Source organism: Mixophyes fleayi, chromosome 8 (assembly GCF_038048845.1).
Source record: "Mixophyes fleayi isolate aMixFle1 chromosome 8, aMixFle1.hap1, whole genome shotgun sequence".
In the NCBI taxonomy this organism is placed as follows: Eukaryota; Metazoa; Chordata; class Amphibia; order Anura; family Limnodynastidae; genus Mixophyes; species Mixophyes fleayi.
The window spans coordinates 30,609,767-30,672,276 of record NC_134409.1 but is presented as its reverse complement, the minus strand read 5'-3'; the positions used below and the strand labels follow the sequence as shown (position 1 = coordinate 30,672,276).

Here is a 62,510-nt window from a genome sequence, read left to right as displayed (position 1 = left end):
TGTCCTCTGAATCCCCTGGTCCATTTGCTTTTTCAATTATGGTTGGGGAAACAGATAATGATGCAAGTAGCGTGGCTCAGAGTGATGCAACATCCACCCTCTGAGGAAACAGATGTTGGTGAACTGGATGACAATTTGTCCGATCTGGAAGTGAAGAAAGTGCTTTTGCCTCAGAACACAGGTAAAACAGGGCTGCAACTAGAGCTGTGCGAGAGGGACGATCGCCCAGTGGCCAACTTTGAAGGCGGGCACAGTTTATGAATTTTAAGTTCATTTGGTGAAAATTGAGGTCTACGGGACGGCAGATTTGCTTCTCACCCCAGGCACTAAAAACTTAAGTTACAGGTCTGGGTTAAAAGAGCCCAATTTAGTAAAAGCTAGAGAAAATGTAAATGTAAAGGTAATTAATTGGGAGCCAGTAGAATCTATCAGTGGGCTTTCGTACCCTTACATGGCAATATGTCAAGATTTGCTGTACCAGGTGACAGTAAAGGGGGAAGACACTGTGGAACAACTGATAGTTCCTAAGCCATATAGGAGAGCGGTGTTAGACCTAGCTCATGGTCACATAACCACAGGGCATTTAGGGGCAGAGAAAACCACTGAGAGAATTTTACAATGAGTTTTATTGGTAAGGGTCCACAAAATGTTGTACTTCCTGTCCTGAATGCCAGTATCATGCCACCATTCCACGTTTTAGGAGTCTTTTAGTCCCATTACCTGCTATAGACATTGACAGACCAGCTATGGATTTTGTTGGGTCACTAATAAAGTTTGCCCAGGGTCACCAAAATATTTTGTTTATAATGGATTATGCTGCCAGGTACCCAGAAGCAATTCCATTATGCAATATTCCAACCAAGACAATATTTACAGAACTAGTCTATGTCTTTAGCAGAGTAGGAATACCTAAACAAATCTTAACTGACCAAGGTACCCCCTTTATGCCAAGAATAATGAAGGAATTGTGTAGATTACTTAAGGTTATGTGGAGGATTGACCTTGGTCCAGCAGCCCCTGAAGAGGGTGAAGACAGAAGACGGAGGGAGATACTCAATGGTCCGGCGTTCCAGCGGTGAGTATCCCTTTTCTTTCTTAGCAGGTCCCGGTGGCAGCAGGCAAGTGAGCCCTGATTGGCTCGCTTCCCGCTGCTGACCAATCAATGGCCGGGCCGGCGAACCAATCCTGGGCCGCCTCCGGCCATTTGAACTATTGGTGCCGCCGCCGCGAGCCAATCAGGGCTCGTGGTGACGGATGATGCCGTTGGCGCGCCCGCAGCTTTATAAGCCTCCGGGCGCCATCATTGCTGCAGTCCAGTGGCGGAGAGGAAGAAAGAGGACATCTAGCAATGTCCTTCACGGGAGACGCCGGTGGAAGCGGCAGGGAGCCCTTGTAAGGGCTGTGAGCTACCCTGCTGCCCGAAGAAGGAGAAGACGCCATCGAGGAGAATGACGGCGGGGAGCCCTTGTAAGGGCTAAGAGTGCCCCCGCCAAGAAGACTCCAGGAGCGCCGAAGAGGAGAACTGGCACCGGTGGCTGGAAAGCTTGGAAGAAACGAAGGCGCGAGTCAAGCTGAGTTTCCTGCGAAGAGCAGGCGAGTATATAAAATACCCAATTAGGTCGGGCAAAAGGCCCGGGGGCACTGTTCAGGGTCTAGGCCTGTGGCCCAGTTAATGGCGGCCATTGTAGGTGTTCAGGGGACACAAAACCCCATAGTTAGGCTAGGGGGGGCATAAGGCCCATAGTCAGATGGGGGAGGGGGCACAAGGCCCCATAGTCAGGAGTAGTAGGGTACCAGGTCCTGGAGGGTTAGGAGGGCATAAGGTCCTAAACTGTAGGAGGGTGCAAGGCCCTGAGCTGTAGGAGAGCACAACGCCCCAGAGAGCCAGGGGGAGCAAGAGGCCCCTTCGGAACGCAGCAGGGCATGAGGCCCTTTGAAGCATAGCAGGGCACAAGGCCACTTGGAGCGTAGAGAGGCAGAGGCCTCTGGGTGAGAGGAGAAATAGGCTCCTGTCCGGAAGGGCACCTAAGTCCTGAGCCCCAGGACAAGGCGGGCTTAACAGCCAGGGCTCAGGCCTGTGGGGTATAGCGTCTCAGGATATGGGAGTGGTCCGTGTGAGGAGAAGCAAGGTACGGTGCAGTCCATAGCGGTCCCTTGGGATTGAGTAAGTATCTGAGGTGTTGGGAAGGGATTGTCTTTGTGCTGTCTTTCTTGCTTTACAGGTGCTGGTCGTAAGATAAGGGGAGCAAAAGGGATAGAGGTAGTCATCATCGTAGACTCGCGCACGTGAGTATAGCCGCGGCGAGGGCTGTTCTTCTGGTGCTCTCACCTTGTAGAGCTGTCCCTTCCGTTCTTTCCCGTTTCCCTTACAGCAAAACGAGTGCCCTGCACTCGTAGTCAGGGGCCTTCCTCCCCTGCGGCGTTTGGGTGCTCGGATATCCCCACCCCTCCCCCAGTGGATCCCTCACAGTTACTCACCTAAGAACCTCCCGTTACCACCGTCAGACTGTTGGTTTGGTAGAGACGTTTAACAAAACCTTAAAAGACGGGAAAATCTTGTATTTTTATCTGTTACCATATTTGTTGCTGACAATTCGGGAAGTTCCACAATCTTTTACAGATTTCTCTTTGTTTGATTTATTGTACAGTAGACACCATAGAGGTTTACTGGATATCAGAAAGAGAGACATTGGGGTGGGGGCTACCCCAGATGATATATAAGTGTTATTGAACATATTTCATCGATGCTTGAAATAATTGCTGTCACAGTGCCGATGGCGAAAGAGCACAAGGAGCAGGCTGTACAGAGAGTATATAACCGTAATGCCCAGGTACGCACTTATGCCCCTGGGGACAGTGTTTATTCTAGCATGGAGAGTACATTTTTGGCAAAGGGGCAAGGACCATTTGAAATCATGGAGAAGGTGAGTGAGGTCAATTATATAATGTTCCAGTCAGGGAAAAGAAAACCTGAACAAATCTACCATGTAAATCTGATAAAAGCATGTAAGAGTAGATTAGCCCTGTCAGCTACGCCATTCCCTCCGGAGGCTCACCACCATGAATACCCAAAGTTAAAATAACAGAAACCCTGTTATCTATGTAAGAACATGAAGTTCTGAATACACCTATCAATTTCCCAGAGGAAATAGAGAGGTGTATTCAGAACTACTTGGCCAAACTAAAATAATTAAGCACATCACTGAACCAGGTGTTAAGGTTATTATAAAGCTACACAGAATACCAGAAGCCAGACAAGAGACTGTCTCCAAGGAAATAAAAACATGTTGGTGTTAGACATAATCGATTAATCTCACAGTAAGTGGTCGAGCCCCATTGCCCTAGTTCCGAAACCAAATGGGAGCTTGCGCTTCTGTAATGTTTAATGCCTACCCTATATAGATGACCTTACTGAAAGACTGGGAAAGGCCGATATCTCACTGTGATGGACGTAACAAAAGCGTACTGGCAAAGTGTCATTCGCTGACAGGGCAAAAGAATAAACAGCCTTCTCCACTCCAGAAGGACTGTTTTAAGACAAGGTTCTACCATTTGGATTATGTGGCGTCCCAGCTACATTTCAACGGATGATTCATAGACTATTAAGACCTCACAGACAGTATGCTGCTGCCTATCTCAATGATTTAGTCATCCACAGTCCTCACTTACCCAGAGTACAAGCAGTATTAGACTCCATTCATGAGGCAGGGTTGATGACCAACCCAAAAAATTGCTGCTTAGTGAACTACCTTATGCAACAGGATGAACCTCCTATGCCACCGTGACAAGTTGCCATTGACTGGCTGGGCCTACCTTGTCACCATCCCCATTCTTTTTCCCAACTGCGACACTTTAAACACCATAGGAGACCCTCTACTACCACCACCAGGCTCCATCACCGGCACCTGGAAACGCTTCGTTCTGGGTTACTTTTGCTGCTAGTGTACCCACTTTCTGGGTTAGTGAGCTGGTACCCTCTTCCTTCACATCAGGGTTGCTGTGGATCGTTCTCCCAGGCCTATCACACTGGCCAGAGCTGCAGGGTAGCAGGCAAAGCTTTATTACTAGATGTTGGATCCCAAAACTCAGAACAGCCGGATAATAGATTATAGTGGTCTGATCTGTAGGTCACAGGAGTTACAGCAGGTAAGTAGGTATCAAAGCAAGATCTTGAAGCAGTGATGTTTATTGCTTAGAAAGAATCCTTATAAGGACTCTGTTACACACTAGTTAGGGCTACTAGTGATCATTCAGAAGTTCAGATGATATATACCAGTTGAAATACAAAATACAGCTCTTTTTTATTCTGTTTCTGCAACAAATGTTAGTAGGGGGTAAACCAGTCCCCTGCCCATACCTGTCACCACGTCTGAGATATTACGTTCAATGTTTAACATCAGGATACAATATATTCTCTAAACTTGGATTTAATGTAAATTAACAACTTAACAAAATTTACATAATTCTGTGATTTCCCAAATTACTTGCAGTTTCACCACTCAAATAGTTTCCCTATCTCTTTAACAGGACGCACAGGATAACAGGTTAACAACCCCTTGCTGTGGATTCAGGCTAAAAAGATGCTGTACTAGCATGGGGTTTCCAGTCTTCAGAAAAGTTACAGAACCAAGTTGCCTCCAAAATCTCATAATAAATCAATACATGAACAATATGAAAATAAATACATCTACACTCCCAGGACTTAACCCTTTCGGCGCTGTGTGCCAGTTACTAACTGGTACCAAAGCATTCATACATTAAACATATAAATTTACATTTTATATATTTACATTAACACTCCCCAGTGCTCAGCGCACATTTGAAATACATAAATTTTTAGTCATTAAAAACATTTAAGACAGACTTCATGTACATACTGCACCTAGCGCCGGTACTTTAATTCGTCCGGTGCCGAGTATTAACCCTTCCAGGACCGGAGCAGATTTAAAGATGTGCAGCATGTGCGGCAGTCACAACTCCTCTGCAGAATCCTTTTCAAACTCCTCACCCTCACCTACAAGGTCCTCTCCCAAACCAATGCCCCTTATGTCTTCAACCTCCTCTCTACCCATACCCCATCACATTCCCTGCGTTCAGTCAATGACCGTCGCCTTTCCCCCTCTCTGGTCACCTCATCCACTACAGAATCCTAGATTTCTTCCGGCGGACTGTCCTTCTCCACTGAAACCTCCCACGCTCCATCCGACTGTCCCCTAATTTTTGCACTTTCAAACACACACTTAAAACTCACCTATTCCTCAAAGCCTACTAGCCATCCACCTAACCTGCTCTCTATGCCTGACTTCCTCACCTCTCCTCCCCTGTCCTGCCACTCGCTTCTCTTGTGATTGATCCCCTCTGACTCCCCATTGTGCCTCCTGTTTGCCCTCACCTTAGGATGTAAGCACTCACGAGCTGAGACCTCTTCCCTTCTGTCTCTCTATTCCTCTGCTCCATCTGCATGTGTAAGCTATGTTTGGAGCTTTGAAGCCCTGGTCTATTTTGTTTATTGTTTTTGGGAGATGTTATGTCATACCGGCACTCTTCTAAACTCGAACTGTCCTTGAAGTTGCTCAATAATCGCAGAATAATTGCAGAATCCAGGGCTCTGATGATCTATCTAAAACAAATGAAGAGGGGGGGGGGGGGGGGGTTCAAGTGTCAGTTGCGGCTGGTACTGGGTCTTCTGATGGGTGAGTATGAACGATGCAGACATATCCGTGTCACCAGAGGGGGCGGGGAGGAGCTCTAGTCAGGGCAATCTTACCAACATTATGGGCCCCCAGGCAAAGCAGTGCACTGGGGCCCCTGCCTACACAACCACAGAATATATCACTTTTTTTTTTAATGTACTTGCTCTGCGACCCTTTAAGTACAGCAACTAAAAAATGAAATCCCCCCTTCACTTACCTTTCAATCACCTTGTTCTCTGATTGCACCCCCTTCTCTTCTTTTCTGCTTCTTTGAATGTCACTTGTTCTCCGTTGCTTTTTGCATCATGGCTCCTCCGTGCCGCACTCCTCAATGAAAATTTCTGACGCGATGGCGTCACGCCCGACATTCAGTGCGAGCGCAGCTCGGAGGAGACTAACAAGGAGGGAGCCAGATCGCCACCTAACCTGACCGCGTGACCGCAAAAGGTACGTTTTGGTTTTTTTGCCAGGATTATTTATTCTAATCAAGAAAGAGCCCTGTCTATGAGGCCCCCTTGCCCGTGGGGCCCCCGGGCACTTGCCCATCATGTCCAGTGGTGCAGCAATATGACCTACTACCAACTGTCACACTTTTGCCTCTTCCCGCACGGATAGTGGATTAAGCGTTTCGGACAAGTGACTGTAAGTATTGGAGGTAGGAGTACAGGGCTTAAGATTTTTTTTTAATATTATCACATCCCTCCTCCCCTCTTCTGTCCCCAGCCTGGGCATGGAAGAACATGGAGGAGGGACTGGCGACCTGATTAGCTGCTAAATACATATTCCCCAGGGCTGGTGCCAAGGTGCCCAGCACAGTGTCTGATAATATACACCGCTCATGATGTTATATGGTGTGTCTGAGAATGTGTGCAGCTTGTTAACCTTATACCGACCAGCCGTACAACTATCAAATTCCATTCACTTACATTCCCATTACATTTATCATACCACCACTTCAAAATGCCCATACCCCCACTTCTAAATTTCCACTTCGACCACTGGATCACACGATAATACAGGAGGTTTATTCCCAAATTTTCCACAATACAGCAACTGTTCCACTAAGTGATCTTACCGAAGGGAAATAATCAGTTATTGTAAAATGGAATCCTGAGGCAGAAAAAGCTTTTCAGGCGTTAAAAGTGGCGTTCTGCACTCAGCCAGAACGTGGTAACACCAGACTTTAGATAGAATTTGGTACAGAGGACTCGGATGTAGGGATAGGTGCTTTTCTGTCCCAGAATAAAGATGGGGAAGAACACACGGGGATTGATTTGAGAAAGAAGCGAACATGAAAGAAACTATGTGATTGTTGATGAAGAATCATTGGCAATTAAAAGGGCATTGGACACACTTAGGTATTGCATCTTAGGAAGACCATTTAAGCTTGCTAAATAAAGAAATAAATAAATATATATATATATATATATATATATATATACACACACAAATGGATTGGTTTGCCACATGCTCCTAAGAGAGGAGTCTTTAGTTGGCAATCTGCAGAGCAGGACTGCAAACAGAGTTACACATTTGTACAGTAGTGCACCTAGGTAAAGAGTCTGATTTAACTTCGCTATTTTGAAGTGGTTTTAGAAAAAATCTTTTTCACAGCTTGCAGCAAGATAACATGGTGTGTCTGCAAACAAACAGAACACCTGCAAAGAACTCCCTTTTGAAGGCAAGGTGGGGGTGTCAACTGGCCATCAATTTAGGACTGTGGGGGACTGTAGATTATTTAAACCTGTCTTTTTCTTTCATCCATATGTGCTTGTTCAACACCTCATTCCAAAACCATGGGCATTAATATGGAGTTGGGCCACCCTTTGCCTCAATAACAGCCTCCACTCTTCTGGTTAGGCTTTCCACTAGATTTTGGAACAAGGCTGTTGGGATTTGCATCCATTCAGCCACAAGAGCATTTTTGAGGTTGGGCACTGATGTTGGGCGATAAGACCGGTCTCATAGTCAGCGTTCCAATTCATACCAAAGGTGTTTGATGCAGTTCAGGTCAGGGCTCTGTGCAGGTCATTCAGTTTTGTTCACAGCAGACTCAGAAAACAATTTTTTAAAGAACCTCGCTTTGTCATGCTGAGACAGGAAAGGGCCTTCCCCAAAGTACTGCCACAAAGTTGGAAGCACACAATTCTCTAGAATGTCATTGTATGCTGTAGTATTACAATGTCCCTAGAAACTAAGGGGCCCACGCCAAAGCATGAAAAACAGCCCCAGACCATTATTCCTCCCCCACAAAACTTTACAGTTGACAGTATGCATTCGGGTAGGAAGCATTCTTCTTGCATCCACCAAACATATATTTATATGTCTGTCTGACTGCCATATTGTGAAGCGTGATTTGTCACCCCAAATAACGAATTTCCACTGCTCCACAGTCCAAAGCTGGTGTGTGTTACAGTGTAACACAAACGTCAACTGGATGTCACGAGCCGCGGCGGTACTCACAGCCGCCGCGGCTCGCTTCTCATGCGCCCCAGCCGTCACCTTGACGACCGGGACGTCATTTCCTCTTCCTGTCCGGCCGTTACCAGGGCAACGGCCAGACGCTAGTACACTAGCGCTGCGTCCCGGCGGTGCTGGTAGCCGGGCGCATGCGCATAGCAGGCAGCCTGTGGGCTGATTAGGCTTATTAACAGGCATTAGCCTGCAACTGTGTAGGTCAGGGGCAAGCCCTGATTGGCCCTGCTGGATACTAGTAAATTAGCCTGCAGGAGTGTGTTCAACTGCTGATTGGTCTGTGTCTGTACTTAAGGCAATGAGGTCTGCTGCCTCATTGCCGGTTATAGCTTCTGTGCTCCAGTCTGCTGACCTGCTTGTTCCAGTCCCTGTATCCTGTATCTACGTTTGACTTCCCGTGTATGACCCTTGGCTTCGTATTGGACTTCGCTTGTGTTTCCTGTGACCCTGATCCTTGGCTTGTTTACCCGTTCTGCTACTTTGCCTGTGACCTCTGACCTCAGCTTGTTCATCATTACTGTTACCTGCTGCCGGCCTTTGACCTCTGCGTGGACCTGACTCTTCTTGCCTGGGTTCTCCCCAGCCGGTACACACTTCACGACCCTCTGTCAGTCTGCAGCCCAGTCTGTCCCCACCATCAGGGGCTCCAGTGAACACCTGACTGGCAGAGTAGACTCCGGGTTGTGTTGTGCCGGCTGGAGGGGTTCCTAACACTGGAATGGTATAACAGTTACACCATTCCAGCTGACGTTTGTCATTGTGTACTGTGATCTTAGCTCCTCAGACATGGAAACCCAATCTATGAACCCTCTGATTACCTCCTCTCACGCACGTATCCAAGACTTCTCCCACGCCGCTCCCCTCCATTGGAACAAACTCCCCTGCTCCATCAGAACTTCCCCTAATCTGTCCTCTTTCAAACGAACATTAAAAACCCACCTTTTCCTTAAAGCCTTCCAGTCTCATGCCTAAACTCCCACCGGCCGGCTACCTCTCTTTCTCATCCCTTCTTCCCTTCTCCCCCTTCCTCCCGTCTCTCCGTCTCATCCATGTGTCTGTCTGTCTTCCCCTCCCTTTAGATTGTTAGCTCCTTTGAGCAGGGCTCTCCTACCTTCTGTTTCCATCACTTTTAACTGCGCTCTCCAGCTACTCAGCTCACCTCCTCTCAGTCCCTCTGCCCTCTGTCTCCTCTCGCTTCTCTCCGCTCCCCTCAGTGACTCTCAACCTGTCATCTGTGCCCATCCTCTTGGGCCATAGTTACCTGCCTGTACTCACTTTTCCCCTCCCTCCCTCTCTTTCATGCTGTGCCTGAGCCCCCAGAGTTATAGTGCTTACTGTTACTTGTACTGTGCTGTTTCACCTTGTACTGTGCCATTGTTTGTCCTTGTACGGCGCTACGGATACTTTGTGGCGTCCTATAAATAAAAATTAATAATAATAATAATAATAATATGAAGCTCCTGGCAAAATGTTCTTGTGCTCCAGAGGCAGTTTAGAACTCAGTAGTGAGTGTTGCAACAAAGGATAGAATATTTTTACGCGCTACAATATTCAGCATTCGGCAGCCCATTTGGTGAGGTTGTGTGGCCTAATGATGTACCTACCCACTTTAAAACAACTGCTGCCAAAGCAATTACAATTCGCATGCCAACCCTAGGTAACCTTATATATATTTTATTTATTTATTCAGTGATAATAGATGTATTATTTTCACAGCTGGCACAAAGTCATAAATAAGTATTATCAACATTGATTTAAATGCCTCAGAGCAGACACTTTCTAAAGTGATATTTAAACCAATGTTTTTGTTTTATGAAAAGTTACATGTAAAACATATGAAAAGGATGACGGATAAAAAAAAGAAAAGAAAAACAAGTGTAAAACAGACTTAAAAGTACAGTTTATCTTGAATTTATAATAATGAAAAGTCAATGTGGAGCTGGAGCTGTCTCACAGTCTATCTGCTTAGGGGACGGTTGGAGCTGTCTCTCCCCAATCATGTATATAAGGATGGGGGGACATGGGTGGGACTCTCTCACCTTAGTCACATGAATGTGCCGGGCTCAGTCTGTCTCTCCCCCTGGTATAGTAAATGTATTGGGAAACATGGATATTTCTCCCATATTTCTCCTGTATTTGGACGACTGACAGCGTTAAATATTCAGTGTATATATGGAGAGGACTTGTCTCTCCTTTACCTGCACTACACCTTATTGGAGGTGGCTGTTTCTCCCACCCACGTTGTTTATTCAGAAGTATTATCTATGTCTCCCATCTCTGGGACGGTGAGTGTGTCATCCCTCTTCCTGGGATGCCTCAGTGGGCAGGATTAGCGCCCCGTGTCCTGCCTTCTGCGCCATGTGGGCAGGACTAGTGCGTCTCCTCCACCCCCGGGATATGGCTCACGTTCCCTGGGAATAGTCCGGCTCAGAAGTGTAATGATGCCGGTCCTGGTCTGGCTGTGCGTCCCCGGACTGCTGGTCGTCTTGTTCTCCGCTGCAGCCCCGGGGCAGGCCCACATGTTCGGCAGTGATGACCCCCTGGTGTCTCTGGCCGGCGGGGCCAGTCATCTGCTGCTCAACTCCTCCAGCTCCTGGGTCACCCTGTTCTTCGCCAGCTGGTGCGGGCACTGCCAGCACTTCAAGCCGAGCTGGATGAAACTGGCCAACAATGTGAAGGGTGAGACATAGGACGACTGCAGATAACAGAGATATGCTCAGCAGGCAGATAGACAGTCAGAGATGGGTTGTGACAGGTCATACTCACTAATGTGACAGTCTTCAGACTTTACACCATAGGCACCATATAGTGGTTCCTATGCTGTCATTTTAGAGGGGTGATATTTTAGGTATAACTAAATGCTCCGACAGTTTCCAGTAATAATTTGTGGGGTGTCTTCCAGTATAGTCACAGACATGCAGCAGATCTGAAACTGTTATGTATTTAGTGACTGTCTCATGGGGAGGAAGAGGTTAAATATGTATTCTCTAGCTTTTTCCTCATGTTGTGACACATCTGTGTACAGGGATTAGTTACACATACTTTAGTTAATTTTCAAATGAAGGGATCCAGCTATAATACTGTAGCACAACTTTATCATCACATAAAAAGTGCTGTGACCCCTCCATTGTTCAGGGATCACTGGGTAAATGACAACAAACTCCCGCTGACTGCATTTCCTAAGGCAGTGTTAGGCAACCTGATACACTATAGGGGTCAGAATGTGTTGCTCTCTAAACTTCAAAAGAGCCACAAATTACCATTAATTACTGTAATTAATTTCAAACACATGTTAGCAAAGAAAGCGACATCTTTCTGTAATAATATATCGGCAGGCATTTTAAACAAGTGTTACAAGCTATAAAGTCTGGCAATATGGCAGGAAGGATCTAGGGGCCGCAGGTGAAAGTTTGGAAGCAGCGACGGAACTACCATTGGTGCGGCAGGAGTAGTGCCGGGGGCCCGTGAAGATAATGGGGCCCACTGCATGGCAGGTGCAGAGGATCGGGGGCCCCAGTACCCTCCTCCCTGCTCCAGAGCCCACAGCTTGATAGTTCCGCCTGTGCTTGGAAGGCTGTATGTGGCTATCACTAGCCTAAGGTTTCGGGATCCAGCCGTTTAGACCAGAAACACAGAATGAGCTGTTTTAAAATATGAAAATATTGTGTGACCACTTTTATGACCAGTTGTCTTTGCATGGCAGTGTAGTCATCTCTTTTTGTTTGCTATATAAATGTTAAGTTGAATATGCATTTACAAGGAATATGAAAATGTTGGTAAAATTCCAAAATAGAGCGCCTCCTCTCTTTTGCTTTGAAAAAAAAATCCTCTACTTGCATTATGGCTTGATATCCCCTATTTAGTACACAATCTAGTCAATGAGTGTGGTGTGCTTTCCATAAAGTAGATCATATTTGGCTCAGTCTCAATATCTGGGTTTACTTTTGTGTGATAAATTAGACTATATGTGCATATGTAATTGTTATGTTCATGTGAGCTTTTCTCTGATATCTAACCCTAGCACTAGCGTGAAGAATGAGGTTTGCATAATTTTTAACACTCCAATATGGGTAGCTTGCCCAAGAAGCTGTGGATAGAAACATAGAGTTAAGTATAGTGTTCAGAAGAGCCTGTGAATATGCAAATAATTTCTATCTGTAAATTTATTAAAGGGTGGGGTGACCACTTCTAGTCTAAAATAGCTGCTAACAGAGGACAGCAGCCTACTTTGATTATGTAATGATATTACATTAAGCATCAAATGTTTTAAAGGCTAGCTGTAGTTAGAAACAAATGTTTTCAGAAACATTGGACCCTGAGGGTCCTTTACATACCAGAATGACTTGTCAAACACTAATAGTTGATTAGGTACACTTTCTAAAGCTGGGTACACACTACACTGTTTTCATCCAATAATCGGCTCAAACAGCCGACATACGACCGCTCGTTCAAAAGTGGGGTCAGTGTGTGCAGTGACACGATGGTCGAAAGTCTGCCCAAATGGACGATTATCGCCTCATTTGGTTGGTCGTACCGTTTAATATTTTCGTTCCAATCTCGTTTCCGCTGTGTAGTGTGTATAAACTTCCGACCGATCCACAACAGTGAGTACGAAATTACAGTCATTGCTCACGACAACATGGCTGTAAAAAGTCGCTAAAGGGACGTCCGCTCTTCCCTTTATCGTCCTAAACAAGGCTAGTGTGTATGCAGTCCATGGACCGAGCGATCGGACCATCGATCGCATGTAAAATCGCTTGGCATAAAAAGTTGGTCGAAATTTCTGTAGTGTGTACCCAGCTTTATAGAGAGTATATAACGGGAGAGAGCTTTTTATGTTTCTTAACGCATGTATTTTTCAACTGACGTGAGTCTTGACATCTGCTTTCCATAAAACTACAGGAAATTTCTCTCCTTGTTCACATAGTAAAATCTTTGTGGTGGTCAGTCTCAACAAGATTCAGACCATAAACTTGTACAAATTGGTACAATGATAGCTGTAGGAGAACAGGGATAACCAATTGACTGCATGAACAAAAATCTGCCTTTTTACACTCTTAAAAACTTCATTTTTTCAATTCTTAGAAATTTGGTGAATTAAAAATGATTTGCATTAATCACTACATCTGTTATGATGCAACATATTATTTTAATATTTGTTATTAAAAGAATTGCAACTACGGTTTGTACCACTTTTTCAGAAAATTTGCAGGCAGAATTTGGTACAAACCTCTTCTCTTGCATTCATATGTATGTATCGGGCATGTATAACCAACAAGCTTATGATGTAAAGATCTACATACCTATGTTTTGCAGGCACATATAACGGTGGATAAACCATTTATACATTCAGGGAAGTGCAACAGAACATAATTATTTGCCCATTGAAGATGCATTACGCTTAGTCCGGAGAAACAGCTGTTTTTCCCAGAGAATGGCTATGGAATGTATTTTCTTAATTTATCAAGGAATTATGGAAATATTCTTTGGTACAGCAGTCCCCATAGACTTCTTTAGGGACTGTGATGTGAGTAATTTACGAAGCGGAGAAAGGCAAACTAACGCCATCTCAGTATGGCGTTGACTGTGGGACCAGTGAAGACAGAAAGTCTTCTCTTGATTCCCCACCAGGTCCGATCTCTATGTGCCTGTTAAAAATAAAAGCCTTAATAAAAGAGGGGATCGTCACCACGGCTCCAAGAGCAGCAATGACATGGTAAATAGCTGCAGTAATTCCTTATGGATCACTACAATTTGCAGCAAAACATAAGGAGTGTTACTACTTACTGCTCAATAATATATAGACCCCTAAATGTATCTTCTTCGGTTTAGTTTTCATAATAACATCTTTCTTTTATTTTGGTCATAAAGTCAGCTATTTTTAAAGAATAGTGTTATCATGGCTGTCTTGACAAACTAACACTTTGTAAAATAAGTCTAATTAATAAAAATTGCCTGTATTAACTCATACTCATAGCTAAGTCGTTAAAGGATATTTATGCAAAGATAACTATCCAGAAACTGTGCAAAAAGAATACTGTAGATGATTAGATTGTTGGCTATTCCACTTTTCTTTCTTAGAAGGTTTAATAAATTTACCTGCTATTCTGGTACATCAGAAATCAGGAGTTATTATTATTATTATTATTATTATCCTTTATTTGTTAGGCGCCACAAAATTTCCGCGGCGCCGTACACAGTACAAACAGTAGAACAGGGTGAAACAGTACAGAACAATAAACAAATAATACCAATACTTCAGAAACTCCAGGCAGGCTAATGCAGTAAAGACAGAGCAGAAGAACAGGTATGGAGACAGGAGGGAAGACTGAGGGCCCTGCTCATACAAGCTTACATCCTAAGGGAGGGTAAACAGAACAGGCACAAAGGGAGCCAGTTGAAGCAAGGGGGAGAGAAAAGGGGGGCTGGGAGGAGAGCGGGGAGAATGAGCAGAGGAGATGAGGGGGTTAAGTGGATGGTTGGTAGGCTTTGAGGAACAGGTGAGTTTTAAGTGCCCGTTTGAAGGAGCACAGATTAGGAGAGAGACGGAAGGAGCGAGGGAGGTCATTCCAGTGAAGTGGGGCTGCACGGGAGAAGTCTTAGATTCTGGAGTGGGAAGAGGTGAACAGAGTGGAGGAGAGGTGGCGGTCATTGGCAGAGCGCAGGTAGCGGGCAGGAGTATGAATGGAGAGGAGATTAGAGATATACGGGGCAGTAGACTGGGAGAGAGCCTTGTAAGTGGTGGTGAGGAGTTTGAAAAGGATTCTGTAGGGGAAGGGGAGCCAGTGTAAGATGAGGCAGAGAGGGGGAGACAGAGGAGGAGTGGCGTGAAAGGAAGATGAGCCTTGCAGCCGCATTGAGTATAGAGCGGAGGGGGGCGAGATGGGAGTGGGGGAGGCCAGTAAGGAGGAGGTTGCAATAATCAAGGCGGGAGATGAGTGCGTGGATGATAGTTTTGGTGGCATCCTGAGAGAGGAAGGGAAGGATACGGGCGATTTTGCGTAGTTGGAAGCAACAGGCTTGGGCCAGGGATTGAATGTGGGGGGCAAAAGAGAGAGAGGAGTCGAGAGTGACATCCAGGCAACGGAGTTGGGTGACAGAGTAGATGGTGGAGTTGTTAACGATAGAGAGGTCATGGTGATGGAGTTTATGAAAATAAACATTATTCTAGTGGCAAAAACAGGGACAGTCCTGTAAAAAATTATACCCATGCTCACCATGCTCTATCGGAACACAGCTGTGCAAATTCATTGTAATGTCTTGGTGATACTTTATCTTACTGTTAAGCATGAAAATGCAAGACCTTAAGGGGCCTATTAAAAAAAATCATTTTTTTTAATAAAAATCCCTGCAATAGAATAGCTGCATTTTTAAGTGTAGTTAGCATTTATTAATAGGGTATTGCTGCAGATATCTTGGATATCTGCTGCTTTGCATTTTTTATTTTTAAATTATTCATAGCAGCCCCTATAAATGTCTATGGGGACTGCTATGCAACAAGTAATGAAAAGGCATTTACACATACGCTAATGTGCGCCAGCTCAGGTGGCATACATTACCATATGTGTAACTTTTCTGGTCTGCTGTATGGGGACAGCATTGCGGTAGAGGGATCTTCGGATTATTATTACCATTTACTTATATAGCACCACTAATTCTGCAGCACTGTACAGAGAACTCACTCACATCAGTCCCTGCACCATTGGGGCTTACAGTCTAAACTCCTTAACATACACAGACTAGGGTCAATTGTTGTGCCTCACCGCATCTCAGCGACGGATCTAAAGAATTCTTCTACCCGGGGCGATTTAGGGGGGGGGGGACTTAGGCCCCGCCCCCTTTTTTACATCTGAGGCTGCCGGCGGCTACATACTATGTGCAGGTCCGTTCAGCAGTGACAGGTAGGGACAGTGTGCTGCCCGGATTCTCTGATTGTGTTTAAAACACAATCAGAGCAGCCGGGCAGCACACTGTCCCTACCTGTCACTGCTGAACGGACCTGCACATAGTGTGCAGCCGCCGGCAGCAAGCCCCGCCCCGATCGCCCCCCCCCTGAATCCGCCACTGCCGATTCTTACTGCTCTCCCCTCCGGTCACTACCGCAAAGGTGGTCACCTTGCAATAGTGACCATAGAAAAGATAGGAGAGGGGTCTTCCCAGGAACAGCAGTTTTTCGTGACTGCTGTTTCTGTGCAAGTTTTTTAATAAATGCACCTGATCTTTCAATCACTATATTTGCAATAAGGATTGAAAGGAATTGTGCTAAAAATGCAATCATTCTTAAATAGTCACCTATGTGACAGTAAACTTTCATGCCATACTTATCATGCTAGCGTTTTACTGTAATAAGACTGCTGTAAGGGTGTAATGCCTTTTGGACAGATCACTTTCTTAGAATGGGAAAATATTTCCCGTGTCGTCTGTGATGGATTAGACTGCACACGTGGAATGGAACAAGTTGGTCACCTACTGTATTTTATGTCTGGCTGTAGCAGAGATGTTTGTATATAAAGCTGTACACAAATCTAGATAACTGTCTATAGCTGGGCTTAATATAACATTTGCTGACCGATCTTGAATCAGTCTTAAATGGTCCATTAAAGGACATTTTAAAGTTCAGCACAGTGGTGATGTGAGGCTTGTGTCAAATACATCTTTATGTGCAACAACGTTCATGTACCTAACGTGTTGCTTCAGATACTGCAGTTACGATAATTAAAACATCATTCAATTTTGCTCGTACCCTTATGAGGTGCGAGCAAGTATGTGCAAAGATTAAAACCTAAACCATTGTTGGCTAACCTGTAACACTCCAGGTGTTGTGAAAGTCCCAGCATGCTTTGCTAATATAGCAGCTTATTGCTGGAAGGGTATGCTGGGACTTGTAGTTTCACAACACCTGGAGTGTCACAGGTTAGCCAACACTGACCTAGAACGTTGTGCGGACTATGGAACCTCGCTGCGATGGAGTCTGTCCCTTTGTACTGTTATAGGTCAGTGGGCCCTATTTATTAGTAAATTCATCTAAGGATAGGTAATACTGGACTGTCTGTCTCTCTGTAATTGTACATTTATTAGCAGGATAGGTGACAGACCGCTCTCCAGTGAAACATCGCCCATGGCAAATGATAAAATACATGTTTTTGTGCAACACAATCAATGTGTTTTGCTAATTATTTGATCACATTTAATTTCATGCATTTAATCATATTCATTCACATGAACACAAATCATATCAAGTCAAATGAAATTAAATAACCTGTTGGGTTACTCGAGTTTCAGAATATAGAAATCTGTTGTACACATTTTGATTTGTACATGGAAAGTCATATTTGAATGCTAGTTAGTTCTTTTACAAGTAACATCCTAAGTTCTTAACTGGGGTGAGCAATCACCAAGCTTGGAATTGAGGGATGGGCAATAGTAATTTTACCTGTCTATGAAAATGTGGTTTAGTTTTGAAAAAACATTTTTTTTTTCCATAAAAGTAGTTTTATAATTTATCTTTACAATTTCATCTGCTGTGTTTTGCTTTTTGCCTGCCACAACTAAGTATTTATATTTATGATTTGCACCCACTAGAGGTCAGGTGTTAATTACCGGCTGATAGTGATGAATTGACACAGCATAGTCAAAGTACACGTATGCATATCGCTATCACAACAGAACATCTGTATGCAACTGACTGAGATATACTATAAAAACACATTGTATGTACAGTCCACATTTTAATCAGCTTTATTTATGTAATTAATGTAACAAATATCAAAACAAAATAATATGAAAAAATAAAAATTTATACTGTTAAGAGTTTTTTCTTTCTTTTATGATGAGTATTTAGACCTTTTCGTGTCATCCTTTATTGTACTTGGGCAAGTGCATGTACTGCAGTCTGTGTGTGTCTATGTATAGCAAGTACTTTAAAGGCAGAGCGTATCTCCACCCAGATTCAAATCAAAACATATTTTGAGATACACTTGAATTTGAATATGGTCGAACCTATGCTCAAGCTTCCTGTTCTTTTTTTTTTTTTAAAACACAACTTACCTGCAAGTCACCTTCAGTGATATCACTGGATTAGTAAATTGATAGCCTGCAGCTTATGAATGGGTTAAAACTACCACATTGCTGCCTTATCTGTGCTCATTAGACAGGTCCACTTTAAAATAATATATATAAAAATATATTTATTGTGTGTCTTTCCTTATAAACAGCAAAATGGTAACTAGACCTATCTTTTCCCCAGGATATATGTTGAAATGAGTTCAGTGTTTTTCTTTGTAGCAAAGCAAATGTTTGCACATTGTGTACGTGATCTCTGTGTGCGTATAAGGTGGGTGGACCCGTTTGCTGGGGAAAAATACATGGAAGCTTCCACCTGTTCTATTTAGAGATCAAGCAAATCACATCAAATAAATAAACATTTAGAATCTGTTTTTAAGAACAATAGAACCTAAAATCCAAGTTGCTTTATACAGAAGAGCTAGTGGTAGTATTTACAAATATAGATAAGACTATCAGAAGCTTATCAGTACATAAGCCTTAAGTTTGTACACTAGTCAAATTTTAATTGGGTGTGATTTAAGAAAAATGTCTGTTGCTTCATTTTTGAGTGTGTCTTTCTTTATTTTCCCCATTACCTTTCAATGGATACATACATGTGTTGGACAGTATATCACAGTGTGACTATCATCATATATTGCAAATAGATATCATTATACCCAGCATGTCTTGGATGTTGCATGATTATATTCCTAGGCTACGATTATGAGAATCCACCCTTTAATGAATGGATCTGTAAATAAAGAGTAATAATAATAATCTGTAGGGCATACCTCTTCCCGTTGCCATCCATATGTTACACAGATAACCCACCAATTGCTAGCCATACATTGCCCAGAGAAATCCCCCATTAATGCAGAGATACCAACATTGCCAGTTGTATATTGCCCTGTTGCCAGCTGTTTATTGCTCAGAGAACTGCTGCCCATTGTCAGCTGGGTCTTTCACAGAGATACTCCTAATTGTTAGCCATCACCATGACCAGCCACGAACATAGGAAGCAGGTCCTGTTCAGATACAGTGCAGCCACATCACAGCTCTCTCTAGAGGTCTTCTGGAGCCATTCAGGGCTATGAGCGTGGGGAGGGAGAGGTTGCTGTTTGGGTCATTCAAGCCCCTGAGTGCTTAGTGCTCGTAGGTCTGTATGACCATGCAGTGAAAACGTGTTATTAAGTACCCAGTCACCTTTACTGCCCCATATGATGCAGGTGATGGCTTAATAAACAAGGAACACTGATGGTCAGAAAAGTAATGATACTCACTGTCTCATCATTGATTAAGCAATAGCTACAGTTTGCCTAATTATTGGTTATTAATCAAGGGACAGTTGCCAATTAAGTCATAAGACGGGAGGTTAAGAAATGAAAATTATAGAAGTAATTACAGTCTGTAATGCACCAGTTTCAGCCAGGAGATGAGTAGTAAATACAGCATGTAACTGTAGAAAGCTGTGGCCACCCCAGCAGTTGTTACTTAAAGTACACACCGTTCATTCTAGTCCAGAGCCTGATAGAGACCCAACAGGTCCTTAGGCAATATACTGGTTTGGGCCCCCTTCTCTCCTTGGTTTGTAAAAAAAAAAAAAACACATAAAGGTTTAGAGTAATCTTAGGCCCTCAGTGCCCACAGGGCCCTAGGCAGGAGCCTAAGTTGCTTAGTCGATGACCCGGCTCCGTACTAGGCTCAAGTCCTCCAGCATTGAGATCTCTCCCTTCTGGTTCTCTTTCCTCATAACTGTGGTTATCCCCCTCCACCCCTGCATTCTTTGTTTACCCCCCCCCTCCCCCCTCACTGTCTGATTCTCTTTGCCCTTCCTCTCTGGTTCTCTCCCACACACTTCTCTCTGGCTCTCGGCTCTCACACACCCCTCTCTGGTTCTCCTCCCAGCTCTCTTACCTTAACTCCAGGCATCAGCTCATCTTCTCATCTTCTCTGGAAAGAGGAGCCACAACGTCCCCTAAAAATGTCAGACATAATGGCCTAAAGGCGTATTGTCATCCACAAATACATTTATATTGGTGCTTTAGCAAAATCATCTAATAAAGATTTGTCTAGTTAACTGTGTGTCAAAAACAGAAAGGTACTGTTGTAAGTCAGTAGATTCCTTCTCTAATTACATGTAGAGGTGGAAATTTTGGAACAGCAGTCTTTCATTTCATTAGGGACCATTGACATCAATGAGAGACAAAGCCAAGTAAATTTAAAGGCAACAATGTAATTGCCAGGTTTCTGAAACAATACTGCGGATATGTTATAGTATATTTCCCGCACCACCCTTTAACTTCCTTCGGCTATTGTCTTCTGCTGTTCCTCTATACAGTTCACATAAAAGTTACATTTATTCTATTTCCATACGTAACCTACTGACTCTGAAACCAACATTGCTGTGTGGCTGGATCATATTGCCCTACTAAGCACTTTTTCCCCATTGCAGTCTGGCTGGACCAATATGTAACCTTAACCATGTATCAAAGCCCTAGTTTCCAGTAGATAGTAGGCATGTGAGCAGGGTCCACTTAGCATTAATACCCAGTCTTGTTTTATTTCTATATTTGTTCCTAATTGTAGAGCTCTGAGGAGTATGCTGGTGCTATATAAATAAATGTTAATATTAATAATGATAATATACTTGTCTGCTGGGATTGGGTAAATGCAGGGTTCATAGGGCAGTTTGGAGCTGGGCTCTGGTTGTGCCCATGTGATATCACCCTAAGTCTCTTATTTCATGTGTAGTTGTTAATTAGTGGTTTTTATTACATTGGTAGATTTACTCATATAAATATGCTTTCCTAAATAAGGAGTGTCTGCTTGGTAAAAACAAAATGTGTTTAATTAAAAGTTTAGGCTGGCACACAAATACGGGCAACACCAAAGGTGTGTAAAAATCGCCAGTGCAACGTGGGGAATGATCTACAGCAACTACTTAAATATGGAGTACCCTCCCAGACGGCACAGTCTCCACCTTTCAGACTTACTTTGTCTAACCTGCATTCAGTAAGGAGCACACAGTTCCACTCTGCTTCTCCCATCAAGTGCAAAATTTGTACCCCCAATGTTGAAGCTATCTTCGCAGGCTAATCTATACACATGCCATTTACACAGTTTGGCAGCTTTATAAATAACCCCTTTTGCCCCTTTTTCTGTTCAAGTCCCCAAAACAGTGTCAGTAGACATTTTTATTTCTCCACTGTTAAAATGGCTACTGAATTAGTCTTCCCTCCTTGGTCCATAAATGCCACAGGTATTTGGCATATTTGCTAACATTTTAAAATTATTTCCATGGACCCTGTGATACTGAGCAGGTCAATGTGAGAATGTCATGTGTCATCCTGTCTAAATGAACATGTACTACTTACCTGATTGTGTCTTGACCACTGAACTTGCTAATAATGCTTTTTTCTCTTTCATCCTATCTGGGGGACACTGCTACCATGTATGAGGGGAGCGTGGAGTTGGCACTTAACTAGTTAACTTGTTAAATGTATCAATGCTGACAGACCCCTCCCCTCTGCAACCCCTGTAGCTACTCAGTTTAGTTTAAGTGCCTAAGGAGTTGGACTTTTTTTTACTAGCGTAGCTTTTAACTTTATTTTATTCTTTTTTTAAAAGTTTTTTTTTCCTTTTTTTTATCTTTTCCTGAGGCGTGTGCTCTAGAGAGAGAGAGAGAGCACACTTCTATTAACGTAGCCGCCCTACAACTGTCTTTTGTGAGAGCCGGAGGGCTCTCACTGACAGCAATGACAGTGCAGTGTTTCAGTAATGACCGGCGGCTTAATGAAGCCGCTGTCACACTTCCCGACATACCGGCGCTGCCTTGAAAGGCATAGAGCGCCGGTAATCGGAGCAATGGCGGCCACCATCCTGCTGGACTACACCAAGTTCCTCCCTCAGAGAAAGGAGGGGGGAATCTTAGTTAAGCTGCAGAAATTCTTCAGAGGATAAAAACGGTGGATAGAAAATGGCTGTGGGCTGTCTAAAATAGGAGGCAACAGCCCTCGATTCCACAAACTGTCAGGAAAGCTTGTGTGGCGGAGCTAATGCACATAGAGCTCTCCCACCTCTGCTTGAATTTTTGGACTCTAGCATATGCGCACCAAGAGATTGCCTGGGAAGACAGCAGACTCTCCTCAGCATGATATTTGGTTCTTTTTGGTAGCCCTTTCGGGGAGGCTCCTCCGCCAGAGGTCAGGCAAATCGCGGCAGACCGACTGGTAACAGGAAACTCTTATTGAGGTAGATCCTCCCACTCTACGAGACGCCCGTCCACTAAACTTCTGGGAAAAACCGGCAACCTGACTGTCATCTACCCCTCCTTGCGTCGCCAGGAGTGGGGGGACGTTTGAGTCTGTTCAAGGAACAGTGGATAGTGTCCTCCAAAGACCATTGAATTTGTGGGATCATGGCGAGAGGGTACATGATAGACCTGTCAGGCCCAGCCCCTCATCGTTCATTGCCACGCGACCCAGAGTCATCTGCACAGTACCAGACAACCAGAAAGGACAAGGGTTCTACTCCAACCTTTTTCTGGTTCCAAAGCCGGATGGATTATTCCGACCCATTCTAAATTTAAACATGTTAAATCTACACCTAGGGGTAATCAATGGATTAGAGGCAGACAAATTTTTGGCGTCAATAGATATCAGAAGCCTTCCTTCACGTCCCCATTTGGGAGAGACATTAGTCGCTTCTCAGATTTACGGTGGGATTGGCTCACTACCAATTCCGGCCACTCCCCTTTAGCCTTTCCATAATACCATGTCCGAAATACCATATTTGGACGACCTCCTTATCAAGGCCACATCAGCGAATCTGTTACAACAGCGCCTGACTCTTGCCATCAAGATCCTGGAGCACCAGGGCTGGTTAATAAACCTGCACAAATCACAATTGAACCCCTGCCAGCAGATGACCTTCCTGGGGCTCATCATGGACGCCAGAAAACAAAAAAGTATTTCTCCCAGAAGACAAGGCCAGATCATTACAGGATGTAACTACCCGGTCCTGGCCAGTCCCAGACTATCCATCCACTTATGCATGCGTCTCCTAGGGAAAATTGTGTCGACCTTCGAAAACAATTCCTTACAGTCCATTCCATTCCCGCTGCTTTTAGTGGGACACCTTCAGGTTCCCATCTGCAGATGAAATGTCAGCAGATCCGCTTGTCTTCCAAAGCGTGGGTGTCTCTTCAGTGGTAGTTGGTCCAGGATCACCTGGCGGTAGGCAGGTCCTTTGCCCTGTGGTCCAGGATCATAGTGACAACAAACACCAGCTTGCAGGGGTGGTGGGCTGTGGTCTTTCACTTACGACTTCAAGGCCTTTCGTCGACTCGGGAGTCTTCCCTGTCTATCAACATTCTGGAATTGAAGACCATGCTAATGGCCCTTCGGGGCGCCCAGACCATGCTACAGAGATTTCCGGTCAGGTTGCAATCCGACAATGCCACGGCAGTGGCTTATGTCAACAGACAGAGCGAGACCAGAAGTGCAGGAGCAATGTCAGTGGCAGCGGAGATCTTGGCCTCGGTGGAACAGCATGTTTCCTCAATCTCAGCAGTGTTCATCCAAGGCATCCAGAACTGGAAGGCAGATCATCTAAGCTGACATGAGGTAATGCCGGGGGAGTGGTAACTCCATCCGGAGATCTTTCAGTCGGTGGTCCTAAGATGGGGTCTCCTGGACTTTATGGCGTCGAGGCACAACAGGAAGGTCCCCAGATTCTGCGCAAGGGCAAAGGACCCCCTGGCGGTAGCCGTCGACGTCATGAAAATGCCCTGGGACTTCCGTTTGGGGTATCTGTTTCCCCCAATACCCATGATTCACCGTGTTCTCAGATGGGTAAGGCAGGGGGGACTCCCTGTGATACTGGTGGCTCCCGCCTGGCTGCATCGAGTATGGTATGCAGACATTATCTTGATGGCAGTAGGTCAAGGGGTTCGTCTACCACTTTGAGACGACCTCTTTCTCCAAGGCTCTTTCCGACATCAGGACTTGCCTCAGCTGACTTTAACGGCATGGCTGTTGAAGCCAGCCTTTGGCGGTATAGAGGATTCTCTCCCAGAACTGTGAACACGCTCTTGCAAGCTTGTAAGCCAGTTTCGGCTTGTATCTACCACCTCATCTTGCGCACTTACATCAGATGGTGTGAAAATCGACCCTGCCATACATCGTCTTTTCGTCTACCTCGCTTCCTGGCATTCCATGGCCTGGAAGCAGGTGTCCGTCTGAGCTCTTTAACAGTACAAATTTCCTTCTGAACCATTACATTCTGCAGAATTAAGGTTCTTAATGTAGAAAGTAGCGTTTCTTCTGGCAATTGCATTGGCTCGCAGAGTGTCAGGGTTTGAAGTCCTTTCTTGTCATGAGTCTTATTTGGTTTTTCATGAGGACAGAGCAGTTCTACATACAATCCCTTTGTTTGTTCTGAAGGTGTTTTCGGCTTTTCATATGAACCAAGAAATTGTGGTTCTAGTGTTCAAGGCGGGGGCACCATCCTCCGGACAAAATTCGATTAAATTTTTGGATGTGGTCATGGCTCTCCAAATTTATGTGAGGAGGACCGCCTACATTCGATGCACAGATTTTTTATTTATCCTTTTTCGATTCTCATAAATGAGGATCGCCAGCCTCAAAACAGTCCATTGCTAGATAAATTACTGCAACCATTAAGCAAGCTTATGTCAGTGCTAACTGACCTGTGCCAAGTCGACTTACTGCCCATTCCACCCGCTCGGTGGGGGTGTCTTGGGCAGTGAGAAATGGGGCCTCAGCAGACCAGCTTTGCAGAGCAGCCACCTGGTCCTCGGTCCATACATTTAACAAAATTCGATCAATTCCATGTCTTTGCTTCTATAGACGGCAATTTTAGCCATAGTGCTCTAAGAGCAGGGCTGTTAGGGTGGTCCCTCCCTTTGGGGGACTGCTTTAGAACATCCCCATGGTAGCGGTGTCCCTCAGATAGTATGAAAGAGAAAAGAGGCTTTTTATACTTGCGATAAATCCATTTCCCTGATGTCATTTGGGGGACTCTGCGTTCCCTCCCGCTCTTCTGCTGTATGGTCTTTGGTTGTTTGGACTAACTTCCTTGGGGCTTTATAATTAAACTGAGGAGCTACAGGGAGTTTCAGAGGGGAAGGGTCTGTCAGCATTGGTACATTTAACAAGTTAACTATTTAAGTGCCAACTCCACGCTCCCCTCATACAACCGCATGGTAGCAATGTCCCCCAGATGGAATCAGAGAAACTGATTTATCGTAAGTATTAAAATCCTCTTTTTTTTTTTTTGGCATTTTAATTACGCCACTTCAATAAATATTGACAGGGTCAAATATTAAACCTGGGACTGTCACTAGAATTTAGGCACAGTTGGTATTTGCCATGAATTAGGAAATCCTAGTTGAAAGGGAGGACACAAATTTAAAAACAATGAGGTGAAATAACTAAGAGGCACTTCACAAGCATTCTTGGAGCTGTTATACATAATTATTAGATTATTATTTATATGTTGATTCATGGTGCTATAGCCAAAATATAGCAAGGTGTGCATAAGTCTTCCTTTACTCAAAGAAATTACTTTGTGTATCAACCCAAAAAAATGTTTGCTATGAAAATGGCTTAATGTTCTTTGTTTTAACATAAGTAAAAACCAGTCTTGCAACATAGCACAGTCTCAGCTGCTGTCCGTTACAAGCAAAGGACTGATCCCAGCTAAATATTGGCATAGGCTGGTTGGGCATTTTTATTAAGAGTCTAGAAATGTAGCACTCCTAATCGCGCTCCCTTCCTCCGCACAGGTCCCGATCCTAATCACACTCGCTTCCTCCGCACAGGTCCCGATCCTAATCACACTCGCTTCCTCCGCACAGGTCCCGATCCTAATCGCACTCGCTTCCTCCGCACAGGTCCCGATCCTAATCACGCTCCCTTCCTCCGCACAGGTCCAGATCCTAATCACGCTCCCTTCCTCCGCACAGGTCCCGATCCTAATCACACTCGCTTCCTCCGCACAGGTCCCGATCCTAATCGCGCTCCCTTCCTCCGCACAGGTCCCGATCCTAATCACACTCGCTTCCTCCGCACAGGTCCCGATCCTAATCACACTCGCTTCCTCCGCACAGGTCCCGATCCTAATCGCACTCGCTTCCTCCGCACAGGTCCCGATCCTAATCACGCTCCCTTCCTCCGCACAGGTCCCGATCCTAATCACGCTCCCTTCCTCCGCACAGGTCCCGATCCTAATCGCACTCGCTTCCTCCGCACAGGTCCTGATCCTAATCACGCTCCCTTCCTCCGCACAGGTCCCGATCCTAATCGCGCTCCCTTCCTCCGCACAGGTCCCGATCCTAATCACACTCGCTTCCTCCGCACAGGTCCTGATCCTAATCACGCTCCCTTCCTCTGCACAGGTCATCATCAGTTATTTATATAGCGCTACTTATTCCGCAGCGCTGTACAAAGAACCCATTCACATCAGTCCCTGCCCCATTAGAGCTTACAGTCTAAATTCCCTAACACACACACACACACACGGAGAGAGAGACTAAAGTCAATTTTGATAGCAGCCAATTAACCTACCAGTATGTTTTTGGAGTGTGGGAGGAAACTGGAGCACCCGGAGGAAACCCACGCAAACACAGGGAGAACATACAAACTCCTCACAGATAAGGCCATGGTCGGGAATTGAACTCATGAAGGGCTAACCACTAGGCCACTGTGGTCCCGATCGTAATCGCGCTCCCTTCCTCCGCACAGGTCCCGATCGTAATCGCGCTCCCTTCCTCCGCACAGGTCCCGATCGTAATCGCGCTCCCTTCCTCCTCACAGGTCCCGATCGTAATCGCGCTCCCTTCCTCCGCACAGGTCCCGATCGTAATCGCGCTCCCTTCCTCCACCCACAGGTCCCGATCGTAATCGCGCTCCCTTCCTCCACCCACAGGTCCCGATCGTAATCGCGCTCGCTTCCTCCGCACAGGTCATCATCAGTTATTTATATAGCGCTACTAATTCCGCAGCGCTGTACAGAGAACTCATTCACATCAGTCCCTGCCCCATTGGAGTTTACAGTCTAAATTCCCTAACACACACACACACACACACACGGAGAGAGAGACTAAAGTCAATTTTGATAGCAGCCAATTAACCTACCAGTATGTTTTTGGAGTGTGGGAGGAAACCGGAGCACCCGGAGGAAACCCACGCAAACACAGGGAGAACATACAAACTCCTCACAGATAAGGCCATGGTCGGGAATTGAACTCATGACCCCCGTGCTGTGAGGCAGAAGTGCTAACCACTAGGCCACTGTGGTCCCGATCGTAATCGCGCTCCCTTCCTCCGCACAGGTCCCGATCGTAATCGCGCTCCCTTCCTCCGCACAGGTCCCGATCGTAATCGCGCTCCCTTCCTCCGCACAGGTCCCGATCGTAATCGCGCTCCCTTCCTCCGCACAGGTCCCGATCGTAATCGCGCTCCCTTCCTCCGCACAGGTCCCGATCGTAATCGCGCTCCCTTCCTCCGCACAGGTCCCGATCGTAATCGCGCTCCCTTCCTCCGCACAGGTCCCGATCGTAATCGCGCTCCCTTCCTCCGCACAGGTCCCTATAGTAGTGTAAAGTTAGCTTTTATGCAGTAGAGAGAACAGACAATTGCTTACCGTGACTACAAAGCCAATCGGTTTGCATACTGGTTGCGTTGTTTTGCACTCCTAACGACCGGTCCACTTTAATATTACTACTGTGATAATATTGCTGTTTAGCTTTCGGGACAGCAGCGTTTTCTATTTTTTATTTTGGAAATACTAAAGTTAAAAATGGTGAAAATATGTTTTATGGGCCACAATTACCTTCAGGAATTTTAAGCTACGCTTTTATATCAACCTCCTACAGCCGTAACCAGCAGAACACTTGTTTTAATGTTTTAAGGCCATCACATATCTGTGTATTTAAAGGACAGCCCATTTTATAGCAGACAGACAACATAAAAAAATAACAAACAAGTAAACCAGGAGCATGGCCCTTCCCAAAATCCTAAATCAATGCTGGGTAGTTTGGCTGGTTTCAAGTATAACAGAGATCAGGAGCATGTAAAGCCCCCCTGCCATATAAATAACCATCCTCGGGCTACTCGCATAGGGCTGGTGCCTCTATGGAGGATGGTGTTTGGGGGTAAGATTGTGCCTGGTTTTCCAAGTTATTTTTTTTTATTTGGACTATGTTGGGTCAAGAAAGAAGAACATTTCAAGGGATACCAGTCTTATTCAGTAACCCGCCCCCACAGCCCAAGACATATGAAAAGAGACCCAACCAACTCTGCAATGACTATTTCCGTAGTATTCCTGTTATAATGGAATCCAGCTCAGGCTGTCTAGCGCTGGATTTGGTGAGGGAGACATACTGCCCAATTTTTTATTTCATTTATGTATTTAGTTTGTGCAGTGTTTTATTGCATTACTGAGTGTCTACCTGCATGTTGCACTATGGCACAAAAGCCAGAGTGCCCCTCTCCACCACCTCAGAGCTGGAGCAAAAAGTCTTTTGTATTGCATTGCATTGTAAATGTGACTTTCATATTCATTAATAACACTGTCCAGACACTATTCTGTCTTATGTATATCACACTTCATTACTGTATTATGTTATGTACTAATTGGGTAAAGTGACTTTAGCATTTACTACTAACATGCAAAACTGTCCATTAGATGCTCGAAACTGACAAAATGTTTATATACTGTTGTCCTTATACAGATTGGAGGCCTGCAGTGTATCTGGCTGTCTTAGACTGTGGAGATGAATCCAATTCCGCAGCCTGTACCAACTTTGGTATACAAGGATACCCTACTGTAAAGGTAGCTATTTGTCTTTTGTCCTTTTTGCCTTCTCTTATCATTCCCCCTTCTCTTTCTTAATAGTGTTGTACTTCCTTGTCAGTAATGTATGTGTCTCTTGCACACCATCAATCGTCGGTCTTGTGTCACTTTCCTTTTGGTATATTCAGAATTGTCATCTATCACTGATTTTTTTTTTTTTTTTTACTTGGTGCAAAGCCTGAGTGACGTATGTTGTCTTTTTGTTCTCCAGTTCTTCAATGCTTTTTCACAAAGTCCATCGGATGGCATCAAGCTTTCAAGTATGTGAGCTGTCTCTTCTCTCCCAGTTATTTTCTAGCTGTCACTGATCATTTTTTTGTGTATTTTATGGGTGAGGGAAGGAACATTTTCTTGGTGTCGCTAATCATTTTGTATTTATTTTATGGGTGAGGGAGGAAAATCTGGATGCAACTCTTCGCCCGCCCAGTCTTTTTTTTTTTTTTCTAATCTCGACCTTTAACTCTTGTGTTTACTTTAAATCAGGCTGAAGCTATAGCCCAACACAGCTGTTGTTATATATATTGCTGCTATAAAACACTAAATTAAATTACATGTGTTCAAGGCCAAACAATAATAAATAATTGTACAAATCCCAGTGTCCTCTGTTTGCAGCTTTGTCACTTTGCTTCCTTGTCCCAGCACCAGAAACTAGATTGTAGGTTCAGCAGGATATGGGAACTGTGCCTGACAAATTCAGTGTGTACAGCGCTGCATACTATATGTGCTATATAAAATCAAATAAAAGTAATTAAGTAGATTCTATGTAAGTTGATGCAAATTTGTCAATAGTAAATAACATGGAAGTCCATTCAATTAAATATTACAGATGATCTATCTGTCCAGAGCATGCCCACAAACTCCTACATAGGGCTAGATTTACTAAACTGCGGGTTTGAAAAAGTGGAGATGTTGCCTTTAGAAACCAATCAGATTCTAGTTATCATTTATTTAATACATTCTACAAAATGACAGCTAGTGTCTGATTGGTTGCTATATGGTTGCAACATCTCCACTTTTTCCAACCCACAGTTTAGTAAATATACCCCATAGTGTTTTTCATTCATGTTGACCTTCTTGACAATTGTGGTTTCTCTCATACCAAATCCAAAACCAGTATCAACCATATAGGGGTTTATTTCTATTTTTTTGAACAAGTAATTTGGTGCCGTTCCACCCTCCCTAAGCCCCCGCTCTGCTCTCCAGAGCATGCGCATTAAAGTCCCAAAAAGCATTGCAGGTGAAATGGTCTCCACTAATCCGCCCGCAACAGACAATATATTTTATTTCGGGGCTGGCAGGATGCCCCTGAAGCATGGCACACTCCTGCCACGCTTACCATGTTTAAAGGATGCAGTTCTGCTTTGGGCTGCATGTTTGCAAGTTTCTGTCCATATATTGCTTCATGTGATGGAACATTTCTGACCACCGTTACCCAGCTGGAGAAGATGACACTCATGAAGTTTATCTTTTCTATTCTTCATTCATAGTGTGTTTATTCTACTATCACTACTCTTTATAGTCAGCAACCCCCTCTCCATGACTCTCACACCATGTTTCTGCAGCTCGCGATCCAGTGGATTTGAGAAGGAGCATTATCGATGGACTGGAAGCACAAAAGGAATCTCCGCCCCCTGCATGTCCTCCTCTAGAGCCAATCAGGTATGACCAAGTCGCAAAAAGTGATCGTCTGTCTCCGAGGTCTAAGAGGGTATAAAACAAGGCAGTTGTTACAGATATTACAAGTCTCTGCCTATAAAATGTCACATACATTCAGAGCTTTGTAGATCTTATTATGCATCTCATTTACATTTTATATTTAGAATTTGTACAAGAGCTCTGCACGGCATTGCTCTGTTTCCATTGTCCCTTGAGTGATGCTTCAGGTGTATGTTGCAGAGCTTCTTATCACTCCAAATGCAGATTTACATTTCCTGAATGACAGCAGTTCTTAAAGGGGTTCTCTATTAAAAAAAATATGATTGCCTATTTGTGACTACCATCATGACAAATGACTTTCTACTTATCCTTGCCTAGCCTGTGACACCGCGCTAATTGAGAGGTTCGCAGAGACTGTACACCGCTAATCTACCTTCTCTTAGGACTGCACAGGTCTGCAGACCCACTTTTTCATGCAACTCTGCCTAATACACTGTAATCCACTATATTTCATAGCTCATTTTAGTCATTAATCATAGGTATTACTATTCGCATGGTTCATGAATATTTGATCTACCAACAGGGTAGAAGCAACTAATTTGGTTTTCGCATTAATATTTTTGCCGTCTTTTTGTCTCATTATACTGGAGGTCTAGTGCAATATTGCCCAAAATGAACAATGTATTACTGTCTTTTAGTGCGCCTGAGGTTGACCAGTTTTTTGAGAATAACGAAGAGTCCTATCTAGCCTTGATTTTTGAAAATCCTATGATGTACATGGGGCGTGAGGTAAGAGTTTTGCACATCAGTCCACATGCACATATGTTCCTTGCTACTTTAAAAAAGGTGTCTGTAGCATATATTGCCATTCACACTTATGTGGCAGTTTATGGTAAACATTGCTACTTGCTGTGTTTGGCATAAAAGTGCTTTGGAGATTCCAATATAAAAAAAAAACAAAACAAAGAAAACAAACTGAGCATACTACTACAGCAAGAATATGTTTATTTCACAATCTATTCATGGGGTTATAATTTAAAGAGCACATTAATTCTGTTGGTTTTTTTTTCAGGACTTAATACATTGATTTATGTATATACATTTGCTTTAGACTGTATCCTCTGGGGTAGGCTAGTACATTTAATTGGAGATTAGTGTTTCCAAAGAGAAGTGGTCCCAATTGTAGCGTTGTCTTTTCTGGTAGCTGAGGTTCCTACTTTATGCCATGAGACTGTATGATCATCTGGTGACCAAGTTTTGTGAAGTTATGACTGTTTTATTGAAGATTGCATCTCTGAAGTTGAGCTTTCAAGTCTTGTTTTCAGTAATTTCAGGGCATCCATGGGCATCATATGAGACATTAGAGACATCATCTGGTTTTTTTTAATAGGTAATTTAGATAATGGTCTCCTTTACTTTATATAACTTGTATAATCTGCAGTAGAACCTCTCAAAGCTTTATTGCCTTCATCCCTCCTCCAAGACCAGAGACTCTCTCCTAAAGATTATGGCCGTCCAACGTTCCAGCCTTTTCTTGATTCGAAGAGAAGGTGATAGTCTACAATGCTAGTTTTGGAAACTCACGGCTTTGAGCAATTGGCCTCCCCTGAAAATACCAGATGTATATCATCTTTCTGGAAGTAAAGCCACATTTTGGACACTTTAGGGCTGGAGTTACTTTTTGAGATCAGTGGCCGTTTGTGTGCAGTGACTGTCACCATGATGATTATCCTCATTTCACAGGGTAGCTTACCTATGGCAGATGCATGTTACATTTTGGGCTGCGTAATCCTTTATCCTGATATGGTTGCCAAATAATTCAGTCAATGGCTCCTTCTTAATCTAAAAGGTATATTTACTAAACTGCGGGTTTGAAAATGTTCAGATGTTTCCTATAGCAACCAATCAGATTCTAGTTATCATTTATTTAGTACATTCTGCAAAATGACAGCTAGATTCTCATTGGTTGCTATAGGCAACATATCCACTTTTTCAAACCCGCAGTTTAGTAAATATACCCCTAAATCTCAAGGACTCATGATTGACTGTTCTGAGGCATGGAGCAAGGTTCTGGCAACCAGAAGAGTTTTCTAGAGACATCATGTTAGTCACTTTGGACTGTGAACTCGAGTTTATGTTTAATCCATATGTTCCCTTGCATTGCTTTACTGGTTTCAAATTCTGGCTCAATGAAATACTATTTCCTTTCTTGTGCTGGACTGGCCACATCAGTCTTGGTACCCAAAGGCGGTGATTCTTTGTAGACCAGCATTAGCTCTGCCTTTCCTTCAAAACCTTCTGAACTAACTGGGTTTCTTCTGTGTATTATTAGAGCTTTAAATTGGTGGCATTAAAGCTAGGATTCTTTGTCATTAAAGATTGCTATACTCTGCTAATATGACCATGCTGAGAACCTGTAAACTTGTCTTTTCTAAGATCTATAACTGAATCTGTAAGATCTAAGCTGATTAGCCTTTTTATAATATGTGACCATGAGACTGCTGTAAAGGGTCCTGGTACCAAAATGTCTAGAAAGAGGGGTTGCTCCCTGGCTCTCTAAAGTTATTTTTTCCCCCCAGTGATATATGTCTTCTGTCCTTGAACTCAGGATCTTGCTTAAGTGGGTTTGCTCATGTTCAGTCCCCTTTTTGCCACAGTGTTTCAATAAGACCCTCATGGACTTCAATAAGGACGAGATGTGGAAATCGCACAGACTGCTTCTATGGGTCTCCGAAGTCTCTAGCTTTCTTGTCCCATGAGATTTTCCTGCATGCTCTGTGCTAATCCCATCTCTCTGAGGAGCAGATCAGACATCATGTTACTGACCTTTCTTAGCACTTTTAACCTCTATGGGAAAGACCAGCTTCTTCCATAGAGTCCTGTTTCATATTTTAAGAAAGCCTCAGGTGTACAACAGTCTGACTATTTGGCACTATTTTATTGTGTTTGTTGTACCAATCACTCTAGTTAGGAGGAACTCAACAGGGATGTAACAACCCAAGTGGCAATTGTAGCCCTTGCTATGGGGCCCAGCTGCTAAGGGGCCTTCACGAGTCCTTGGATTTACAGGATGAACTTGTTGGTCTCTAAGTTGCTATGTTCGAGAAGTAGATACTTCAGATGGTGGTTTTCTCTGTATATTTTGAGAACTGTGGGACATCTCCAACAGTTATGTATGTGTTTCCTCAACATTCTCTTATGTAGGAGAAAAGGATAGAGATTGTAACACCAAGGGATGTACAGCATCTTGATTATTGTTTTCTTGAACGTTGCTTGAAGGCTTCTTTGTTTGGCTTGTTAGTGTTTCTTACATTCACTCATTAAGCAGTGAGGTAAGTGTAAGTAGTGTGAATGAGGAGCCACGCCTTTACATTAGTGCCCTAACGCCACTTCTCACTTGTGAGCTCCGCTGGCTTTGTAGAAAGGAATTATTGTCTGGAAATTTTTTATGTCCTTTATATTACTATAAAATATCTTTAATGTTTCTGCTTGCTGATACAATTAACCATTCTATGTTCAATGGAAAATCTATGATTAATTTTAGACTTTGAACACTGCACTTTATTTTCCTCAGGTTGCTCTGGATATGGTGCAGTACGAGGGGGTCTCTGTACGCAGGGTACTTAAGCAACAGTCTGATCTGGTCGATAAATTCCAGGTGTCGTCATTTCCATCTGGTTACTTGTTGGTTAGAAATGGATCTATACGCAAAATTAACCTGTGAGTATCTCTCGGAACTGACCATGGGCAGCACAGTGGCCTAGTGGTTAGCACGTCTGCCTCACAGCACTGGGGTCATGAGTTCGATTCCCGACCATGGCCTTATCTGTGTGGAGTTTGTATGTTCTCCCTGTGTTTGCGTGGGTTTCCTCCGGGTGCTCCGGTTTCCTCCCACACTCCAAAAACATACTGGTAGGGTAATTGGCTGCAATCAAAAAAATTGACCCTAGTCTCTCCCTCTCTGTCTGTCTGTCTCTGTGTGTGAGTGTGTGTCTATAGTAGGGAATTTAGACTGTAAGCTCCAATGGGGCAGGGACTGATGTGAATGAGTTCTCTGTACAGCGCTGCGGAATTAGTGGCGCTATATAAAATAAATGATGATGATGATGATGATGATGACCATGTGCAGCCTCACGTTATTTTCTGTTTGTCAATCGGTTTGTCTCTCACAGAAAGGAGTCTCGTGCTGCGTTCACCAAGTTCCTGCGTTCACTTCCTGGTGTGAAGAAAGCTAACACCAATCTCATTGGCTGGTCTGCATCCACCATTATAGGGGAGCCGATTGTAAAGAGGACTGTAAACAGGTAGGCAGGGGCAAATGCAGGATTTGTAGAGGGGGGATTCCACACCACGCCGCCACTGGGCGTGGCCAGAATGCTTGGGGGCGTGGCTAGAATTTTAAACAGTGCTTGGCTGCTCTCCAACTCTTCCTATCCCCATAATATATATGGGCAATGCTGCATGCTCTACTGTTAGGTGCACGCAGCTCTCTCTTTTCAAGCAGAGCTGTGTGAAGCGGGAGCAGGGTCCAGCCACCTCAATTATACAGTGGCTCAGGCTTGGATGGGGTTTCCAGGCACTAGGAACCTCCCCCCCCTGATTTGCCTTTGGTACAGGCACCTGAATGACTGTATCTGGTGCTACCTTTCTTGACTTGAAAGTATTAACCATTTTGCAAATATTTTGGTATGTCTATTTTCTTTTGTATGCATCCTATATTCATAAAATGTTTGGAACAAAATCCATTACAAAAACTTAAATGTTTGAAAATCTCCTACTGTTTACCCAGCGTTCTCCCCCTCATTCCATTACAGTCTTCTATCTGTCTGTTTCCCCATCACCCCTCATCCCCTTTATCTGTGTTGGTCTCCCTGTCCAACTATCCTGGCAGCTTGCAGAAGAGATTCAAACTCCTAGTTCTATGGGTATACATGGTTTTCAGCATCTGATTGGACAGGAGCTGTGGCCAATCCAGTTAGCATCTCCATGCAGTATACATCTCTGTCCTAACAATTCGATGACATGAATTAGTTCAATGTGCCACATCTAACTTTACCTTCCTATGCACGCTGTCACACACCACGGACATATGGGGCCTTGGAGTGACTGGAAAAATAATAGTGATTGCCCTAATTTTAAGTTTGTTATTCTGTGTGTGAAATTAATTCCACTATATAAATAGTATCTGTTCAGTTATGTTTGTTAAATGTGTACATTGACACAGATACACAGGCAGAAACAACAGGAAAGCCACAGCTATTAGTTCAACTCTTTCAACAACAATTTGAGACTGGGCAATAATTGGGCCACTTAAGTTTCTCATTCTTCTCTTGTTGTAGTTCTGTGGTGTACATGGCAGATCTGGAGTCATCTATCCATTATTCATTGCGAGTCGAGGTGGCTCGGTTCACCGACTTGGAAGGGGAGCGTCTGAAAGCTCTTACCAGCTACGTCACTGTGCTGAAGAAGGTGAGCAGGAATGTGATGCAATATTAGTGGTACCTGGAAGATAACATGTTGTTTCCTTTTAGGTACATGTCACAGTGGAGGCAGCCATTATCAATCGATTCATTGAGGCACTTTATGAATGGAGATAATGGCACTTAGTGAATTAATAGGCTACATTCTCATGAATACTGGTTTTAGACCACAACTTGCTGCCACCACTTCCTGTATGCAGCAGAAGCGCTGTAAGGGATATAATGGGTACAGTTTTATAGTTATTTGATGCATTTGTTAATGGGTGCAAGCTAAAGTATATATGGAATGAATGGTGACGTTGCACTCTAAAGTCCTCCCTAAGTGCATTGGGTCGTAGAGCAAGATGACAGCATTTACAGAGGAGCAGGAGTTTGCAGCGACCCATAGCAGGTAAAGCCCTTACTCATCTCAACTCCTCCAAGATTATTCCGCAAAAACACTTGATATTTATACCAGATCGGGCCTCCTCAAATGCTTATAATAAAGACATATTTTGCAGCTTTCAGTTGCACTTCACGGGATAACAGTTTGGCTTTCTACGACTTTAGAATATTTTATGTTTGCACAACGGGTCTCTCTCAGATTTCCCCAACTCCCCTCAAAACTAAGCGCACATCTAGTTTGTGGAGGCGGCTCCCAAGAGAGTGTGCGCGCACCTTGAGGTGCACCAAGCGGATCATCTAGATGCACAAGTCAGGGCCACAGTTTCCATTTTTAATGCTGCATTTAATGAGTGCATGGAAAGGCAGGTTCCAGCCTCTCCTCTTTCATATGATTCCCTGTTAGTGTCATCTGGTCTCTCTCACGCTCCTCTTTACTGTCGCTATTCTCAGCTTGGTAAAAAGTCATATTATTTTGGGAATACCTAAGTGGGGACATTACTGTTCTTCTGTTGGAAGTGACAAATGAAATTGTGTTCCTCTCATCCCTTTACTCAAGCAGCATCCACAAACATTTTACTATATTGCCACTTTCATAATTATTATATGTACTGAAAAGGTAGAATCCACAATAAGAGACTACAGCTGTAATAACCTTATATTGTTATGTTTTGCTGCTTTCCAAAACCTGTTACCTTAGTGTATGTAAGCACAGTGCCCCCACTGTGTGTGAGGCCCACCATGGCCACCCTTTTGCTGAATGGAGTTTAAAGAGCACCGACTCTGATAAAAGTAGGGATCACTGAGCCCTAATTGGAGTATGCTAACTGTATGCAAGGCACTTTCTCAAACACATGCTTGACCATGAATACAGTTTGGTCTGTGAGGTCTGGCATTTGTAAAAGGTGCTATCTCTATATCATCACTTATCCCTGTGTGTAACACAAGCTATGTGGCATTACTACTGCTTTCACCACAGGTAGCATGGGCACTGTGTATACATACCCTAAGTCAGCTGCATTTCTCTAGGTATACCTCTATAATTGATTAATTACACTTAAGATCGCCAATGACAGTCAGCTTATACACATACACACAGTTACAGACACACATTACCCATGTGTTCTCTAGTTTACAACCTTCTTCATGCACATTTGCTTCTTCTCTTTCCTAGTCTGTCCCTCGAATACTGAGTCAATGCAATAGCCAAATCCTCTATGCTGCACAAGTCTTGCCCCTCTCACGTGTACCATGCTGGGCCCTGCCTCTAATGTGTGTCACTTTTAACCTTTCTTTTGTGGCTGGCAATAAGATTAGTGCAAGAAGGGGGGTTAGCAATGGCTACAGCAGATATGGGGAGCTGGCAGTTTTCTGTAAAATGTCATACATATAATAACCATACATATTGTGCCGCACACACACTATTATAGCAATCTGACTCCACACATAATACGACAGCCATATGCCCACAGGTTATTGTATCAGCCTAAGCCTCTCATGTGCCAAACATGTGCCCCCACATATACCAGTCCTGTGCCCACAGTTACCAGCCCACATATAATATACTAGCCATAGTTAGACATACCAGTCGTTGCCCTCACAGCACTGGTTCAAGTGTAAATAGTTAGTTAGGGTAATTGTCTGAGTAATTTCCGATATTTTTGAATATATCGATAGTGTATGTTTATAATTATACATTTATTTTTCTTTTTTTCTTTTTTTTTTAATTGTTATTTTTATTCAAATTTTCAAACAATACAGATACAACATAATACAATTAACTTATCAGACAGTTCCAGTTCTTTTGAGTATATATCTCTGCACTGAAATACATACAAATCATTAATCGTATATGCAACACAGTTCTAATAAATATCCAATGTAACATTTGACCCACTCGGGTATAGCTTCCCCTCCCACCCCCATCGAGCACCATGGTCCCAAACACTAATATCCAGTTATCCAATAGAGACATATACACCAAATTGGGTTTATATTGTTTTTAAAAATGGGGTCGGAGAGCGGGAAGAGGGAGGAGAGCGGGGGGGGGGGGTCTTCAAGGTGGATCAAAATCTGCCACAGGTGATCTCGCTGCAAATCTAAACTTCACCCAATGAGACCAGACTTTATAGTACTTAGGAATATTGTTTCTGGATTGGTAGAGGAACCGCTCATGTCCCACAGCCTCGTTTACCAAAGCCACCCAGGCAACAAAATTGGGCCCATCACCGGCCATCCACTTTCAGCTTTATTAACCATAACGAATACCAGGAGGTTGGTGACGTATCTGATTGCGTTCCTACCCAATACTAAATCCACTCCGATACCAAACACACAGGTCTTGGGAAATGGCAAAGGGATCCTGACGCCTGTATCCTGTATCCCCTCCACCACTTCTGTCCAAAAGTCCCCAACCACAGGACAGTCCCAGAGGAGGTGCCAGAAGTCAGCAGGGTTTTCCCACACTTTGGGCACTTAGAGTTAGTTCTTACACCCATCTGGAGCAGCCTGTGTGGGGAGTAATAGACTCTGTGTGTTATATATAACTGCATCTGTCTAAACCTGGTACAGGAGGTGGTCTCCCTGGCACTCCAGTTGTCATCATCTAAGAGGCCTAGGTCCACCTCCCACCTCGTCCGCAGCCCACCCAAGTCATCAGGAGCAAGAAGGGAAAGGACATTGGCATATAGAATGGAGATGGTCTTGGTTGTGCCCACCTGTCCCAAATGTATTTTTCTATTTACTTGATCAGAGAACCATGTGAATGATATCAGTGGCTAATTATATACGTTTTACGTAGACTAGCCACAAGAGGGAGCCAGTTTAATATTTTTGCATTATATTGTTCCACACTATCCTCCCTAATATATTTCCTTCTACTATTGAGTCACTATCTCTAATTTTAAAATAGAATTATTTCATTATTTTATTTTTTGCTTTGCGCCTATGCAGTGTGTGTTACCCTGTGTGCCCTACCGAATTGTTTTTTCTTACTTCTATTACATTAACTTGGTTCTAATCCCAATTTATTTTGTTTTTGTGTCACTCCATGGTGGTTTAAACCATGGAAATGTAAATATGCAATTTAAAGTGATGCTCATAATATCTTCCTGTTGCAGTACATGATCGCCCGCCCCCTCCTGCGCACACTTCTGGATTCTGTCTATACCTGGATAATTGAACAAGCAGACACAGTGGTGTTGTACAAGGACTTTGCAGACGTTTTAAACAACAAGAATCAAGTGAGTTAATCTGATGTGCTCTAAAGTGAGGCAGGTCTGCAGAGTATGTCCCTTACCAGGGGCTGGCTGGGCTGGGGGAGGGGGTGGCCCTGGGTTGATCCATTAGTGGGGGGGTGGCCCTGGGTTGATCCATTAGTAGGGGGGTGGCCCTGGGTTGATCCATTAGTGGGGGGGGTGGCCATGGGTTGATCCATTAGTGGGGGGGGTGGCCATGGGTTGATCCATTAGTGGGGGGGTGGCCCTGGGTTGATCCATAAGTGGGGCGGGGGGGTGGCCCTTGGTTGATCCATTAGTGGGGGGTGGCCCTGGGTTGATCCATTAGTGGGGGGTGGCCCTGGGTTGATCCATTAGTGGGGGGGTGGCCCTGGGTTGATCCATTAGTGGGGGGTGGCCCTGGGTTGATTCATTAGTGGGTTACCTTGGGCTCGGTCACTGGGCTACCTGCATTTTTTTCCTCTTTAAAATGTCCCCAATAGGCTGCTGAGCCGAGTCGTGTCCCACCAGGTCTAAAATTTGCCAGCCAGCCCCCACCTCTTACCACTCTCCATGTCAGCCATTGCTGCTGCTAGCATTATTGGTGATCTCAGTTGCTACAGGCTAGAATTCCTCCTTGACACCGATGCTCTCCTTCCTTTGCTCAAAGTATGGAGGATGTTTTCCATTTCTTCCTTTAACAATGCAAGGTACTGAAGAAAGGGGTATGAACTTAGCATAACAATTAGAGATGCTCAGGCTCGGATCCTCAAGAACTGAACACACCCGAACTTAGGGGATCCGAGTACTGAGTAGAGCTGGCTCGGTACTTTCGCGCGCCCTCGGAATCGAAAAGGAGGCAAACGTCATTGTTACGTTGTCGGATCTAGCGTTTTTTGTCGATTTCTTTTGACTGCAAATGACTTGAAATTAGTGTTATTGAGGTTAATAATAATGTAGGAACAAAAAAAAAGCAAAAATATGTGATTTTAGCATGTTTTAGGATTTTTCCTAAAAAATCCAAAACCAAAACACACGAGGGCGGTTTTGTCAAAACCAAAACATGAAGCTAATCCAGATCCAAAACCAGTTCACAGGGGTCAGTGAACATCTCTAATAACAATATAAGAGAGTTTTTTCATCCCTTGACATTATATGTAACACATGTGCCTCTGTCACTCCTTGTCTGTCCATCTGAAGGTCCAGAATGCTGTGCTGGCCCCGCATGTCAACTATGTTTGGTGTCAAGGTTCCGAGCCCCAATTTCGAGGTTTCCCATGTTCTGTCTGGACACTCTTCCACCTGCTGACTGTCAGAGCTGCTGCAGTAGAGTCAGACGAAAAACCTTGTGAGTAGTAGCATGATTACTAAATGACTAAACTGTCTTGGTTACAAAATACAAAATTAAGTCGGAAACCTAAAGCAAATTATCTAGTAAAAGTTGCAGGAAGACACGTACAGATTAGTACAATAAAATTGACTGACTGTGTTAAAGTTCCTCTTGCCTTTGGCAAAACCCATGATGATGATTTCAGTGGCCATGGATTCTGCAGACCTGACATGTTGTATGTTGTGTTCCTATGTACCTTGATTTTCTTAGGACAGTTGGGATTGGAAATACTTAAAGGGGGAGAAAGGTACTAATTGATGGGTGTCTTTCATCAAGATTGATTATTCACCTGTAATTTAAGTCCTGTTACTCCTAGATTAGCATTATTAGGGAAGAGAGTAGAATTATGTAACTATCTTACTTATTTGGCACCCAAAATGAAACAAATTATAAACTTAACAAACCCATCTGATCTGAGCTTTGTTAATTATGAATTCCTGCTAACTCTGAATTCAGATTAAAACATTATTGGAATTTATAGCTCAAGACTCTTTAGTAGAAACAAGGACTGTAGCATAATCATACATATAATGACCAATATTAGGGGTTTAAAGAAAATGTATACCTTTGTTAGACTTGTTCTCTCTTCAGAATTCTATGTAATAAACGCACAGGGTCTGTGGTACTGAGTCAAGTAACTTACATCCTGGGTTAGATACACGGTGGCTGGTGCAGGGTGGTAATGTACGCCAGTTTGTGCAGCGTATCTTGCATGAAATCGCTCTGCGTATGCCCTGTAAGTGGGTGCACTCATATGCTGCTATGCAGACTTGCATGATCCTGGCTCTTATACCCTCATGCATCTGGAGAGGTAGAACAGGGGGAGGGAAGGAGTGTGCAAAAGCAGGATGAGTACAGTAAAGGTGTGTTCATGCAAATGTGGCTTATGCAGAGCTGCAGAAACACGCATATACCCTTGTTAGGTGGCGGTCATGCAGAAACACGCATATACCCCTGTTAGGTGGCGGTCATGCAGAAACACGCATATACCCCTGTTAGGTGGCGGTCATGCAGAAACACGCATTTACACCTGTTAGGTGGCGGTCATGCAGAAACACGCATTTACACCTGTTAGGTGGCGGTCATGCAGAAACACGCATATACCCCTGTTAGGTGGCGGTCATGCAGAAACACGCATTTACACCTGTTAGGTGGCGGTCATGCAGAAACACGCATTTACACCTGTTAGGTGGCGGTCATGCAGAAATACGCATTTACCCCTGTTTGGAGGCGGTCGTGCAGAGCTGTAGAAACACGCATTTACACCTGTTAGGTGACAGTCATGCAGACCTGCAGAAACACGCAATTACACCTGTTTGGAGGCGGTCATGCAGAGCTGTAGAAACACGCATTTACACCTGTAAGTAGCGGTCCAGCAGAACACTCATATACACCTGTTTGTTGGTGTATGTTTTGCACCTGTTATGGGTCAGGTGCAAATATACTCTGATAATGATGATTTGTTGTACACCAGGCGCATACGTTGCTAATGCAGAGTCCGACGCATCTCGCTTACAGGCGCATACAGCTCTGCATATTGATGGAGTATTGCTTTTAAAAAAGAGCCTGTTACTCTGGTTTTCCTTCCAGTTCTGCATCAGCCCCATAATATCTGCAGAAATGCCGGTAGATATGGGTATACTATGAATACCTGCATTTATACCACTGATGTGGTTTTGAAATTCACTGCGCGACGAGCTATTTGCCTCCCATATGACCTCTTTCTTTCTCTTGTGTTTTAGATCCCCTGGAAGTCTTGCACGCCATGCGTGACTACGTCACTTACTTCTTTGGCTGCAGGGAATGTGCTCAGCATTTTGAGCAAATGGCTTCAGAGTCAATGCACAGTGTTCGTACTCTGGATGGAGCCATCAGATGGCTGTGGATAAGTCATAACCGCGTGAATAAACGACTTGCAGGTGAGTAATAAAGGTTACAGGGATAATGTAAACCATGTTATAGCAAGAAGGATGAAGTTGTTTGAGAGGTCATGGGTGGAGGTTAGCTGGTTAGACAGAGCGGGTATTTTCAAAGATTATCTGAGATATGGGGAGGAGCTGGATTTAGTGATATATATCTGGCTGTTAAAAAGCAAAAGGATTGGGAGGTAGAGAAGATGGTCGGGAGATGTACTAGATTTGCTTGATGTCGATAGGTTGAGTATAGAGTAGTGAAGGAATGCAGACAGGAAATAAGCTCATGTTATTTAGAGGGCAGTATATAAAGGAGTGTAGTCCATGTGGCAGGTGCAAACGCAGTATTTGTAGAGAGGGGTTTCCACACCACGCCGCCAGTGGGCGTGACCAGCATGCATGAGGGTGTTGCTATAATTTTAGACAGTGCTTGGCTGCTCTCCAACTCTTCCTATCCACATCATATACACAGGCAATTCCTATCCCCATCATATACACGGGGCAAGCCACCTCAAGCATACAGTACCCCATGCTGGGAGGGGTTTCCAAACACTAGGAAACCCCCCCTCGGATTGCCTATGTGTGGGTTGGCGGTAAAGGATGGTGCAATTCTAAGGATAATGCCATAGTGGAACAGGAAGAAACATTGTGGGATTTATAAGAGTTTGAGAATGAGTACCTATGGACCAGGGCAAATAAAAAGGAAGTAGAGAGTAATAAAACCAGCAAGTTACATTGTCCATGGCAGTGAGATGGTGAATGTAGTTGTTGGATGTAGCAGATCTTAGCTTGTGGTCCTCAAGGGTTATTTAATGTTTGTTCTGCTGTCCTCCTTCAACTGCCACTTTGTAAGTATATCACTTAGAAAGGGAATCGCAAGTACATCTACTCCCAGCAAATGCAACCCCTAAGCTACTACTAAGTAAGCCTATGTCGCAGCATATTAACACATGTTGTAATTAACAAAATCTAGAAGTGAATAAGTAGCTGTTCTCCCGATAAAATCAAATGTCTGATTGGTTGTAATGAGTTACAGAACTTTTTCAGTTTCAATAAATAATATAACTGACAAATATTTTAGATATAATTGTATTATGGTTCTTTTGCATAGAGCAAACATCTAATAAATGCACACACATGGCATCTCTATAAATATTATTATTTTCAGGATAAATTGCATTGATATGTATATGGGGCTACACTAGAAAATGAGAGGACAGAATCCTGGCTACATGCATTTTTTTCCTATTTCTGCTTCTCTATGTAATCCAAATAAATCATATCAGCCCTGGCAGAGGATGCATACCTCCAAACTATCCCAGGATGCAGAAGGGTGTTAGGGTGTTGACAGTGGCATTAGAGCTTCAGAAACGCCCTTATTGTGCCATGACCCCCATGATGGTGGCAGCGGGCGCTCACTCTCCCGAGGAACACAGATACAATGGGCTAAGTAGCGCTAATGTATAAGGGAGACACCACAGACTGTAATGGAATATTATTATTTATAAGGCACCACAGATTCCGTAGCACCGGATACAGAAGCAAGTAACACATAGATGAGGTAATACACATAAGTAGCACAGATGAGTGTGAGTAATGCCATGGGGACTCACACAGAGTGCAGCAACAAACATGACAGGACGTACAAGGGAATCGGACAGTAGACAGACATGGGGCAATAGATATATACAGTATGCAACATGTAGAACCTAACATTACATAGACTATACAGCTAGAATTCTCTTCCAAACCAGGTGGTGGTAGCAAATTCATTAATTGTATTTAAAATGGATTAGATGCCTTTCTTACAAGAAATGGTATTTATAATTATAATTGGTAAATGGCATAGTTGGGGTGATTGATTTCAGTAAATTAATCTGATTGTCGTGTAATTGATCAGTGAGGTTTGTTTGGTTTGGTTGTGCCTTCCTCCGAATCAGCACAGAGTAAAAAAAAAAAAACATTGACTGTTATTTCTTTTTATTTTTTTTATTTTTTTCATTTTTGGAAAAGGACCTGCAGCCAACAAGATGTATACTGCCACTCTTATCTTTCTGCAATCCACCATTCCTTACTCCTTTTCTAAGATACATTTGACTACAGTTTGAACACCTTATTTTATTCAATTTTAAATTCATGCGAATTTGGAATTTTCATAGTTTTAAATAGAACAACCTGATACGAATTAGATCTTTAGGATGGTCTAGACAGCAGGTGATTGTGCTGATATTGTGAGAGGCAGTTACTAGTCCACCGTGGATCAAGGAAATGTTTGAAAATGACCCAACAAGTTTGGTGCATAAACTTTATTTTATATAGGAGGTATGTGACAAGAACCTCCCGTAATTTCTCTGTGCTGTTAGGGGACCCTGCTATTTCCACTATATAGTACGAAGTCTCTGAAGTCCTGTTTTTCTCCAGTTCCATCCTCTCATTCATCACGTCACTGTCCCTGTTACGTACAGCGACGTGATGAGAGGATGGAACTGGAGAAAAAAAGGACTTCACAGACTTAGGACTAGATTTACTAAACTGTGGGTTTAAAAAAGTGGAGATGTTGCCTATAGCAACCAATCAGAGTCTAGCTGTCGTTTATTTAGTGCATTCTACAAAACGACAGCTAGAATCTGATTGGTTGCTATAGGCAACATCTCCACTTTTTCAAACCTGTAGTTTAGTAAATATACCCCTTAGTGCTACATAATGTAAATAGCAGGGTCTCCTAACAGCACAGAGAAATTAAGGGAGGCTCTTGTCACATACCTTCTCTATAAAATAAAGTTTATACACCAATCTTGTTGGGTCATTTTCAATCATTTCCTTGACCCACAGTTCTCAAATCCAAATACTTAGAGATGGTATACAGTGCAAGTTGTTGTTTTTTTGGGGGGTTTTTTGGACTTTGTTAATGACTGCTTCTTAAGCGGTACTTAAAATTTGGTTCAACAAGCCTTATGAAGAAAGTCCCAACTGTACACGAGCACTCAGAGTGAACAGAACATACACATAAGACATGTCTGTTCTCATTCTGAACACTTGTGTGTACCGTTGGCACTTTATTCATGAACGTAACTTTACAAGTCCTTTTTTAAGATTGTTTTGTTTTTGTATTTTTGTTTTTTATATGCCTTGTTTACAACTTATGTGACTGACAGCTCTCCCACATCTAATTGTTTTCTTAGGACAAGAAAGTGACGATCCAGAGTTTCCAAAGATTCAGTGGCCCTCGAAAGAGCATTGTCCCAGTTGCCGGAGGAAACTAGGGAATGACACGACTTGGGATGGTTCTGAAGTTCTCAGTTTTATGAAATCGCGTTTTTCCGAAAACAATTTATCATACGAGTATTTGGAGGATGAGTCTGTTCTCCTGGAAAACCAGAAAACAGCTGCAGGCATAGTAAGAGCAAAAAGGGAGGCTGAAGGTGAGGCTAAAAAATTGGAAACCAAGAGCAGAAATGACACTATAGACAAACCAATCAAAGCTAAAGAAGAAAATCTAGATTTAGTATCTAAAGGAAAGCAAAATCCACGACACAGACCCATCATCATAAAAATGAAATCTAATAACATTTTTCAAGGAGAGAGGGTGAAAGAAGAGAAAATTGTGGACTTGGATTCCTATGAAAGCCATATTTTTCCACGTAGAACTTTACAAGATTCTAACATGCACCAGAATAACCTTGCTCTCCAGCCAGAGCGATTGTTGGATCCCCCCGATGCAGAGTTTGACCAAGTTGCAGTGAGGGAACGTTTACTTAAGAGGGGGATTGACCCAGATTATCTGATCGGGGTGATGGCGGGGAATGGGGAGATAAACTGGAAAGGACGATGGGTGAAGATGTTGGAAGTTGGATTTTCTCGGCTGGACATCAGCCTCTGTGTCATTCTTTATTTCCTCACCAGCATGTGCCTGCTCACAATGTATCTGTACCTAAATCTCCGGACACGGTTCCTTCGACAAAGGCGCTGGTGTCCACAAGCGTGACATGAGCATTTCCTAATTCGACAGACCTGATGTTCCATGTGTTACGGAGTGAACTGTGCATTTTATAAGCGATCAATGTAACTTTTATAACCCGTAGAATGTCTATACTAACGTGAGGCGACCACTCAAGGCCAAAGCTAAGCTCATCACCATTGTGTCTTATCAGCTGATGTGTTACAAAATAAAATCAGACGGTTAAAACAAAATGTTTTTTTATTATTACTTGCCGTTATATTGAAACTTTTCAGGATAGGAATAGGTACATAGAATACATTGACACCAGCAGATGGATTGCCAAACTACAATCCAATCAAACACCCTTAGATATATTCACAAGTATCAAATATATAACACCCATATAGAACACAAAAACAAAACAAGAACTCTCCCTGGCATGTACAATAGACAAATATACCTGTCCAGAAAGCCAGGTTAACAAAATAAAGCACCATTTGTGACCTGTAAAGGGCAAAGAGAACTATAATCCATTATATTTAGTGTATTTCCACCTAGTTACCAAACCAGTTTATATTCGGGCAACTGATGGACTATTCTAGCAGGCATTTTATAAGGTTGTGATATTAGAACATTTAGATAATTTCTTTGCTTTGAAGCTTTTGCTGTGCAAAGACTTACAAAATATATGTAATACACCTGTGTCTTGGGTATACGTCAAGTAGGTCCAAACGAGCGCCAACATCAGTTCTAACACACTGTTTAGTCAGAATAGACACTTGGGGCTAGATTTACTAAGCTGCGGGTTTGAAAAAGTGGGGATGTTGCCTATAGCAACCAATCAAATTCTAGCTATCGTTTTGTAGAAGGTACTAAATATATGAAATCTAGAATCTGATTGGTTGCTATAGGCAACATCCCACTTTTTCAAACCCGTAGCTTAGTAAATCTAGCCTTTGTTGTTTTGTTTTTGTTTTGTTTTTTATCTTGGTCTGTTTAAAAAAAAAGAAAAAAAATTTGAAACATTTCTAAAGTTTGGTGCACATGAAAATGTTCTGTATCCCAGTCAGACATTGGACTTTAATTTACACTAGGAAAGTAATTATTAGAATGGAATTGGTTGATATTGTTACACCTTCTTCCAGTGCACCCCCGATATGTTTTTATAATGTACACATGTATGGACAACATGCTGATTTATGTGTTCATAATTCTTTGGCACTTTCCTTAAACACTTGAAAGATATTCAAGTCCTTGGGGTATATTTACTAAACGGCGGGTTTGAAAAAGTGGAGATGTTGCCTATAGCAACCAATCAGATTCTAGCTGTCATTTATTTAGTGCATTCTACAAAATGAAAGCTAGAATCTGATTGGTTGCTATAGGCAACATCTCCACTTCTTCAAACCCGCAGTTTAGTAAATCTAGCCCCTTGTGTCTGAGCAGATTAAGGACGTTACATACTTAAAAATATTGCTGGGATTTATACACCCTAGATTCAATAAGTAGCGAAATAGAATTAGGCAAAGGACAGTCGTTCCATGTACCATGAATTATATGTGACTCTGTAACTTTATTCTGTTCACATAGTCTCACCTTCCACTTGGCTTACAGCTATAATGATCTGCACCCCTCTCTTTTTTTTTTTTTTTTTTTGAGGTATGTTATGTGTCTTATTGCGTTTATTTAGTAAATGGAGAACTCCAACCAGAGCTAAAAAGTATAGGGTGGTATTATCGGAGAGGAGAGAAAATTATCAAGGCTTTACTGTGCTTTGGTCCGGTGTTACTCTGATCTGAGGGGACCCTCAGTCAATGCCATCATGCTGTCCCCACGAATAACTGTCATCAGTGCCCCTCCCCTGGGAATGCCCCAGTTATGTTAATGGTAATTGATATCGACAGTAAATCAAAGGAATCGGTAGTAGGAGACATGAGTGTAGTTCTGTTGTGTTGGAGCCTTTGTGGGGAACCACTGTATCGGGGTAACTCTGGACATTGTATTTTCTTTTATGATCTCTAGGGCAGAGATGGCAAGTTACACATTACCTACCTAACCACTGTAAAAGCAGTACTATGCCAGCCATAGCTTAAAATACAATCCTCTCCAACAATAAATATGATAAATATTCTGTTAAAGGGGTTCCTCCCTCCTTAACCTAAGGTTGGTGTTGTGATCTAAGAAATTATAGCTTGACTGTCCTTGTCACATGCATTCAGCAGCTCTTTATAGGGTCCATTCTTTCACTGGTATGATAGCAGCAATCTGAGGCTGTCACAAGACAGATTACCTAGACAGCTACAAGATAGTTTCTTCCTGCACTTTAAATGTTTGTTTAGTTGCTATGTGCACTACTCCATAGTAACTTCTATTCACCAGTGACAGCCTGATCCCAGGAGTAAGCATCAGGCTGGTGAATAAATAGTCCTGACACTCAGACCCCTCTCCGCTGCCATTTTAAAGTGGTGAACTGAATAGATTTGCTGGGTCTGTAAAGCCGCGTGAAAAGTAGCTGCATGTAGCAGTCCCTGGTGCTACAGTTAGAAAAGCACCGTAGTGGTATATTTTACCTAGTTGTCTTATTGTCATGCTTACTTAATGAAATAGGTTGATTGTATAGCAGTCATTCTCTGTTCTCTTCAGAACAAAGTTCGTTTTCTATAATAGTTGATGTGAATCCTTGTATAACAGCTGTAAAAGGTATCTTTATATCTTTGACAACCTCTAATATCACTATTAATCAAGGATATTAATTTCTTTCATGACCATGGCCACGTTAGGACATTGTCACTCCTTGGTGTGGATGAGCGTAATATAATTTACATTACATCCTCCTACGAACTTAGACATCACACTGCATGGAATCCACACAGCACAACCAACAGCTGACTGGCCATAGAAGCTCTATGTATGGTATAAGAGCACTGTGCCTTCAGCCTCATACTATTATATGGTCACAGAACGCCTCGGTGACTTCTAATACCCTTACATTTAATGTCAGGGGTGCATAAGGCCTGAATGTAGATTACTGATTCAATAGGAAAAAAGCAACTAGGTAACGTGTAGTCCATAAGTTTTTCTTGTGGCATTGACTAAACTACAACTGCTCATTTACATAAGAGGTCAAAAATGAGATTCCCTGTACTGTCTAACCTACAATTATGTGTCTTATTGAACATAGATATACTCTAAAATGTTTCCATCGTCCATTCACCTTCTTCATGACCAGCATTAGTAACAAAGTCACTTGTATGTTATAAACACCTGCAAACGGATGCGCTTAGGCTGGGCGTACACTACAGAAAATTTCTCCCATTGCGATATCTTTAATGATTTTACCAACAATTACATTTTTTTTTTTAAAAAGCACCGATCAGCATGCAGATTCATGTGTACATGATATACACGTTTTACAAGATTTACCTTCAGTTCTGTGCTCTTCATCTGCATAACCATCGGCTGAAAAGATTGTGACTCTGTAAACTCTATGGAGATCACTGACGGTCCTGACTACATACACACTGTAGGATTGGAAGGAGATCCTTCCATCATTGAGCAACATATTTAGTCCGGTTTAAAAATCAAATGAAATGATAGGATGAGCTTTGGAACAATACTTGTTGATCGATGCAGTGTACACACTAATGCAATATCGGGCCGAATGGTCATTTATCACGTGATTGGCCTGATATTAGGCTGAAAACCCTGTAGTGTGTACCCAGCCTAACCTCTTATTTTGCATGCAGCCCATCAAATAACTAGAAACTAGTGACATCACTGAGACACATACTGACCGAGAGTCATGAGACCCTGGTTCCTAGAGTGCGTGAATATTGGTTCGGTTCATGAAATAATTGGCTCTACAGTGTGGAGACCTCAGATGCTCTTTCCCAGTATACTAAAAAAGAGTCTCATCCTAACAAGAAAGTGTCCGTTTACAAACGCAGCAACAATTAAAAAATGTTTTATTAAAGTGTGATAATATTTACATTACAGTAGTAAATTATTGGCCACTTACCATTCATAATTAGTAAAGCAAGATGCCAGTGATGATACAAGCCGAAGAGAAATCAGTCAAAGATCATAAAAATTAATTCTTCCCTTCTATGGGCTGTGAATAGGAGGCTGTGGAACAATTGAAATAACCTCTGGAATGAAATGTTAAAATGGAATTAGAGAATCAAAGAGATAAAAATAAAACATAAAATTGCAGGTCTCATGACTTCAGGGTGCCAATAACTGATCATCTTTAACCACAACCTCAATACCAGAACAGCCACCAAAAACCCATCGTAATAACCATTTATGTTGAGACTCAAAACCATAATTTTTTAGGTTTAATGCAAATGCAATTTGTTTTTATATTTTTATGAAGCTGAGGCTCCAAACCATGGGCTGGTTCAATCAGGGCTGGTCTCATATCTGCAGTGGGGTAGTCTAATCAGCTTCCCACCATCAACCCTGTATTTCAAATCTTGTAGGCAGTGAACCTGGAGGCTCATGGGAGTGGAAGTGCCAGCAGGGGTGATGCTCCTAGGCATGGAAGAAGCTCCATTGTTCTAAAACTTTTAAATAGGACTGTATTTGTCCTGTGTATATATGTGTATATATATATATATATATATATATATATATATATATATATCTATCTAATATATAAATGCTTAGTGGCGTCTGTCTGTCTGTGTGTGAAAAAAAAAAAACAAGTTGCAGCGCCACCTGCTGGGCAGAGTTATACACTGACCTACTAAATTCTTAGTGTGTGTGGGGAAAAAAAATCAAAAAGGGCTGACATTTGGTAGGGCTCAAACTCATTTTCGTGAGGTAATTTTACCTCATGAACACACATTAAAAAGGGCGCTTGCGTCGGGAAGTAACGATCTTCCCCTGAGGAGGCCTGGGCTAGGCCCAAATGCATGACAAGAACCTTTTTAACACCTTAAGTAGCTTGATTTGACTAGAATGCATGAGTATCATGCACGGGTTAACTTGTGTATATATATATATATATATATATATATATATGTATATATTATAAAAAGCATCTACTGTAAAAGCACATTTATTTGTTTTAAATTCATGTACCCATTCAATTATTAATAGGATGATTGTTAACCCCCACTGCCTTCTGGTGGACAATTGAGCGTACATGAAAATTGGTTAAATGATAAGCACACCATTGTGTAAGTAACAGACCCAAGATATAACCCTGAACCTATCTGTAAGTAGATATTCTGTTCCCTCCCCCCTGAAGAAGTACTAGTTAGCTATGCTCTGACCAAATAAACGATGATTGAAGATTAGGTAGTGGGTAATATTAGTAGACAATTAAGAGCTATTTTGCACATTTTATGAAAAATTTTTGTACTTATCCTTTAAAGTAGGATAATCATGCTAATACCACTCTTTTGAACCAGAAGACAGCAGAAGTAAGGGTTTGTAAATTAGTTAAATATATTTTCTATATCAGTTGGGAAATATGATAACAAAAAAACAGATGGACATTTCCTTTAATTAAAAGTACATTCCACATGAAAATACACACAATCTTAATATCCTTGTTCAGTCTGCTCCCGTTATCTGCTACTGGCCAGCTGGAGGAGGAGGGCGGAAGAGGGGTGACCAACCAAAAAATTAAAACCTAACAGCGATGTTATACCAACATTTTACTAAGTGGTGTCTCATTTGGTTTACTTTATCCATTCCCCTCTTCCTCGCCATCTTCCTTTTGGATCCAGATATCGGCAATGACACAAACAGATTCTTCTTTTGATAGCTTACACTTGTCCTATATAAAAGCTACTCTGCTCAATTTTCGATTCTAGGGGCCTGATTCATTAAGGATCTTAACTTAAAAAACTTCTTATTTAAGTCTCCTGGGCAAAACCATGTTGCAATGCAAGGGGTGCAAATTAGTATTCTGTTTTGCACATAAGTTAAATACTGACTGTTTTTTCATGTAGCACACAAGAATCAACTTTAAATTTCAGTGTACAAATAAGCTATCAAGTATTTGTGTGCTACATGAAAAAACAGAGTGAAAGATCACTCTGCAACCTCTCCCCAAAGCTGGAGAGGTTGCAGAGTGATCTTTCAGTTGCTGTCCAAAATGTATTCACTTTCAAGTCCCATCTAACTGGGATTAATCTTTTAGATATAATATGGTCCACTTACTACTTTATGCAAAGAAAATTGCAGAAGCTGGATGACCAGCGAGTTGCCCACCATAAGGAAACACAACTCAAAGATGCCACGAGATAGGATAAAGTTCTCTGCCTAGTAACCTGTCACATACACACTGCAGGTGTGGGGACAGTAATCTAAGCTCTATGATGCATTTAGAACTGTCAGTGGCCCTTTTACCTGTGTGTTATGTAATCTGTACCTCTTCCCTTCTCTTTTCTTTTTCTGTAACGAAAAAAAGAAAAGGAAGTGGCGGCATTGGTTAGGGGGTTTAGACTCTAGAGCATGACTTTTTAGCTACAATATTGTACAGATGATTTCATACAGTTACTCTAAACTTAATAGTGGAACAAATTGCTATAATTTTCCTTATGTTCTCAAATATAATTTAATTCTCTGGAAATCAGAGTTGACATGAAAACTGTAAAAGTAAAAGCTGACGTCTGCGCTCAAGTGGATGACACAGTAATTCTCTGTTCAATCCCCACTTGTTACAGAGCAGAGATCTTAATCCGGGACTGATACAAGTATGACTCGCGCTCGTTAACAAACATTTGAAAACATTCTATCTTGTATATGATTCTACTGACCTCTCCATCCATCTACAAAGAAAACATTAAATAATTAAATTTTTAAAGCCATTAAATTGTTGATGTTTTGCATATTAGTATTTTGTTAGTCTAGCTATAAAAACACGTGTTTAAAATTATTTTGCTTTTTTCCCTTCCTGTTGGTTAAAACAAGGGATAATCCCACTATTGATTTATTTTGTTTACATAAATATTAGAGATGATCAGGCTCGGTTTCCCGAGAACCGAATATACACAAACTTAGCTTTTTCTGATTTGAAAACGAGGCAAAACGTCATTGTGACGTCGTCGGATCTCGGATCTCGTGATTTTTGGATTCCTTTTTAGGTCCAACATAACAGTGGGTGGGAGGGAGGGCAGACCCCCATTTTTCTTTTCTGCCACTGCTGTGTGCCAATGTGTGCTAGATGTGCTAGGAACTGCCGTGTGTTTGAGTCATTGCTCTGTCACTTAGCATCCAGCCAGGTTGCTGCAGTATTTTTCCGAAAGTGTATGAAAATAATATTGTGACCTGGTGGTCAAAATTGACTGCAAATGACTGGAAATTAGTGTCATTGAGGTTAATAATAATGTAGGAACAAAAAAGAGCAAAATTATGTGATTTTAGCATATTTTAGGATTTTTTCTAAAGAATCCAAAACCAGAACACACGAGGGCGGTTTTGCCAAAACCAAAACCAAAACACAAAGCTAATCCAGATCCAAAACCAAAACCAGTTCACAGAGGTCAGTGAGCATCTCTAATAAATATATCTGTGGGACAGGTTAGCTCTTTCTTCAATCAGGGGAGCACTTTCGGCGAGTGATGGGGAAGCTGGCTTGTTGTTGACTAGGATCCCCATCGCCACACTACACCTAGACAGTGGGACAGGTGAGGTGGTGCTGCCCTTGGATGCTGTACTACCTTCTGGCTCAGATTCCCAGCCCCACACTACACCATAGACAGTGGTACAAGTGAGGTGGTGCTGCCCTGGGATGCTGTACTACCTTCTGGCTCAGATCCCCAGCCCACAGTACACCATAGACAGTGGGACAGGTGAGGTGGTGTTGTCCTGGGATGTTGTACTACCTTCTGGCTCAGATCCCCGGCCCCACACTACACCATAGACAGTGGTACAAGTGAGGAGGTGCTGCCCTGGGATGTTGTACTACCTTCTGGCTCAGATCCCCAGCCCCACACTACACCATAGACAGTGGTACAAGTGAGGAGGTGCTGCCCTGGGATGCTCTACTACCTTCTGGCTCAGATCCCCGGCCCCACACTACACCATAGACAGTGGTACAAGTGAGGAGGTGCTGCCCTGGGATGTTGTACTACCTTCTGGCTCAGATCCCCAGCCCCACACTACACCTAGACAGTGGTACAAGTGAGGTGGTGCTGCCCTTGGATGCTGTACTACCTTCTGGCTCAGATCCCCGGCCCCACACTACACCATAGACAGTGGTACAAGTGAGGAGGTGCTGCCCTGGGATGTTGTACTACCTTCTGGCTCAGATCCCCAGCCCACAGTACACCATAGACAGTGGTACAAGTGAGGTGGTGCTGCCCTGGGATGCTGTACTACCTTCTGGCTCAGATCCCCGGCCCCACACTACACCATAGACAGTGGTACAAGTGAGGTGGTGCTGCCCTGGGATGTTGTACTACCTTCTGGCTCAGATCCCCAGCCCACACTACACCATAGACAGTGGTACAAGTGAGGAGGTGCTGCCCTGGGATGCTGTACTACCTTCTGGCTCAGATCCCCAGTTCCACAGTACACCATAGACAGTGGGACAGGTGAGGTGGTGCTGCCCTGGGATGCTGTACTACCTTCTGGCTCAGATCCCCAGCCCACAGTACACCATAGACAGTGGGACAGGTGAGGTGGTGCTGCCCTGGGATGCTGTACTACCTTCTGGCTCAGATCCCCGGCCCCACACTACACCATAGACAGTGGTACAAGTGAGGTGGTGCTGCCCTGGGATGCTGTACTACCTTCTGGCTCAGATCCCCAGCCCACAGTACACCATAGACAGTGGTACAAGTGAGGTGGTGCTGCCCTGGGATGCTGTACTACCTTCTGGCTCAGATCCCCGGCCCCACACTACACCATAGACAGTGGTACAAGTGAGGTGGTGCTGCCCTGGGATGTTGTACTACCTTCTGGCTCAGATCCCCAGCCCACAATACACCATAGACAGTGGTACAAGTAAGGAGGTGCTGCCCTGGGATGCTGTACTACCTTCTGGCTCAGATCCCCAGTTCCACAGTACACCATAGACAGTGGGACAGGTGAGGTGGTGCTGCCCTGGGATGCTGTACTACCTTCTGGCTCAGATCCCCAGCCCACAGTACACCATAGACAGTGGGACAGGTGAGGTGGTGCTGCCCTGGGATGCTGTACTACCTTCTGGCTCAGATCCCCAGCCTCACACTACACCATAGACAGTGGTACAAGTGAGGAGGTGCTGCCCTGGGATGCTGTTCTACCTTCTGGCTCAGATCCCCAGCCCCACACTACACCATAGACAGTGGTACAAGTGAGGTGGTGCTGCCCTTGGATGCTGTACTACCTTCTGGCTCAGATCCCCAGCCCCACACTACACCATAGACAGTGGTACAAGTGAGGTGGTGCTGCCCTGGGATGCTGTACTACCTTCTGGCTCAGATCCCCAGCCCACAGTACACCATAGACAGTGGGACAGGTGAGGTGGTGTTGTCCTGGGATGTTGTACTACCTTCTAGCTCAGATCCCTGGCCCCACACTACACCATAGACAGTGGTACAAGTGAGGAGGTGCTGCCCTGGGATGTTGTACTACCTTCTGGCTCAGATCCCCAGCCCCACACTACACCATAGACAGTGGTACAAGTGAGGAGGTGCTGCCCTGGGATGCTCTACTACCTTCTGGCTCAGATCCCCGGCCCCACACTACACCATAGACAGTGGTACAAGTGAGGAGGTGCTGCCCTGGGATGTTGTACTACCTTCTGGCTCAGATCCCCAGCCCCACACTACACCTAGACAGTGGTACAAGTGAGGTGGTGCTGCCCTTGGATGCTGTACTACCTTCTGGCTCAGATCCCCGGCCCCACACTACACCATAGACAGTGGTACAAGTGAGGAGGTGCTGCCCTGGGATGTTGTACTACCTTCTGGCTCAGATCCCCAGCCCACAGTACACCATAGACAGTGGTACAAGTGAGGTGGTGCTGCCCTGGGATGCTGTACTACCTTCTGGCTCAGATCCCCGGCCCCACACTACACCATAGACAGTGGTACAAGTGAGGTGGTGCTGCCCTGGGATGTTGTACTACCTTCTGGCTCAGATCCCCAGCCCACACTACACCATAGACAGTGGTACAAGTGAGGAGGTGCTGCCCTGGGATGCTGTACTACCTTCTGGCTCAGATCCCCAGTTCCACAGTACACCATAGACAGTGGGACAGGTGAGGTGGTGCTGCCCTGGGATGCTGTACTACCTTCTGGCTCAGATCCCCAGCCTCACACTACACCATAGACAGTGGTACAAGTGAGGAGGTGCTGCCCTGGGATGCTGTTCTACCTTCTGGCTCAGATCCCCAGTTCCACAGTACACCATAGACAGTGGGACAGGTGAGGTGGTGCTGCCCTGGGATGCTGTACTACCTTCTGGCTCAGATCCCCAGCCCACAGTACACCATAGACAGTGGGACAGGTGAGGTGGTGCTGCCCTGGGATGCTGTACTACCTTCTGGCTCAGATCCCCGGCCCCACACTACACCATAGACAGTGGTACAAGTGAGGTGGTGCTGCCCTGGGATGCTGTACTACCTTCTGGCTCAGATCCCCAGCCCACAGTACACCATAGACAGTGGTACAAGTGAGGTGGTGCTGCCCTGGGATGCTGTACTACCTTCTGGCTCAGATCCCCGGCCCCACACTACACCATAGACAGTGGTACAAGTGAGGTGGTGCTGCCCTGGGATGTTGTACTACCTTCTGGCTCAGATCCCCAGCCCACAATACACCATAGACAGTGGTACAAGTAAGGAGGTGCTGCCCTGGGATGCTGTACTACCTTCTGGCTCAGATCCCCAGTTCCACAGTACACCATAGACAGTGGGACAGGTGAGGTGGTGCTGCCCTGGGATGCTGTACTACCTTCTGGCTCAGATCCCCAGCCCACAGTACACCATAGACAGTGGGACAGGTGAGGTGGTGCTGCCCTGGGATGCTGTACTACCTTCTGGCTCAGATCCCCAGCCTCACACTACACCATAGACAGTGGTACAAGTGAGGAGGTGCTGCCCTGGGATGCTGTTCTACCTTCTGGCTCAGATCCCCAGCCCCACACTACACCATAGACAGTGGTACAAGTGAGGTGGTGCTGCCCTTGGATGCTGTACTACCTTCTGGCTCAGATCCCCAGCCCCACACTACACCATAGACAGTGGTACAAGTGAGGTGGTGCTGCCCTGGGATGCTGTACTACCTTCTGGCTCAGATCCCCAGCCCACAGTACACCATAGACAGTGGGACAGGTGAGGTGGTGTTGTCCTGGGATGTTGTACTACCTTCTAGCTCAGATCCCTGGCCCCACACTACACCATAGACAGTGGTACAAGTGAGGAGGTGCTGCCCTGGGATGTTGTACTACCTTCTGGCTCAGATCCCCAGCCCCACACTACACCATAGACAGTGGTACAAGTGAGGAGGTGCTGCCCTGGGATGCTCTACTACCTTCTGGCTCAGATCCCCGGCCCCACACTACACCATAGACAGTGGTACAAGTGAGGAGGTGCTGCCCTGGGATGTTGTACTACCTTCTGGCTCAGATCCCCAGCCCCACACTACACCTAGACAGTGGTACAAGTGAGGTGGTGCTGCCCTTGGATGCTGTACTACCTTCTGGCTCAGATCCCCGGCCCCACACTACACCATAGACAGTGGTACAAGTGAGGAGGTGCTGCCCTGGGATGTTGTACTACCTTCTGGCTCAGATCCCCAGCCCACAGTACACCATAGACAGTGGTACAAGTGAGGTGGTGCTGCCCTGGGATGCTGTACTACCTTCTGGCTCAGATCCCCGGCCCCACACTACACCATAGACAGTGGTACAAGTGAGGTGGTGCTGCCCTGGGATGTTGTACTACCTTCTGGCTCAGATCCCCAGCCCACACTACACCATAGACAGTGGTACAAGTGAGGAGGTGCTGCCCTGGGATGCTGTACTACCTTCTGGCTCAGATCCCCAGTTCCACAGTACACCATAGACAGTGGGACAGGTGAGGTGGTGCTGCCCTGGGATGCTGTACTACCTTCTGGCTCAGATCCCCAGCCCACAGTACACCATAGACAGTGGGACAGGTGAGGTGGTGCTGCCCTGGGATGCTGTACTACCTTCTGGCTCAGATCCCCGGCCCCACACTACACCATAGACAGTGGTACAAGTGAGGTGGTGCTGCCCTGGGATGCTGTACTACCTTCTGGCTCAGATCCCCAGCCCACAGTACACCATAGACAGTGGTACAAGTGAGGTGGTGCTGCCCTGGGATGCTGTACTACCTTCTGGCTCAGATCCCCGGCCCCACACTACACCATAGACAGTGGTACAAGTGAGGTGGTGCTGCCCTGGGATGTTGTACTACCTTCTGGCTCAGATCCCCAGCCCACACTACACCATAGACAGTGGTACAAGTGAGGAGGTGCTGCCCTGGGATGCTGTACTACCTTCTGGCTCAGATCCCCAGTTCCACAGTACACCATAGACAGTGGGACAGGTGAGGTGGTGCTGCCCTGGGATGCTGTACTACCTTCTGGCTCAGATCCCCAGCCCACAGTACACCATAGACAGTGGTACAAGTGAGGTGGTGCTGCCCTGGGATGTTGTACTACCTTCTGGCTCAGATCCCCAGTTCCACACTACACCATAGACAGTGGGAAAGGTGAGGTGGTGCTGCCCTGGGATGTTGTACTACCTTCTGGCTCAGATCCCCAGCCCCACACTACACCATAGACAGTGGTACAAGTGAGGTGGTGCTGCCCTGGGATGTTGTACTACCTTCTGGCTCAGATCCCCAGCCCCACACTACACCTAGACAGTGGGACAGTTGAGGTGGTGCTGCCCTGGGATGCTGTACTACCTTCTGGCTCTGATCCCCAGCCCCACACTACACCATAGACAGTGGGACAGTTGAGGTGGTGCTGCCCTGGGATGCTGTACTACCTTCTGGCTCAGATCCCCAGCCCCACACTACACCTAGACAGTGGGACAGGTGAGGTGGTGCTGCCCTTGGATGCTGTACTACCTTCTGGCTCAGATCCCCAGCCCCACACTACACCATAGACAGTGGGACAGGTGAGGTGGTGCTGCCCTGGGATGTTGTACTACCTTCTGGCTCAGATCCCCAGCCCCACACTACACCATAGACAGTGGTACAAGTGAGGTGGTGCTGCCCTGGGATGCTGTACTACCTTCTGGCTCAGATCCGCAGTTCCACACTACACCATAGACAGTGGTACAAGTGAGGACGTGCTGCCCTGGGATGTTCTACTACCTTCTGGATCAGATCCCCGGCCCCACACTACACCATAGACAGTGGGACAGGTGAGGTGGTGCTGCCCTTGGATGCTGTACTACCTTCTGGCTCAGATCCCCGGCCCCACACTACACCATAGACAGTGGTACAAGTGAGGTGGTGCTGCCCTGGGATGCTGTACTACCTTCTGGCTCAGATCCCCAGCCCCACACTACACCATAGACAGTGGTACAAGTGAGGAGGTGCTGCCCTGGGATGTTCTACTACCTACTGGCTCAGATCCCCGGCCCCACACTACACCATAGACAGTGGGACAGGTGAGGTGGTGCTGCCCTTGGATGCTGTACTACCTTCTGGCTCAGATCCCCGGCCCCACACTACACCATAGACAGTGGTACAAGTGAGGTGGTGCTGCCCTGGGATGCTGTACTACCTTCTGGCTCAGATCCCCAGCCCCACACTACACCATAGACAGTGGTACAAGTGAGGTGGTGCTGCCCTGGGATGCTCTACTACCTTCTGGCTCAGATCCCCGGCCCCACACTACACCATAGACAGTGGTACAAGTGAGGTGGTGCTGCCCTGGGATGCTGTACTACCTTCTGGCTCAGATCCCCAGCCCCACACTACACCATAGACAGTGGTACAAGTGAGGAGGTGCTGCCCTGGGATGTTGTACTACCTTCTGGCTCAGATCCCCGGCCCCACACTACACCATAGACAGTGGTACAAGTGAGGTGGTGCTGCCCTGGGATGCTGTACTACCTTCTGGCTCAGATCCCCAGCCCCACAGTACACCATAGACAGTGGTACAAGTGAGGTGGTGCTGCCCTGGGATGTTGTACTACCTTCTGGCTCAGATCCCCAGCCCCACACTACACCTAGACAGTGGGACAGTTGAGGTGGTGCTGCCCTAGGATGCTGTACTACCTTCTGGCTCTGATCCCCAGCCCCACACTACACCATAGACAGTGGGACAGTTGAGGTGGTGCTGCCCTGGGATGCTGTACTACCTTCTGGCTCAGATCCCCAGCCCCACACTACACCTAGACAGTGGGACAGGTGAGGTGGTGCTGCCCTTGGATGCTGTACTACCTTCTGGCTCAGATCCCCAGCCCCACACTACACCATAGACAGTGGGACAGGTGAGGTGGTGCTGCCCTGGGATGTTGTACTACCTTCTGGCTCAGATCCCCAGCCCCACACTACACCAAAGACAGTGGTACAAGTGAGGTGGTGCTGCCCTGGGATGCTGTACTACCTTCTGGCTCAGATCCCCAGTTCCACACTACACCATAGACAGTGGTACAAGTGAGGACGTGCTGCCCTGGGATGTTCTACTACCTTCTGGATCAGATCCCCGGCCCCACACTACACCATAGACAGTGGGACAGGTGAGGTGGTGCTGCCCTTGGATGCTGTACTACCTTCTGGCTCAGATCCCCGGCCCCACACTACACCATAGACAGTGGTACAAGTGAGGTGGTGCTGCCCTGGGATGCTGTACTACCTTCTGGCTCAGATCCCCAGCCCCACACTACACCATAGACAGTGGTACAAGTGAGGAGGTGCTGCCCTGGGATGTTCTACTACCTTCTGGCTCAGATTCCCGGCCCCACACTACACCATAGACAGTGGGACAGGTGAGGTGGTGCTGCCCTTGGATGCTGTACTACCTTCTGGCTCAGATCCCCGGCCCCACACTACACCATAGACAGTGGTACAAGTGAGGTGGTGCTGCCCTGGGATGCTGTACTACCTTCTGGCTCAGATCCCCAGCCCCACACTACACCATAGACAGTGGTACAAGTGAGGAGGTGCTGCCCTGGGATGCTCTACTACCTTCTGGCTCAGATCCCCAGCCCCACACTACACCATAGACAGTGGTACAAGTGAGGTGGTGCTGCCCTGGGATGTTGTACTACCTTCTGGCTCAGATCCCCAGCCCCACATAATCTGCTAACAGCATTCTCTCCTCTTAGCCAGGCGCACACAATTAGGGGAGGGATCTCCTGTTTCCTAGAGTCCCCACCACCAAACTTGAAAATTTACAGAAAAAACAGAACGTATTTCACACCTCCACAAAGCAATCAATATATAAGAAACGAAGGGCCTGATTCGTTAAGGCACGCACAATGTATTGGACGCTTTATTATAAAAACACACACA

General features: G+C 44.5%; 1 protein-coding gene across 1 annotated transcript; it reads left to right on the top strand.

The window, feature by feature from the left end:
• The first annotated feature begins 10,534 nt into the window (after nucleotides 1–10,534).
• QSOX1 (quiescin sulfhydryl oxidase 1) lies at nucleotides 10,535–47,316 on the top strand. Its single transcript, XM_075182281.1, has 12 exons — nucleotides 10,535–10,847; nucleotides 28,969–29,069; nucleotides 29,302–29,350; nucleotides 30,653–30,749; nucleotides 31,445–31,535; nucleotides 34,321–34,466; nucleotides 34,919–35,050; nucleotides 36,086–36,215; nucleotides 39,727–39,849; nucleotides 41,023–41,170; nucleotides 42,955–43,131; nucleotides 46,308–47,316. Exons 1-12 carry the CDS (start codon nucleotides 10,607–10,609, stop codon nucleotides 47,108–47,110), a joined length of 2,238 nt encoding a protein of 745 aa, XP_075038382.1. The 5' UTR covers nucleotides 10,535–10,606; the 3' UTR covers nucleotides 47,111–47,316.
• The last annotated feature ends 15,194 nt before the right edge of the window (nucleotides 47,317–62,510 follow it).

What these genes read in the sequence shown, in the direction of transcription:
- QSOX1 (XM_075182281.1), top strand. Translation starts at nt 10,607, where the DNA reads ATGATGCCGGTCCTGGTCTGGCTGTGCGTCCCCGGACTGCTGGTCGTC. An exon ending in TCTATACGCAAAATTAACCT is followed by an intron (nt 34,467 to 34,918) that starts GTGAGTATCTCT and finishes TGTCTCTCACAG; the next exon opens with AAAGGAGTCTCGTGCTGCGT. An exon ending in ACGTCACTGTGCTGAAGAAG is followed by an intron (nt 36,216 to 39,726) that starts GTGAGCAGGAAT and finishes TTCCTGTTGCAG; the next exon opens with TACATGATCGCCCGCCCCCT.